Source organism: Acinonyx jubatus, chromosome A1 (assembly GCF_027475565.1).
Source record: "Acinonyx jubatus isolate Ajub_Pintada_27869175 chromosome A1, VMU_Ajub_asm_v1.0, whole genome shotgun sequence".
NCBI lineage: Eukaryota > Metazoa > Chordata > Mammalia > Carnivora > Felidae > Acinonyx > Acinonyx jubatus.
In genome coordinates this window covers 162,887,031-162,959,119 of record NC_069380.1, presented here as the reverse complement: position 1 = coordinate 162,959,119, position 72,089 = coordinate 162,887,031, and positions in this window count along the sequence as shown.

The following is a 72,089-nucleotide window of genomic DNA, read 5'->3' as shown; positions in this document are numbered from 1 at the left end:
ATACAAGACGTTTGAAGTCACTTTCTAAAAACTAGACTTTTCAACTCTATGGCTTTAAAATTGATGGCCTCAATTCTCCACTTGCCTTGTAACCCTGATGGAGCTGATACAAGCATGATGCTCCTTGAAAGCAGAAGTGCTATGCTTAAATTAAGCCCCGTGATGGTGCAGAACAAGTCATATATTTAGGTGAAACTGTTTCTCGGGTGAATAAGATATCTTGACATGTCAATGGAATATGAAACTCAATTTCACAAGATTTTTCTAGTGCCAAAAGAGATTTAAGTAGAGCTATCATTTTTAGTCTTAACAGAAAGGATAAGTCTTCCTCTATAGACCTCTACATTCCTTGCCTCTAAAATTTAATTTTATCAATTCCTCATAAAGGCTATCATTCTTTAAGCCTTCATGAAACCAAAATTACATTTCATTGTTGGTCCATTTTCTGTCTTCACTTTTAGAAACTTCTTATCATTTCCAATTGTTCCATTGTTCCTCCCTCCACTCCACTTAAGAATATCTGTATTGGCCAGACAGTTTTCACAAAGCTGTATTCACTAGTAGAGTGGATGAAAACTTTCTTTAAACTATATTATCTTAAGAAAGATAATTAATAATTATACAATTGGGGAAATATTTAAGAGCACACTCAGATGAGTTAAAATTAAGACCATTTCCCCCAAAGCAGCATCAAAACACAAAAGGGCCCTAAAACCTAAGAGAGAGAGCGCAACCAAAAAGCAGTGAAAAATGTCCTCAATTGGAAATCTGAGTTTATTCAGAAATAAAAAATTTTAAATGAATTATTTTTATTGTAACTATTATGGAATCATTGTTTTATTCTAGAATCATTATTTATTTCCTAAATGTCAGTGTTTTCATGAGGTATCAGATGATACATCAAATTTTTAAGTAACTTTTATTCCTAATCTTCTGCAATAACTCTTAAGTATGGTTAGCTAACTCTCATTCTTCCACTCATAACACCCAGACATTCGCTCAGTTCCCCAAACCAAACCTCAGATGTTCTCTACATATTTTTAATCAGAACAGGAATCAAACACACTTTCCCCAAAAGTGTTCACTAATGAACTTGCTGGCAATCAAATAAACATGTATGCCAGCTATTACATATTCTTTAAGTAGGAACAAACTAACTAAATGTTACTTGAAGGAAGTACTTTTAAAAGTCTACAATCAATAGAAAATGTACATATCCAATAGAAAAGAGTAGGAAAAAAAAAGAGGAGTCCATTTATAAATCAGCAGATATTAAAGAAACTCACATCACCTTAGAGCTCTAACATTTTGGGCAAGTAGGTTTGGGGCTAATTCCATGCCACTGCGCATCACTGCATTTTATTTTCTCTTTCATTCCTTTGGAAAATGAGTTCTTACAGATTCACAAAAATTTAATTATGGGATGTGAATACTGATAATGTGATAATGACAAAGAATAATAGGGGTTCAAGGGAAATGAAGGCGAGAAAACTTGATGGAGGGGATTCCAGTGGTAAACATCAGGTAGCAGAGCTGGTACCCCTTCCTACAGTTAAGTTAAAATTTGCTCTCTCATTGCCTTAGATTCTATTGCCCGTTCCATACTGTGTTTATGCAGGAAAGATATGAGAGAGAAGAAGAAAACATTGAATACTATTTCTCTGGAATCCCATGACTTTTCATTGCTGCTTTTGCATCGTATCACCAAAGCCAGCACTACCTTTAGGTAAGACTGCCAGGATATCCTTCAGCAGATGACATCTGTGGTTCAGTTTAATATTCAAACTTCACTACTATTTGTGACACGTGTTGAAAAAATAGAGCAATACAGAAGAAGATTAGGTTGACTGCATTATTCATTTACACCCTAGTTTCCAGAGAATATGTTTCACAGCAGATCTGAGGTCTATTTCACCCATTTCTCCCCAGGGAGCCTTTGATGTGCTGCATTTGGTTGCGCGTCATTGGTTACAGTGTAGGCCAAGGAACGTCCTCTGGAAATGTATGTTGTGTAAACACGGTGCAGTGCAATTTTGTTGTGCAGTGTTCCCAACTATTGCATGGTTTAGACAGGATAATTGTAAAGGCTTGTTTCCCCTGTTAACATTTTAAACTCCAATCAGAGTCTAGTTCCGTTCTGTTGGAAGGCTGAGCACACAGAGAAACAGATTTCATGATGACAGTGAATATTGTTTTCATGATGAGAAATGATATAATCAAATTACTACTATCAATTTACTGCTTATAGGGACTATGAACCCTTATGTTACCTTCTGATTATCTATTTCGTTTATATATGCTTTCATTTTTATATCATTCTTCAATAGATTATTATGTCATAAGGCTCAGGTACATTTTATGGATTATCTTTATAGCATCTAAAATGTTCAGCTTCCAAGGATAATGTCATATATCTCACGATGTGTATTTGTAAAGGTATAATGCTAAAGGCACATGCTAACACATTGGCCACTACGTATGCTCACACAAACTGCTTCCCCCTCATGCTTTTTCCTGTCTCAGTTATTTATGGCTAGTTCAGCACATCTTTAGTTCTACCATCTGCTTAGTAACACAGTTACATAGCTCAGATTATTTTAATTAGACTTGTCATAGGTGATTCACTAGTTGTTTCAACAATCAAAAAGTAATTCCTGAGCTAGACTATAACAGATTTTGCCAACTTTGACCTTCCATGACTGTTGCTTTTTTTTTTTCTGCTTCTTTTTAAAATAGAACATGTTTCTCCATTACAGATAAAGATGAGCCTACTTTCCTTCTTGGCAATATAGTATTCTGTCCTTTGGGTTGGATTATAATCATTATGTTATAAACTGTGCGAAATGACTAATGCTAAATAGCTCTTCCCTGCCAACAATTTACAGCGGAGGATATGCTGAATACAAACTGAAGCGTGTAGGCTTTTCCACAAAAAATGTGCAAACTCAACAGGAACTGCATTCAAATGTAAACCACAGGAGAGCTATAATCTTTACTTTAAATTTATGTGCATTACTTCTTATTTAAAATAAACTAATTAACATGGCCATGCTTAAAAACAAAAGCAGATATTATTGTTGGATAGATCTCTGAGTTACTACTTATATTAGTGGGATTAATATGGAGTGGGAAGAGAAAACGGGTGAGGGTACAACTAAAAATTAGAGGACTTAAACTAGATTATGCCATCAGTTGCAACAGGAGCTGTGTAAGATGGCAATATTTTGAACTCTGGTATCTTTTTTTTTCCTTTTTTTTTTGAGGTGAAATCCACAGAACATAAAATTAACCCTTTTAAAGTACACAATACAGTGGCATTTAGTAATTCACAATGTTGCACCATCATCCCTTTCTCATTCTAAAACATTGTAGTATCCACAATGGAGTCCCCATACCTTTGAAAGCAAGGGTAAAAGATAAAACACGCTTATCTCCCAAAAGCTCCTTGCAACCATGAATCTGTCTTGTTCCTCTTTGAATCTGCCTATTCTGAATACTTCACATAAACGGAATCATAGTATATGTAATATTTTGTGTCTGGCTTTTTTCATTCAGCATAATGCTTTCAAGGGTCATCTTTATCCACACTGTAATGTGCAGGAGTACTTTATTCCATTTGTATGGCTGAATAATATTCCATTGTATAGATATGCCTCATTTTGCTTATCCGTTCATCTGTTAAGGGACATTTGTTTCTACCTTTTGGCTATGAACATATATGTATAAATACTGCTCTGAATACCTGTTTCCAGATATTTTGTGTATATTCCTAGGACCGGAATTAATGGTTTATATGGTAATTCTATGTTTAACCTTTTGAGGAATCACAATACTTCATTTTTTTAAAATTCATTTATAAAACTTGCATTGTAATTCACAAATCACTTTCTCAATTATCTCAATTATTAAAAAGATCAAAAGGCAGATATAGTTATCCATATCTTATAAAAACTAAGTCTTAAGTCCTAATTAATTTAAGTAATATACACAGTATTATTTAAAACTTTCAACATGATTATTTCTGAAGCTGACTCCAACTCTGTAATTCTGTTACTTTAAAATTCTAGGTGATGCATAAGATATATCTGGCTGTTCTCCTTTTCAATGTGCAGAGTAACATCTCCAACTTGTCTAGTCATGGCTCTATTAGCCCATCTCTTACTGCTTTTTCTTATAATTTGGAAAAGAAAGAAAAGAGCAACTTATGTCGTGAGTCACCAGTGACAGTCTAGCTCACCTTTGGAGGAGAGCTTTTCACTTTGTGAATTTTATTGACTCTTGCCATCCTTTACAAAATTTGTTTAATCTCGACCTATAAATTATGATCTGAAGTTATGATTAAATCAGATGATAGGAGAAAGGAAGGAGGTGGGCAGGCTTAGGTTATCCAAATGGTAAGAACTAGAAATGGATTAAATCAATGGAAAACTAAAATGTTTAAGCCTTGCTTTTAAGCAAGCTACATTTACACTTTTGAGTATTAAAAAGGCACAAAAATGTGTGGCATGAAAACATGGCTAAATGGAAAATGTGAAGGGACACAGGGCAGATAATTCCTATAGCTGGCATGGTTTCTGTGTTTCTCTTTTTAACTCAAGTTATTTTCTGCTCTAACTGGATTTTTGGTCCATCTCCCTGCTAAACACTTCACATTTCAGTTCCCCTCTGAGCCTTTAGGGGAGATTGAAAGCAGCAGTTAAAGTTGGTTATGCCCAATAGTCAAGGCAAATTTTGTTTACAAGATGCTCTCTGTTACAGTGTTTGCATTGTCTAAATAACAGGTAATAAAATCTATCAGCTGGAAACCTCCCCTTGTTGTAAATGAACAGACTATTTTAATCAGAACCTACTGCTGAACAGCCTTTCAAGGGCAATCCAGTTTTAATATTAAGAAAGCTATCTGAAACCTTCAGATATAACCAATCTGTATTTATTGAATTGGTGGTCATGCACTCAGAACTCTGCTAGGCTCTATAATGGATAAAAAAAAAATTAAGTCCATGTTTCTGGGAATTTAAAATCTATTTGTGGTGACAAGCTAACCCCCCATTTTTTAAATGGGTAAATATCATTTTATGGTTTTGAGTTTAAATGTAATAAGATCAAAGTTAGAGGAAATCATTTGAGCCTAGACACTCAAATACAGTTTCAGTGGAGAACCAGATCTTGAATTGAGCCTCAAAAATTTTTGAAAATGTGAAATCATCGAGAAGATGACAGAGGAGATGGTAAAGACAATGTGGATAACAGAGAAAGAGATGGCTGGGATTCATGTGACTTAACAATTAGAAATAAAAATGTTTGGGAACATAGGAAACAAGTGTACTGAAGGCTTTGCAAGCTATACAGAGTAGTTTAACTCACTGAGGAAGTCACTGTAGCTTAATGAACTTAGAACAAAATGAGGTTGATTTTGCATATGCTGGTTATGAACACAGTTCAAAACCGTTCAGAGAGAAAACCAGGAAGCACAGAGATTATAACTTGCTGTAATCTAAGGGTGAAGAGATGGGAATCTAAATGACCCAGTGGAAATGAAATGGAAAAAAAAGGGGAAGGAAAGATACGGTTGACATTTAATAGGAGTGATATTCCCCTTAGCTCTTTTCTATTCTTGACCTCATTAACTGGTTTGTATGAGGATACATATTTCGATAGCAGAGATGAGGAAACTGAGAGGTTTTATGATCTGCAGAAGTTGGATAAAGATGAGATTTTTACCTTGATCTATTTTAGTCCAAATTATATGCTATTTCCTTCTGGGAGACTGAAAGTAGCTTTTCTTTCTATAGCTTCTAGGAAGGACAAAACATAAAATGAGTCTTGCATACTGATGATTCCAGTGTTTGTCATTACCCAGGGAAGAACCAACTGTTATGCGTGTGGATCACAAACCATAGCCAAAATTCAATTAACACAGTTATATATTTACTTTGAAGTTGATAATGGCATTCCAGGTAATTCTACTTTCCCTCTTCACATGGTGCCATGTCCCCAAACCATGTCCCCAAAAGCCATGGCTTGCTTTTGTTGCCTTAGAGATAGTGGCCCCATTTTTTCACCAAGTTGAATGTGTACTGATGCTCACAGCACCCTCAGCTCCTCTCGTGAGTTTCACACCCCTTCCCTGATCAACTTCAAATGTTTTCAAAATCCAAAGATCTTATGCAAAATCTTCTCTGGTTTTGATATAACAAGTTGGTTGTTTTTTTTTTAAATTTTTTTGGTATCTCTACCAAGTCTTTCGTGTCTATCAAGTCACCTCTCCTCCATGTTGATATCTCTTCTTCCCATTCAGTCTTCTAAAAATGTCTCCTGCAAGTCAGCCTGCCCTCTGCATATTATTGCACTACAGTTTTTTAACAGTGTTAGTGATTTGTTAAAGGCCTCTGTTCTTAGAATATCCATATACATTTGGTTTTTCTTTTAACAACTTAAAATCTTTGAGGGAAAGTCAGTATGCAAATGTCAAATGCTTTATGTAGTAATTTGAGATTAAATGAGAAAAAAAAAGCCTCTAACAGCACTGGAAAAAAAAAACCCACACGTTTAACGAGCTCAAGCAATTTCAGTTTTCTTCAATTTTTGTCTCTGAGATCTTTTCTCCTCATATTAAACTATTCTGATAGACTCTGGCAATGAGAAGAAAAGAAAGATGTTAACTGCTATAGCCAATAGAATCTGCCCATTGTGGAAATGATTTTTGCTTTCAAGAATCAATACCAAAAATGTTCTTGTGAAAACCCTATGTTTTAGCTGTCACAAAGATGGTTTTTCTCCATTTTGCATTCTGTTCAGATTTTTTTCAATGCTGTTCTAGTTGAAAGCTTGATAGTCTAATAGAGTTGCTTGTCATATAAAATGTGAGTATACAACTAGAGAAAAACTAATTTTTGTGGAAAATCATCCTGTAAAGGTATATATTACTTAAATGAATATAGACATACTATAATAAATTATGCCTTTTTATTGGACCTTTAAATAATATCCAATATATTTTGAAGTTCAGAGTTCATTATCTATAATATTATCACTACTTTCTTTCAGGTTATAATAACATTGGAATAAATTAGAGTCACAGAATCTCAAGATCCAGAGGCCAATTAAAGTTGAGATATAAAAGAATTTTTTCATAATAGAATTTCAGTGTAATCTTGTGAGACACCTTTAGTCAGAGTGATGCCATTTGAGAATCCTTATTAACTTCACAAAAATTGTATAAAAATAAATGAATCATGCCAGATAGAAATGAATAGAAGATTTATATAAATTATTTTGGGCATTATTGCTGTTTTTAGGAATTAAGAGCACTCTTAGTCATTTTCCCCATTGTACAGCCTACCTATTTCCTTCCAGCCAAAAAGCTTTGTGCACACTATTTCTTCCATGAGAAATGTTTTTAGTTTGACTTAATATTGCTTCAGGTATCTGCTACTTCCTCCTCAGAGATGCTCTCACTCATTCTCCAGATCAATTATTATTTGTCAATAGATTTGTGCTCTGCTAGACTATTAAGCCTATGAGGACCAAGAGCAAGTCAACTTTCAGTGCCATATCTAACACAAAGTACATCAGCAATAAATATTTGCTAGTGAATTTAGGATATAACCAACATATAAGCAGCAGCAGCATTATTATTCTCACCACCAGCAGCATTATTTGGCTTCATCTCGTCTTTATAAGTATTCATGAATAAAAGGCTGTGGATATCAATGCCCCATTTTTACCAATTTACATTAAGAATAGAGATCTTTTTGTATTTGGCCTTTGAAGAGGGCCAAAGGAGGTATCTTCATAGGTACCTTTCCCATGACCACCTTAATGTTTATAACTTTTATAAGCACAATAAAACACGTTCTTTTTTTTAAAGACAGCTCAAGTATAGAATATTGAATCTTTTAGGGGACACTGTTTCTAGATTGCCTGATCAATTTAATTTGTTTTATTATATTTTCCCATAAAACAAGCCTGCATTTATCCCTTCCCAGTATATATCTGTCTTTCTCATTAGAATATGAGACCAGTGGGGTGCCTGGCTAGAACAGTCAGTGTATATGACTCCTGATCTCAAGGTCCTGAGTTCAAGCCCCACGTTGGGCATAGAGCTTACTTAAAAAAAAAAAAAAAAAAAAAAAAAAAAAAAAAAAAAAAGAAGATCATGAGACCAGTGAGATTTTGAACCCATGTCTGTCATTCTTACCAGGGCTTACCATTAGCCTTAAAAAAAGCAGGGCCTCAAAAACCAGGGAAACAATAAGTAGCTTTTATTTCATACAAAACAGAGATAATGGAGTCAAAAAGACTTGCTGGGAAAATTCTTTAAATATACAGAGGATGCCATTTAGATCAGTCATCAGGCAGACATGCCTGCAAGAGGAAAGGCCAACAATATATTGAAGTGATTATATGATAGAAGAAATGGCATTAGGTTGCTCTTGAAACCCTACCAAAAGTTGAAAGACTTTGTGCCCTGAGGGTCCAGGGGCCTCCTTAGTGCAGGTTCAATGTAGAGTAGATTATTCATGTGTTCTATCATTCAACAACTCTGTACTGACCATCTATCATTTGTCAGGTGTGATTCTAGTTGTGGGATACAACTAATCATTACTGCTGTTAAGAATATAGATTGATCAAATATTCAATGCACAAGTCACTAAATACTATGAATTACAGTCATAAGCAACCCACTTACCTTCCAAAAAAGGTGTTGATGATGTTATGGCTTGAATTCCTCATTTAGCCTGCCTTGCCCTGTTCCATTGAAGAGGACATGAAAACTACATGTTGAGGGTCAAGATGTTCCTCTTATCTAGCTCTCTATTCCCAGAGCCAAATTCAAAGTTTGGCATACTTAGGGAACTCAGTAAATGGGACTTCACAAGAAATGAATTTGTTTAAACCAGCTCAGTTTATTTGGGTGACTTTGAAGAAATCATATCACTCTTTAGCCTCAGTTTCTCTACCTAACAAGCGGGAAGATGTCTATTCCATAGTGGTTTTATTTCTTTTGAGGGATAAATAAATAAGATAATGGAAATCACTTAGTATAATTCTTGGAGTATAGTAAATACACAGAAATAATGAACTATTATTTTATTAGAATTAATTTTATTACTACTTTCATAATTATTAATAGTTCTTATGTCAAAGGATGATTTTAAAGATGAAATTAAACTTTGAAAGTGATTCTTTTTTAACTCTAAATAATGATTGATTAGCCTGAGGCAGGCTGACTCATGAATCACTATTTAAGAACCCTTTCCTTGAAAAATGTTGTTGGTACTCTAAAGGATATCATGGAATCTAAAACATCACTAGTAGTGAGTGAGGCCACTGAGTAGGCTCATTAATTCTATCAGATGACTAAGGAACCATCTGATGCCTGCCACCCATAATTGACATGGCAGCAAAAACAATCCACCATGATGATGGCCTCACAGTAGTTTCCAAGTTGATACATATAGTCTAATTTTAACTTGTATAGTAAAAATTAATCTCACCTTTTATCAATGTGCTTTTACAATTGGAAAAAACAAAACAAAACAAAAGATGGACCAGTGACAGCACATGGCAATTTTTATCATTTGTAAAGAAAAGAGAAGTAATGTTGGCTACATGTTATTTGTAAGTACTTATAGACCCTTTGTGTAAAAATTTGTCAGGATGGAGGCTGATTCAACAACAATTTAATAAAATGTACAAAAATAGTAGTAACTACATTTTATATACTACTTAATGTGTGCCAGGCACACTATAAATCATTTAAACTGTATTATATTGTTTAACTATTTGGATAACATTAGTTACCACAAATTATCATCTTCATTTCACAGAAAAGGAAACTAAGAACTGGGTGGGGTGGGGGGGGGAATTCTTTAAGATCAAATACATAGTTAGTAAATAGCAGATAGGATATCAAAAAACAAAACAAAAAACAGGTATCAGTGAAGTTCAAATCTCAGATCTTAATTATGACCCTGCATTAGCTCAAAATAATAGCTCTACCTAAATATATGTTATTAAAAGACTTTTTATAAGTAATCATTGAGATTTCTATTTCTTTTTAAAGGAACAATGTTCCTAAAAATCCTGAGTTATTAACCTGCATAACAGCTATATAATCAAAAAAATCCTCTTTAATTTGTGACTTCACTGATTTGTCAGATTTATCTGGTTTTCAATGTATTTCAGTCTTTTATTGTCAAACTTTCTAACAAGATCAAACTCATGAAAACAACACGACAGTTCTGACAGGCATCTGTTTACTTCTCAGTTTGTTTCTTTGTTCTGATTCACTGGTCTGAAGAATTCCGGATTTAAGTAGCAAAGAGGGCAAATGTGAACAGCACACTAAACTCTCCATCTTATTGGAACTCTTAACATTACATACTCTCAGTGGCACTTTCTAGTTGTAAATTAAATTATTCCAGAATAATTGTCTTTAAGACTCATAATGGGGGAGAAGGATTGTTACTGCATGTTGACTACACCCAAGAGTTGATGAGCAATCAATGAGTGATCATCAGTGCACGATACTATCTCATTCAACAGTCCAGTGAAATATAGGAAAAAAAGAAAACAAACACAAAGATAACTCATGGAGAAAAGAGATCAATATCAATTATGAAAAATTATGCATAAATAAAAATATTGCCTTTTACCAATTCAGAAGCTTCTGAAAGGTAATTTTCACCATCACTATTTTTTTTTACATATTCCCAACACAGTGATACACTTTGATTAAAACAGTAAAAATAACTGGATTTAATGTTAAATGATTTTCACTCGACTTTTATAAAGAAAAAATGTCATCAGTATTGACTGGTACCATGAATCTTATATAAAGAATGTTGGTGAGCTGTTCTAGAATTAGAGCCCATCCACCATCACTTGCATTTCCTATAACTAAGTGGGTTCTATGTCATGGAAGCTGATGCTTAGAAAGATTAAGACTCAATTTATTTTACTCGACTATATTTATGGAAATTAAAAGCTAGATAAGTCTTTGGAAATTCTCCTTCTATGTATAGACCAGAAAACTGAGGTTCTAGAAGGTGAGATGGCTTGCTTAAGTTAATCAAGGCAATACCTCTTCTAAATTCAGGTATTCTACTTCCCATTTCCCAAACAGTGACCCATAAAAAATGACCATAACAAGTGCTCTGAAAAGGACGAATTCTAAGGAAATAAAATAATGGTAAGTATATCAATTAATGACTTCCATTTGAAATTAACATGTACTATATATATATTATATATATATGAAATATATATATAATATATATATTAACAGTATATAATATATATCAACTATATATAATATATATTAACTATACTATATATGTGTACTATATATATAATATATATTAACTATATAATATATATTAACTATATATAATATATATTAACTATAATATGTATAGTTAATATATTAACTATATATAATATATATATTAACTATATAGATTATTGATTTTTAATAGATAAGCTGTTCCCATAGTGTAAATATCAAAAAAATATACAAAATCATATAACCAAAAACATTTCCCTTTTATTCTTACTCTATCTGCTTAGTTACTGACTTTCCCCTCCATGTCTGACCTCAGGTGGTACTGCCATTAGGTTCTTAGATATTCTCCCAGAATGCTTTTATATAAAAGCAAATGTGAATAACTATTTTTTAAATGTTGATTTATTTTCGAGAAAGAGAGAGACAGAGTATGAGCAGGGGGTGGGAGACAGAGAGAGAGGGAGACACAAAATCTGAAGCAGGCTACAGAACTGTCAGCACAAAGCACAATGTGGGGCTTGAACCAAAGAACTATGAGATCGTGACTTCAGCCAAAGTCAGACACTCAACTGATTGAGCCACCCAGGCTCATGAATAAGTTTTTTTTTTTTGTATTACAACCCTTTTAGACAATCGGTGGCACATACTTCAGGTATTTCCTTTTTTCATTAAACTATATGTATGGCAGATTATTCTATATCAGGATATAGAGCTTCCTCATTCTTTTGTATAGCTATGTTACTTTTTCTATCATGGACGTACTGGGCAATTATGGTATTTCCAAGCTTTTGCTAGTACATACAATGGACAATAAATAGCTTTGTACACATCACCATTTGGTACATGTGTATGTATAGAATAAATGTGTAGAAGTAGAATATCTGGGTTAAATGTATGTGCACTGGTAATTAGTAAAACACAGAAGTTGTACTAATAATGTGTGAAAGTATCAGTCTTTCCACAGGTACAGAATTGACACAACTTAGAATCTTCTAATCATGTCATTTTTAAAAAAAGGCATTCGAGCATTGTTCCAATATGTTTTTCTCTTATTAGAGTTAAGTTTAAGCAACTTGCCATATGTTTAAGATCATTTTTCTTTCCTTTTCTGTAAACTTACTAGTCAAAGGTTCCACTATTTCCGATTATTTTGTTATAAATCTGTAGGCATTCTTTATATATTAGAGAGAATGGTACTTTGTATTTGATAGTAAATGAAAATATTTTCACAGTTTGTTATTATGTTTTGAATTTGTTTGAACATCTTTGTTATATAAACTTATAAAATGTGGTGATACTTATCATTTTTTAAATGGATGTGGGATTTAGAAACATAGAAAGATCTTCCTTATTAGATTAAATCTTTGATCCATTTGTAACTTGCCTTAGCCTATAGTGCGAGTCATATATTAATCTTGATTTTTTTTCTGTCCAGCTGTCTGTCCATTTGTCAAAGCACAATATAATAAATAGGTCATCTTTTACTACTGATCTGAGATGCCATGTCAAATCATATGCTAAGTTACTTATGTGACTGAATTTATCTGTGGTCTTTATTTTGTTTCATTGGCCCCTGTAAGCTTATGTGTCAGTACTACACTTATTTAATTATTAGAAACTTATACGAAACATTGAAAAAAGAAATTGAGGAAGACAGCAATAAATAGAAATATATCCATGTTCATGAATTAAAAGAATTAATATTGTCAAAATGTCCATATTACCCCAAGTGACCTACAGATTTGATGCAATCCCTGTTAATATTATAATAGAATTTTTTTCATGAAAATAGGATAAACAATCTTAAAATTCATAAGAAATAGTGAAAGACACAAAACAGTCCAACAATGCTGAGCCAAAAGAACAAGCTGGAGGCATCGTGTTACCTGGTTTCAAAATATGCTATAAATCTATATCAATCAAAACAGCATGTGCCTGACATAAAAAGAAATACACATACCAATGGAACACAATAGAGAGCTCAGAAATAAATCCATGCATTTATAGTTAATTGATCTTTGACTAAGTTTCCAAGAATATGCAATGAGTAAAGGACAGTTTCTTCAATAAATGGTGGTGGGAAAACTGGATATCTATATGCAGAAGACTGAAATTGCACTCTTTTCTCACACTGTACACACAAATCTAGTCAAAATGGATTAAAGACTTAAATATAAGACCAGAAACTGAAAATATGCTGGAAGAAAATATAGGAAAAATTTCTTGACATTCATTTAGGCAATGATGTTTTTAATATGACTCTAAAAGCACAGAAACAGAAGCAAAAACAGACAAATGGGATTGTACCAAATTAAAAGGCTTTTGCACAACAAACAAAAACAACCAAATGAAGAGACAATCTACAAAACAGGAGAAAATATTTGCAAACCATACACCTGACAAGGGATTAATATCCAAGATATATAAAGGAACTCAACCCAAGAGCAAACAAACAAACCAATTAAAAAACAGGCAAAGAGGGGCGCCTGGGTGGCTCAGTCAGTTAAGCATCCAACTTTGGCTCAGGTCATAATTACACAGTTCATGAATTGGAGCCCTGCGATGGCTCTGTGGTGACAGCTCAGGGCCTCGAGCCTGCTTCAGATTCTGTGTCTCCCTCTCTCTCTGCCCCTCCCCCACTCATATTCTGTCTCTCACTCTCTCTCAAAAATAAACATTAAAAAATTTAAAATAACTAAAAATAAAAACAGGCAAAGGACCTTAATAGACATTTTTCAAAAGAATATAGACAGATGTCCAACAGTTATATGAAAAAATTACTCAAAGTCATTAATCATCTGGAAATGCAAATCAAAACAATGATATACCACCTCACATCTGTTAGAATAAAAAAGATAAGAAATAACAAGTGTTGGTGAGGATATGAAGAGAGAGGGAACCTTTGTACACTGTTGGGAATATAAACTTGCACAGTCATTATGGACAGGTATAAAGATCCCTCAAAAAATTAAAAATAGAACTGTATGATCCAGCAATCCCACTTCTGGGTACATATCCAAAAGAAGGGAAATCATCTCCTCAAAGATTTATCTGCACTCCATGTTCATCACATTATTCACAATAACCAAGATATGAAATCAACCTACTTGTCTATTGACCAGTGAATGAATAAAGAACATATGGCATATTTATGCAATGGAATATGTTCAGCCATAAAAAAGAAAGATGTCCTGTTTGTGACAATAGCAATGAACCTGGAGGACATTATGCCAAATGGAATGAGCCAACCACACAAAGGCAAACACTGTATCATTTCACTTATACATAAATCTGAAAAAGTCAAACTCAGAAGCAGAAAGTGGAATGGTGATTGCTAGGAGCTGGGGGTGGAGGAAATGAGAAAATGTTGGTCAAATAATATAAACTTTCCGTTATACAGGGTGAACAAATTTTGAAGAGGTAAAGTACAGCATGGTAACTATAGTTAATAACACTGTACTATGTAACTGAAACTTGTTAAGAGAGTACATTTTAATTGTTCTTACCACACACCAAAAATGATAACCGTTTGAGATGATGGGTACGTTAAGTAGCTTGATGGTGGTAACTATTTTACAATGTACACATATATCACAATATCAGGTTATACACTGTGAATATATGTAACTTTTATTTGCCAATTATATCTCAATAAAACTAGGGGGAAAAAGTAAAAAAGAAAGTAAAAAAAAGGGGGGGGACTTAGGTCCCTGAAAAAGTGAGATTGCACACATTGTTTTCCCCTTATTATTTTTTAATTTTTTAGAATTTTCCTAACTATTTTAGTTTTTTTTCCACATAAATTTTAGAATTAGTTCATTTAGTAAAAAAATTAAATAAAATAATAATAATAATGATAATAATAATAAATAGCCTAAATAGCCTACTGGTGTCTGGTATTTTCATTGGTACTGTATTACCTTATGAATAAACTTAAAAATAACTGTATTTTATTTTTTTAATGTTTATTTATTTTTGAGAGAGACAGAGAGAGCATGAACAGGAAAGGTTCAGAGAGAGAGGGAGACACAGAATTGGAGGCAGGCTCCAGGCTCTGAATTGATAGCACAAACCCGACGCAGGGCTCGAACTCATGAGCTGTGAGATCATGACCTGAGCTGAAGTTGGATGCATAACTGACTGAGCCACCCAGGCACCCTTACAAAAATAACTGTATTTATTTTAATGTGTCATTCTAGTCAAGAATATATCTTTCCTTCCTTTCAAGACTTCTTTTGTGTTGGCAATGATTGTTTAAAAATTTGTTTCCTAGAAATCCTGTGCATTTCATATTGTGCACATTCCTAGAAACAGCTATTATGTTGGCATTTTGAATGAGGTAATTTATTCCAGTATATTGTATATGAAAATTATTAATTTATATATATTGATTTGGCACATCTATGTCCTATAATATTGCTTTATATTTGTGTTAGGTTTTTAGTTAATTCTCTTGGGTTTTCCAAGTATACAGTTGTGCCACCTTAAAATTTAATAGATTTGTCAACTACTTTATTTTTTCTTCTAAGTTTTTTAAATTGCATTGACTAGTACCTAAATATTTAATAATAGCAATAAAAGTGGGCACTTGTCATTCTTTTTTTTTTTTTTTACAGTAATAGGCATGTCTCCAAATGGTTCCCCATCAAGCATGATGGTGGATTTGGGGCTGAGATTGATATATTTTATAGAGTGAAAGAAATACCTATAGAACCATGTTATGCTTATTGTTTTTATCCAAAATGTTGTTAAATTCTCAGTTACTATAGAAATGATATGTGATTTTTTCTTATAAATTTTGGTAAATCTTGTTAAATATTGAAACATTCTTCATTTCTTGGGAAAAATAACACTCAAGACAACTACATTTTTAAGAAGCTGTCAGTTTCTGTATATTAATATTACATTAATAATTTTCACACAACTGTACATAAAGTTGCTCTATAATTTTCTTTTTTGATATAGTTATCATCAGATATTTGTATCCAGGTTATACTTGTTTTTACAGGATTTAGGAATATTTCTTCTTTGTGATAGTTTAACTGTGTTTTGAGTAAGCTTTCAGTTCATACAGAAATTAAATTTGCTACAATACTGTATCTTTTTTGTTTTCTAATTAATAGATGTTTACTGTAACTTAACTGGCAATCAGAATGCTTGAGCATTTCAAAGTTCAAACCTATTGTGAAAGCATGGAATTTATCTTTCTAAGTGATATTATGAGCATATTCATATGAACTAATCCCCTTTTACACATACTGCTAATTACTAAAGAAGGGGATGGGAGAAAAATATGGATTCACTTCCTATTCATCATGATAGACAACAAAAGAAGAGAGAATTCAATAAAGGAATGATAACATAAGAGAAAATAGCTCTGAACTTCACCCCTTAAAACACTGAGTAGATATTTTTATTAAGTTGTTCTATCAATGTGTTGAAAGTTAATTTATCATTAAAAACATCTGAGTTTTTTTTCCTTCAGGTTTTAACCAATAAGAGCACATATATGTTCCCTGCAATTTGGGAAAACAGTGAATTATTCCCTTACTTCTTGTGAGAAAATGATGCCATTTGTCACAGGCTGGCTAGCTGCTTTCACTGGGCATTTGGATCAGTCTTCCCTCTATGGTTTGGCCAATGAAGAAATATTTCCTGGTGACACATTTCAGAGAGAGCTGGTATGGAATCTTCTTAAGAAGAGAACAAGATGAGAGAAGCTGCAAACCATAGTCCATTTCTCTTTAGGCTTTCTGCATCTGAGGGAATTGTGTGGCCTCAATTGCAAGTAAGTTTGAAGATGTGGGTGTTAACTCATTGTGTAGAAATTTTAATTTCTGGGTTGACATTCTATTTTAGACATGAATGATCAAAATTTTGGAAACTGCACAAATTATAATCCAAAAAAAAGGGGAAGCACTAGTTTCAATTAGCAAATTTAGAGGGAAACTGAGTTTTATGACATTGAAAGGGACAGAGGATTATATGATTATACCCATGGATCCCAAATGCTCAATTTTATGCTTATAATGTCTGAAATCTTGCATAATTTTGTCTATTTATTAGAAGCTAGACATTCAAAAACAAAACAGACAATCACTTTGTTTCATACATATGCTATTGTTTTTTTTTTACGTCACTGACAGGAATTTTTTCTTACATTAAAAAAGACCATTGCAGTCTGGATTGTCTATTTTCATTCAAGATTTCTTGTAATTAAGAATTTTTTTTTCTCGCATCATAAACAAGACACCTTGGGGCACCTGGATGGCTCAGTCAGTTAAGTGCCCAACTCTTTTTTTTTTTTTTAACATTTTTTATTTATTTTTGAGAGACAGAGAGAGACAGAGCACAAGCAGGGGAGAGGCAGAGAGAGGAAGACATAGAATCAGAAGCAGGCTCCAGGCTCTGAGCTGTCAGCACAGAGCCCAATGTGGGGTTCGAATTCACAAACCACGAGATCATGACCTGAGCTGAAGATGGACGCTTACCCGACTGAGCCACCCAGGCATCCCTAAGTGTCCAATTCTTGATCTTAGCTCAGGTCATGACTCATGGTTTGTGAATTCGAACCCCACATTGGGCTCTGTGCTCATGGCATAGAGGCTGCTTAAGATTCTCTCTCCCTCTCTCTCTCTCTGCCCCTCCTCTGCATACACTCTCTCAAAATAAATAAACTTAAAAAAAAAAAAAAAGAAACAAGACTCCTATGAAAAGAAAAAAAAATCACTCAAGAAAAAAAAATAATAAAGCTCTTTAAAATAATTACATCCCATTTCCATTTGGAAATCCAAAAGGCAGATGTCATCCTTTACATTGACAGATGCCACGGAATGCACTAATCCACACAGGCTTCTCCTTCTACAACATATACAACAAAGTGTTTCAAAACACAGTTTGTTTCAGACAAACTCTTTAATATAAAATATATGTTTCACATCTGTGTTTTACAGGTAGTCCTTCTACAAGCAATTGACTCTAATATTTTCCTAGACACCAATCCTAAATTGCCGGAATGTTGGAAGATACCATTGAATAGTTTTCTTACCCTGGCAGTAGATTGATTTTTTGAACAAGGTGTGGCAAATTCTAATTTGGGGGCTACAAGGGATTATTGATATCCTATACATATTTAACTTCCTCAAATACAATGTTTAACAAAAAAAGGGATGAAAATAACCATATACTTTATAGGATGTAATGCTTATAAATCAGAATATACCTTAGCTATTTAAAAGCATTCTTTGGTATTGATGAATGAAAATCTCTGCTCTGTATTATTTTATGGAGCTGCGGCTCACCATGCAAGTATCCAAGAATGAGAAAACATATCTAACCCATTGTGTCTTATAGCAAGGAAAAGAGTGACCATTTTGCATGGGGTGGAGAATAGGATAACTCAGCTAGTATAGTCACAAAGACCAAACACTTAGATTTTAGCAGGCAACTGATACCAATGAAAATATTATTGTTACAATGCACAGCAAAACACCTATACTGAAAATTTTGTTCATTGGGATTTAGATGGAGCTGTTTCCCAACTTATTGCATTAAAAAAAATCAATAGTTTTGTTGAATCTAACACGGGATAGAGTAGGATATATGGGATTATAGATGAGAGTTTTGAATATTTCAAAACAATGAAGCAAGCAATACTCTTATACATGTTGGCACAGGGTAACCAGTTCCACATATTTGTAAAGCCCTCTCAACATTACTTGTCATCATTTTGATGGACATATTATCTGACTTAGAAAATGTACTCAGAATATATACTTTAGATGCAATCACATATATTCATGAAAAAAGTAAGCTTAAGAATATCATTGTCTGCATTTTTATAAGAACAAAAGATTAGAAAACCCTAGATGTAGTTTAGTAAAGCTGAATAAATTATGGTAATTGATAAAAGAGAATACTATCATGTAGCCACAGGAAGTAGGGAGAAGAGACAGCTCACTACGCAGTGATACAGGACAAACTTTAAGATGTGTCATTAAACCAAAATAAGGAGGAGAAAACTGAATTTAATTTAGCACCATTTGTATGAAAATGACAAAATGAGATTGGTATAGACATATTCCTAAATAAGTTTAGTATAACCTATTTCTTCAAGGAATCCCAAAGAGCTGTACTCTGGTCAGAGTAACTCAGAGACTGTGAAAGTAGCTGGGAATTAAGGGAGGGACAAGACACAAGAAAGTGTGTGGAACACATTCTGGAGGGAACTTCCTTTCTAGTGAGAACTGAGATGGTGGTTCTGGGCAAACAGCTAGAGAAGAGTCTTTAGTCAAGTATCTAGTTTTTGTTTACATCGGCTTTAAACAGGCATATATTATAAACATTGGGGTACACTTGCTCCTATGCATCAGTACTCCTGTATATCCTTGGGTAAATTCCTAGCAGAGCTATTGCTGGGTCATAGGGTAGATCTATTTTGAAATTTTTGAAGAACATCCACACTGTTTTCCAGAGTGGTGGGAGGGAGGGGAGGGTGGGTGATGGGTATTGAGGAGGGTACCTGTTGGGATGAGCACTGGGTGTTGTATGGAAACCAATTTGACAATAAATTTCATATTTAAAAAAATAAAAATAAAATAAACAGGCATATATTCAGACTGATTCCTTCTCTTTTCAGCAGAGATCTCCTTGAAGTATAAATCTGAACTTTCAGCTATCTTTCATATAAAGGGGAAAAAAAGAAAATTGTCCAAACACAGGTTTTCTTCAACCGTGTTCTTTATCTATGTTCCTTGCAATCTTGTCTTATCTCAATTTGACAGGACACACATCTGGTACCTAGCTGTGGTGCTTATTCACCAAAAGAAGCTAAGAAGAGAATTGGTTTACGGTTGGCACTGACATTTGACCCATCCTAAGGGCTCAACATGACAATTAAAGTTAATGTTCTCTGATTAGCCTTTTGTCTCCTCCCAGTAGACCAGATTTAAAGAAAATTAGTTTCTCAAGGGTGATGCAACAAACATTAGGGTAACTATGATAAATGCAATTATCTAATGTTATTGAATTTGTCACTAGCTTGAGGAGGTGGTTCTAACCCATGTTATGTGTGTTTAGTGAAAAAGTGAGTAAGGAGCAAATGAGTGTGTGTGTGGAGGGGCGGTGCTTGGCTTCTTGTCCTTGTTGGCTGCTCCCTGGGCCATGGGAACTGAGCCACAACCATGACATTGAGGTGGAGAGCAAAAAAAAAAGCAACTGAGGTTTCAATCTGCCTATGACAAACAGGCTCTTCATAACACACTGGAATGAAAACATAGGAACCACATCAAAGATGGCTTTCACGGGTTGTGGGACTTGGTCCTGTCACTCCAAGGACAGCAGGCATCTGGGCCGAAATCCCAGACAAAGCCACAGAGTATATCCAGCATACGCAAAGGAAAAACCACACACACCAGCAAGATACTGATGACCTCGAGTGGCAGAACGCTCTTTTGGAGCCAGCAAGTCCTTGCGTTGGAACAGGCGAGGTCAAATGTCCAAATTCAGACCAACTACCCCTGCTCAGACAACCATCTGTACACCAATGCCAAGGGCAGCACTACTCATACCTTTGATAGAAGCTCAGACTGCAGTTCGATGTCAGAGCCCAAAGCAGGAAGAAGTGTCAGAGGGAGGCCAGTTAAGCTCCGCCGGACAGGCCAGCAATACAAACTGTCTCCTCCAGCATCTCACCCTACTTTCTTTCAGTTTATGCTTAGAATCTTCAGAACTGTATTAGAGACTCTTTTTTTCCTCTTACTCCCTTTTTATTTTTAAGTTCCTTTTTATGTAGAAGCTCTTAGGCAACAGCTCTCTTTCTCCTTCTCCATTTCCACCTTATTGATTTATTTGTTTTTTAACATTTCCCTTCAGGGATTCCCTGTCCACACTAGGAATTTTTAAGCCCAAACAACCCAACTTGGCAGCTTTTTTTTTTTTTTTTGTGGAGGACACATGGCCAGCTGGACCTCTGAGCACATAGTGTCGTGACTATGAACACAAGCTCCTACAGCCCTCCAGGGCACCGGCCTGGGGGAATCCTGCCTCTCTGTCTTTCCTCCCAGGCCATTCTCACCTCTGTTTGATAGACTTTGTGAATCTGTGGACTGCTCTACTTCAAGAAGATGACCATTTTTGGGTGCCTGGGTGGCTTAGACAGTTAGGTGTCCAACTTTGGCTCAGGTCATGATGTCAGACTTTGTGAGTTTGAGTCCCATGACTGGCTCCATGGTGACAGCTCAGAGCCTAGAACCTATTTCAGATTCAGTGTCTCCCTCTCTCTCTGCCCCTCCCTGACTCACACTCTGTCTCTCTCTCAAAAATAAATAAACATTAAAAAAATTGAAAGACAAAAAAGAAGAAGATGATCAGTTTGGAGTGATCAGCATTAAACCCCCTTCTTTTAATGATTTTTTTTTCTAAAAAGCTATTTATCACTGGTATTGAAAGACCAGACCCTTGAAGAAGTTTGCAGTATAAGAACAAACAGATTTGCAGCACAGAGAGTTTGGCTTGTCTCACTCCTGCTTCTCTCAGCTACCTTAGGGAGGGCCACACATCACATGTAGTATATGTGGGGGACAGCTGGCAGCGGTGAAGTGGTAGCCACCTGGGGTAGAGGGGGGCAGTAGTGGATGGGACAAGGAGGGAGGATCGGGTCAGGTAGAAGTTTTGTACTGACAGCCACTGATGATGTTTTGATATTTATCTCCTGCTACTGACTGGTATTTGAATCTGAGTGAACTGTCCCTATTTCTGATAATGTAGGTATTGCTAAGTGACAGATTCATAAAGTAATGATCAAATCTTAAAAAAAAGAATTTGTCACTAAGCATTGGTTCCATGGATAAGAGCCAATACTGGAAAGCCCCTCTTTTTCAACAGTTGTTACCTTGCTACACAAAAGTCATTGCATGACTGATCTAAACTTTGAAGAGGTATTTGCTTCTAATTAGAGGTGGATGGATAGTCTGAATTCTTAGTTGTTCACTCATCAGTATTTTCTTCATTTTCTCCATGGAAAGAACACAAATCTTTTCACTGGCCAGTTTTCTGTTGATCTCCTACACAGTTCTTCTTTGATCTATATCATCCTTATGTTTTTCTAAATCTTGGGAATGACTAAATGGAATGCTTGTTGAATTGGATGCACTGAATTTACCACTAGCATTAAGGGTGAGATGCTTATGTTGAGCATACATGTCTTGGCCTATTTTTGTAGGTTTGTTTTGGTTCTAATGACAGTTCAACTTTCAGATATTTCATACTGTTACTTTGGTCTGCTAGTTTATATGGTACTGCTGATGTTCTCTCTATTCACTGCTAGTGGTAAGGATGGAGAAAAGGTTTCCCCAGTGATGGCCACTTGGTGTATGTTGGTGGAGGAGTGTAGTCTCTGGTTTTCACAGATGAAGATACTTCCCTGGCAGGACACTTGTTATGGCAGGACCACTCCTGTCTTTTGGAAATGGAGACTGATTCCCAGACTACTTGTTGCCTTGTGATGTGATCTCCCTACAGGTCCTTCCACCCTATACTACTTCTTCCCCATCAGCTTCCCTGATGTCTCTAGACCACGTAAACAAGTCTCAGGTCCAGGGCCAGTGAGGAAAGAGTGTCATTATTGGTGAAACTCCAGATCAATCTCCTTTGCTGGTTCTACCAGGTTTAATCTGGTGTGTTAGGCACAGCTCCCATTCAGTCTAGGAAAGGAATGGGCTAATAGGAATGTTTTCTGTTCCTGGTTTGGGTGTTGTGAAATGCCTTGTCTTCTCTTGATAGGAGGATGTAAGACAGCTTGGCACTCTGTGCCTCTAATCCTGGGACTCCAAACCAGTTTGCTTTCTGGCTAACAACTTTCAGAGATCTCCTTTGGTTGTCTCTTTCAATATTTCCAGGGTTTTTAGCTATATTTAGCAGTGAGGATAAGGGAGAAATGGGTCTCTGTCATATTGTCCGGCAACTGAGGTTTCAATAAATGTTAAGCCAAACAATGAGTTTCATGATTTCTTTCTACAGATGCTTCTGAGATTCCTCCCTTGAAATATAATTGCATGGAGCACTAAAAAGAAATTTCCAAAGATACTGGATATTATAGTATTATTGACATTCCTTGTCTATAAAAGACCATATTCTAGAAAAGTCTAGAAAATTCAAGGTAATAGCCTGGTGAAGGTAAAGAGAGAGAAGTGTGGAACCCCCTCTCTGATTACCATCAAGGGAATGGCTACTGGGTTTCTTAATTCCCATAAATTAAAATCTACCTGTTTATTTGAACTCTTGAGATAGTGTTTTAATCCAGTGAATAATATTTCCCTTACTATTTACATCACTTTAGTAAAGACAGGTAGAGGCTATTTATATTGGTAATCATACTTAGGTGATCTTTTAACTTTTATCTTTTAATCCTTTAAAAATCATAAATTATTTAAAATTTTTTTAATGTTTATTCATTTTTTTGAGAGAGTGTTAAGTGGGGGAGGGATAGAGAGAGAGGGAAACACAGAATATGAAGCAGACTCCAAGCTCTGAGCTGTCAGCACAGAGCCCAACACTGGGCTCCAACCCACGAACCATGAGATCATGACCCGAGCCGATGTCGAACACTTAACCAACTGAGCCACCCAGGAGCTCCATAAATTATTCCTTAATATTTAACTCAAGTTCTCAGTCCCTTAATAAAAGAATCGTTCTCCTATCAAGACATTTTTCAATCAAGTAGAATAGTCAATTTATTACTAAAAGGGTTAATTTTATCAGGAGCCCTGTTCACAGATCTCAAAGGAAGTTATTCAGTATAAAAATGGGTGAAAGGTAAGCTTTGTTTCAAAATGTTTATCTTTGAGGCAGTGGAAAACATTTTACTATTTTGCAAATGAGCCAGGTTTTTTGTTTGTTTGTTTATGTGTTTCTTTTTTCATAGTCAGCTTTTTATCCTGTCATTTTTATCTACTTCAAGCAGAAGGTGCTGGTATTGTTTCACATAACACACCAGAAAGTTTAAGATAAATGTGATAGATGCAGAGGAGGCTGACATACATAGTTTCTAAAAGAAGAAACTATAAAGAGACTGGCTTCTTTGTGGAGTTACTGAAATAACAAAAGATACTAGGGGTAATAATAAAAAATACTGCAAACGTGTCAAGAAAATTTTAGTACTTTTTTACACCTGAAACTAGACTACTATAAAACTGAACTTAGGAAACACCAATATTAAAAAAGAATTTTTAAAGTAGCCCTATAAAATTGTTTAAATCAATTTTGGAAAATTTCAAATTATCATCTTCATAATTAAATAAGTCAATGTCTACATAGTCTATATTTTCCTTTAACTTCCTTATTTCTAGACAGCTTTAACCTGGCATGTTCCATCATCATGACTAATTCTGTTCAAATGCTGAGCTCACAAGGCTCCAGAAAAGGAGAAGTGAATTCATATTTAATGATCATCTACTATGTACCAGAGATTGAACTCACCACTTTATTTCTCCTCCTCTTTTATTATTGTTCACATTTTACAGATGACAGCAATGAATGTCAGAGAAGTTAAATAATTACTCTTTGACTTCACAACTACAATTAGGTAATTTCAGATGAAAATCTAATTTTGCCTATATCCATGATCATGCTTTTTCCATTAAAGCATAGTACTTTCCATTATATTTAATCCCCAAATTACACCATTTACTTTCTTGGTTCTCAAAATTATTTTCTGGCCCTACTGACTATTAAAAAATAAACAATTAAGTATGTGTAGAATTTCCCTTTTTATAAGGATTATGTATTAATGATAGAGTATAAGATTACTACATAGTTGTTCTCCATTTAATTGTTCACTTTACGAACATTTATTAAACACTTTTTATTTTTTATTTTTTTAATGTTTATTTTGAGACAGAGAATGTGTGTGCATGAGAGGGGAAGGGGCAGAGAGAAAGAGAGAGAAAGAGGGAGAGAGGGAATCCAAGCAGGCTCTGCACTGGCAGCGCAAGCCCAACACGGGGCTCGAACTGATGAGCTGCAAGATCATGACCTGAGTGCAAATCGAGAAGGGGGACACTTAACTAACTGAGCCACCTAGGCACCCCTATTAAATCCCCTTTAAATCACGGACTCCATGTTGGGGATATAATAGGAAATACATATTAGCTCCATCCTACCATATTTCATTATGTACTATCAAAGGTAAATTTATCAACAAATAATGCTATTATTGAAAAAAATGCTCTAATTAAGAGATATAAAAAATATTATTTGAGCACCAAGAAAAGACAAAATAATTATTAATTCTCAGTATATAGAGAAGATGTCATGGAGAAGGTGACATATGGGTTGAGCTTTGAAAGATGAGTATGCATAGAACATAGGGAAAGGGTGATCCAGGCAGATGGGGAAACACAAGCAAAGTCACAAAAAACTATATTACATGATGTATTCCAGACAGAGCAAGTGACTTACTGCTCCCAGGGCTGGAAAAGCACAAGAGAATGTGAAAGAGGCGACCCTAGGGAGACAAGTCATGAACAGATTATAAAGGGTATCCTGTATCTGATGAATTATGATGACTTTATATGAAAATGTTGAAGGATTTTAAGCAGAATATTATTATCATATTCATACTTCCCTACTCTTATGCATAGTAGCTCACATCCTAAGTGTCATGATATTTATATCATCACATTGCAATGTTTTTGTTCTTACAAAGAGTGAATTTTTTTGTTCACAGAGTGAATTAGTGAGGTGGTAAGGTTATCCCTTTAAGTTCTCTCTTATACACTCAGATGTGATTTCTTGTGTAGGAGAAAAAGAGATCAGAGTTAACTAGTTGTTGCACATGACTAGCAGCATATCTTACCAAATCAACATCTACTATTTGGAATCCTGAACAATATGTCACATATATGTACATCACCGTAACACTACTGTGAAGAAAAACAAACAAACAAAAAACCAATACAGTGAATAGTGAAGATGTGAAACAGTAAATCAAAGAGGACTAAAGATTTTCATTAATAAATATGGTTTCCTATTGTCTGTTTATTTGTGCCCCAGTTGTGAAGTTGTTCTCCCTCGCCGAGGCAAAAAGTGGAGCCAGTTCTTCAGAACTGGAGCAGGAAACAAAGTTGTCAAGTCCTTAGTTATTGCCACGGGCATAGCAAGTACCATTTGACACTAGCATTGTGGAGCTACTTGGCAGTCACTCAAGCCCACGGAATGTCCAGTCTCCATCTGAAGATTTACCTTGAATACCTTACACTGCCTGTGTCCAGAATATGTATAAATTGTGCTTCCAATTACTTCACTGTTAGACAATCCTCTCTACTGTCAGTGGTCAACCACTCAGGATCGGAGATACTCATTGCTCAGTTCCCCCATTTGACCACTTCAGATGAACTGTTTGCCACTCTCTACCATGCCTTCATTCTGGAAATAAAAATAGGATCCTGGACTACTATCAGTGAACTCATGATGTGAGAAGTGTCACTTGGACCTGTCTGAGGTGATGCTAGACAAAATAAATTCAAAATCTTTTACTGAGCTCAAAGTGAAACACCTCCTTACCACCATTCCTCCAAAACTCTACATTTAATTAAAATGATTTTTATATGATAGGGAGATCCTTTTTGCCTCTGAGCTTTCAGTTCCACAGCATGCATACAACTGCTTTGTCTGTCACGCCCTGGATCCATTTTACAGTAGAGAGAATGAACCATAGTGGTACTTGAAGGGGTATTTTCCTCTAATTTTACATCCATGTATATTTTATAAGAATTTTTACAAGTAAATACATAGTAATTGTCAGGTAAAACTTTGGAGAGAAACTGCAAGGTCCACTGGATCAATTAGAGAAATAAATTTTATGATATAGTAAGTGATTGGCTGGTTATGGCATACTGATCTCTGGAAAGTTTCTTAAAAAATTGTGCAAGTTATCTACATTAGCACTGTTTTAATGATCCTATGAAAATAAAGGTATTCATTTTGGAGCAATGAGGTGGAATTAACTTTTAATGGGTAAGACCTTTTGTACCTTGGTAAACAGAACTACATCATGGATGATTCAACTTGAGAGGGACCAAGGTGATCACATGGGGCAGGCTCTCAGCTCATAGGAGTAACCACTGAGGTAGAGAGGACAGTGAAATGCTGAGGAGCATGAACTATGAAACCAGACTATGAGAATATTTTTATTTTTTTCCAAACTAAATATGTGTGTAGTACTGAACAAGTGACTTAATCTCAATTTTTTTTCTTTATAATGGGGATTATTAATAATGGTGTATAATTATTAAATCAATTTTGGGGTTGCCAGACAAAATATAGGATACCAAATTACATTTGAATTCAGATAAACAACAAATAATTTAAGTATGTCTCAGATATTGCATGGGATATACTTATAATGAAAAAAAAAAGTTTATTGGACATTCGGATATAATGGGGTATCCAATATTTTTATTTGCTTAATCTGGCAACCTGTGAGAATTTTGTGAAATAATTCATAATAAAGTCCTTAAGGAAAATTTCTAGGAATCAACAATAGTGAATTCAGTTAATGCTATTTGTATTATTTTTCTTTTTATCTATCTGTTAATTTGAAGAATAGGTTATAGTCTGGACTCATGGCTTTCCATAAGGTCACACTGCTATTCTATTACCTTTTTTATACATTATGTCCCACCTAGATTAAAATAGAGGGCAAATTACTCTACACCCAGGAACTTTTCTTGACCAGTGATCTGTATGAACCAAGGAAGAATAGAGACATTTTCATATCAAACGGACTAATTATATTAATTAGTCTCTTTAACAGACTAATTAACAGATTAATTAGATAAAAGTGATACAAACCAACACATACTCAAAAATAAGTGTTTCAAATTCTGGGAATGACCACTGGTTTATCTACTTTTCAAAGGTTACTGTCTGAGATAATTCATGCCATAGTGTTCACTCTCCATTTGTTAGTGTGAGTAAATAAAACTTGATTATATTAAATGGCTTTCAGAAGCATTTATATCCTATTTTTTCATTTTAGAAGATTATTCTCAATGCTAATAGTTCAGCCCTTCCAACATTATTTCATCTAGTAGATCATTTATATAGAGCTAGTATTATGTTGAAATAGTATTTCCTGTGTGGGCTTTAAAGGGCAATCTAGCATGTAATCCTACATAGCAAAAAATTATGAGTGAGGATAACATATGTCAAAATACCTAGGATTGGAAAAGTGTAAGTAGAAACAATGGTAAAAAAAAATGTTGAGGGGATGGATAGAGAGAGAGGTGTGTACTCTATCTTCCACAGCCCCCCAACCTTCCAATGGCCATGAAAAAATGGCCTGTGCACATCAAAAAGAAGACTGACTTTCCCAGGAAAACACTGCTCTGTTCGGTCTCACTGTGGCATGAACGAAAGTTCTGGGAAATCTTGTATCTGGGGAAAGACATGGGATTCCCTGCTTACGAGTCAAGGTCATGAAACTGACTCACATATGTTGGGGTGAGGGTAAAGCTATGCTGTTTTATTTAACTTGATTGATTTAGTTACTCAAAGTGCCCTGAATTAGGCAACAAAATACTACATTTTGTGCAGTGGCTAGAGCATAACAAGTGGTCATTATATATTAAGTCATGAAGTGGAAACTCATGGAAAACATTGTCCTATTAAATTATATTTATATATTTCATCTAATACTTATTAAACATGAATCATATTCTATACTCTTGGCTGTGTTTTGTAGATGTTATTTCTCATAACCAAAATAATCCTTTTAATAAATACTGTTTCTCTTATTTCCTGATGAGAAAATCAAGAATTGGTAATATAACTAACCAGGCCAATATCAGCCACCTGGTAAAGAATCGGCAAAGGCAGATTCAAAATCAGGACTGGCCCCCTTGAAAGCCCATTGCTTTCCACACAACCACCCAGTGTTAACCTTATTTTGGCAAAATGTTTTTAGTTTTCAAAATTTGCTTTAAGAAACCAACATTTGACTCAGAGAGAAGGAAGATTTTAATAAAAGGCAAAACCATAACACATGGACTTTCAATTACATGGACATATTACTTCCTATGATGTGGGATGTCTTACAGTGTGGATTAGCCTCATAGAAACCCAACGGAAAGATGAAATAATGGCTAATTAACTATTTCAATAACTTATTATATAGAATCAAGCAACTAAGTTACACATTAAATAAGCAATACCTAAGTACCACAAATTTCATACTAATAGTCATACTGACTATTGTGCATTTCTAAATAAAATCTAGCTACATATATAAAAATAGGAAGAAAAAACCAAGTGTTTTTATTGGACCACTTATTTGAGGAAGTCCTGGAATTTATATGTAAAAGTTGCTAGTAATTTTTTTGCCCTTTTTACAAGTTTAATGATTAAAAAAAACTAGTAATTTTGTTATAATACCAAATATATGGTTCTTTATTTTAGCAACACTGATAATCTAAATTCATCAACTTAGATTTCTGCATTTATCATTATCATTCATACAATGAGTATACAATTTTAATTAGAATTCAAAATATTTAAAGGATAATAATGCCATCAAATAAATTTAGAGATAGACATATATGAGACTATTTCTGGAGAAACTACTGACAAAATCTTTAAATAATAATAGCAAATGGCCAGTTTTACTGATAACTACTTTTCTATAAAATTGACTATTTTATTATCCTCAAATAAGGGAATAAGTGTTGTGGTGCAGGTACAATCTTATCTCACTCAACTCTAAAATTGCACAGAATACGGATAATAAAAGATTTGTTATAGGCTAGGAGATACTAATGTGATTTGGTTAGTTTACTGATATCAATTTACTTATATAAGTCTCATATATGAGGAGGGTAAATCTGATACAATATTTGTTCTCCTTTCAAATTGAAATTATTTTCAAAACTACAACTTGGTTTCACCAATGACTGATAAAGATGATCATATCCTAGTCCTTAAAAGGTTTTACTCAATGAGACTTTCTGCAGACACCAATTTGACACTTTAGCATTGCAAGAATACCTGGGCATTTACTGTTAAACCAATAAATTCAGTCCTTCATCGTTGTCACAGCTACCTTATTACTTCAAATCTGGGAGTATGAAATCTGACTGTGTCTTCCTGGGAAATTTTTCCACTGAAAGGTGCATCGGTATAAAAGAAGGCATGGCGGCAATTTTCCAAGGGGGTTAGCTTTATTTCTTCAAAACTAGAAAGACAGACTTCATGGAGGAAATGTTAACAAGCAAATCAAAGAGGTTATAAATATGGTCACAAATCAATAATCCTTCACAACAAAAGGAACAAGCATGAAACATCAAATACGCACACAAGGAATAAAGCATTTGTATTTAAAGATGAAAGATATACCAATCTTACTATTTTCACAAAATTTCTGTCCACTAATAGAATAGAGCACACAGACCTTTAAATGGCTGTCCCCATCCAACTGAGCTGGTGTATGCAGTAGGAGAGCACTCCATTAGTTTCTCTCCAGTACTTAATCTACCATGTGCTTTCCTGATTCATTTTCCCTGTAACTTTAAGTAATTTTAACTTTAAGGGAGTTGTAGGAAATGATTTAGGGAATGGAACAGAATATCTCTGTCCTTCATTTCATTGTTAACATTATACTTGACATATGTCAATGAGAAAAAAGAGCTCAGAGCCTATTTAGCTACGAATAATTCCACTACTGAAGACTTGAAATTATCTGACTCCTTTTCTTCCCTTTTCTTTTCATTCTCTAAACCTTTGGTGTTTTTGGAAAATTTTCTTTAAGAATGAATCTACCTGAAAAGCTAGAAGCTGGAAACAACTTAAGCTATAAAATGGTCTTTATGCACTTGATGCCATCTTATTATTTCTTCCAAAAACTAAACAATATTACTGCTATTCCTTTTTTGTGTAGCAATTCAATGACAAAATGAGATAACAGTGTTTAAATATATGGGAGAATAATTATTTATATTTTTATTAATACTTTTTAAAACTTTCATTCTGGGGGTGCCAGGCTGGCTCAGTCAGAGGAGTATGTGACTCGATCTCGGGGTCAGGAGTTTGAGCCCACATTGGGTGTAGAGATTACTTCAATAAACAAACTTTAAAAATAAATGAACCAACAAAACTTTTATTCTGTTTGTAATTGTCAAAATTTAATAAGGTTTGCATGTAAAATAACTCAAGTGATTTGGACACATTTATTTCGTGAACTCAGTTTAGCCTAATGGTGCCCTGACCTAAGCCCTGATCTAAACATCCTTCCATGACTATAAGAAATTATTGGAGATTAGTGAACATCCATACTTCCTGTTATAACCAGCCTCTGTGCATCTCCATAAGCACTTAAGAGATCTCACCTTTGGGATGCCTGGGTGGCTCAGTCAGTTGAGCTTCTGACTTCGGCTCAGGTAATGATCTCGTGTTCCTGGGTTCAAGCCCCACATTGGGCTCTGTGCTGACAGCTCAGAGCCTGGAGGCTGCTTTAGATTCTGTGTCCCTCCCTCTGTGCTCCTCCCCTGCTCGCACTCTGTCTCTCCCTGTCTCTCAAAAAATAAAATGAAATGTTTAAAAAAATTAAAAAAAAGAGATCTCTTATCTTTACCCTTTTCCTTCTTGTCCTGTCACCATAGAAATAAAAAAGAAGTGGGTGTCAGTGGTGCTGTTTCTATAGAGACAGGGGGCACTGAACAGACTCCCTGGCTTTGCCCTTTGTCTCATGTTGTAAATTATTGGAGAATCAAATGGATATGCCTTCTACTGAGTGTTCTTTTACATAAAATTTCACAAAATGTTTTTGTTTATTTTATGTTCTATACTTTTAATTCTAAAACCTTGCTAGATTTTGTTTTGTTTTAATGAGAGGTCACCTGTGGAATTCAATGTTCTTCAGTGTGTTCTGCATTAATTTCAAAAAAGATGTATTTTTCTGAATGTATAAAGAAACTCTGAAAATATGATGAACTAATAATAAAATGTGTTGACAACAGTTTCCATTTGAGCAAATCCCTTTATTCAGTTGCCACTTGCAACTACTTGCTGCCATATAACTTTCCCCAATAAGCTAACATCTGGGTTTTGTTTTCCTAGAAGTTATGTTTCAGCAGCAAGCAGCACGGTTAGGACTCTTGTCAGTGTGACTGGGTTCACAGATCTCACTCAGGTACAAAGCGCAACTTGCACTACACTTGGAGGGATAACTTTAAGCTACAGATGTATCCATTGGTAAGTGAGAAAGAAGGCAAAAATAACCACATATACCTAACTGCTATTTATGTCCAAGGTTCAGTATGTATTCACTCTTCCCTCCATCCTTCTACTTATATATGTATATGTGTGTATACATATATAGATAAATATACATATATAGATATAGATACAGATATAGATAGACACAGCTGACCTTTGAATAACATGTATTTGAACTGCATAGGTTCCTTATACATGGGCTTTTTGCCAATACAGTACAACATTACAGTACTATAAACATATTTTCTCTTGCTTATGATTTTCTTTTCCCTAGAAATTAATACATAATTTGCATATGATAATTGAGTGCTCATGTTATCAGTAAGGCTTCAGTCAACAGTAGGATGTTAGTAGTTAAGTTCTTGGGGAGTCAAAAGTTATACAGACTTTTGACCATGGTGGGGTAGGTTGGCACCACTAACTTCCATGTTGTTCAAGAGTCAACTGTATAATATAAATATATACATTACAGATTTTTTAAACCCTATGGAGTAGGAATTCTTGAGCTGATTTATACATATTTAAGGCTCAAAGGGATTGAGAACATGTCCAACAAACACAGTTAATAAGTGATAGTGCTAACACATGTTCATTTATTTATTCATTATTCAATATTTATTGATCATTTATTATGTGTCACTCTACTTTACATTTGGAATGCACCAATGAATGAAACAGACAAGATCTCTGTCCTCACGGAGCATACATTCTTGCAGAGGGACAGCGTAATAAGCAATAAACATAATAAATAAGTCGTAAAGTATATTGGAAGGAGATAAGTACAATGTGAAACAAAGAAAGAGCAGAGTAAAAGGGGCCTGGGTCTAAGGATGTAGGAGAGCAAGGAGCAGAGCGAAATAGGAAGTCAAGACGCTAGTCACAGAGATTGAGATGTGAGCCCACGTTCAAGTGGGGAGACCTGACTGGCTCCAGAGTCCATGTACTTTCTTTCATTACAGCTACTTCCCTAATAGGCATTGGTTTGTTCCTAGTCAAAGTCTGATATTCTTCACCTGAGGTCAAATTGATACTAATAGGTAATGAAACAATTTAGACTTGTAGATTTATTGATACTTTTTTCAATTAAATGCTTAAAAACTATTGGGGAATGAAAACTTAATCTCTAAACTTTACAGAGACATAGCAGGATTGACTAAACTTTCTCAAATTCTGACATCAAAAATTGACTGTGACAACATAATCTTGAAAAATTATAGTTTCTCCTTGGAAATTCTGGGAAGGATACACTCTTCCTGAAGGCATTATGGAGCCAGATCCCCCATAAACTCACTGCTTTTACGTTCCCATTGTGTTTTGGGATTTCTTTGCATAGTGACAAGTTAGTTCTACCTTAGTGCTTCTCTCTATCCTCCACACCTCTCCAAGTTGAGTGCTATTCTGTATTCTTATAGCACTGTGTGTGTTTTATTTTTCTTGGCACTAGGTATGCTGTGACTGAAATTGTGTATACTTGTCTCTCTTCTTCTTGTCTCAGATTGTGGGCTACTTAAAATTTAGGGCCCATACTCAAATTATTTATGATATATAATGTATCGATGCCAGTATTAGTACACAATAAATGCTATGTAACACTTGCTTATAAAAATGTAAAATGAAATTTAAAGAGGAGAGAATGAGAATTTATCCAAAGGGTAACACTTGACCTAGATTTTTATATTATTCACAGCAATTCTTTTATGCTGACACTCCTAGCCTTATTCAGATATTCTTTTCATATCCGGTCAATCCTACAGTGAAGGTTTCATTACAATGTCCCTAGTGTTGTAATTTTACAGCTCATGTGTATACAATGGCATGCTATTGATTTGTCCATAATTGCTGAAGGAGACAACACTTCAGTAAAGGTTAAGATATAATTGAAAAGACATTAATGACAAAATCACTTCCATTTACTTCTGAATATATTGTGTATGAAAGCTAGGCATTCAGATTTTTGATTCACACTGTAGGAGAAGTAAACCAATTTCTTACAGTACTATAATTGTGGAAGTACTATTTCTTTTTTTTTTTTCACCCCTCTACATCTTAAATATACATATTGTTTTGTATTATTGCAAGTAACAGGAGTTAAAAATTTGAACTAAGCACAATATCCATTTTCAGAGAAAAAATTTCATATAGTAATCACAGACTTAAGCTAACTGATCCTTTTAATTTATACTTTAACAGAAGTCATCTAATCTGATGTGATGGGAACTTGTATAGTTGCTCCAGTAACTAAAAAATGTTTTAAAAAAATTAAAAAAAACCCAAAACTAACATCAGTTAAATCAAGAAATATTTTTTAAAAATTACACAATAACTATACATTAAATAAAAAAGATAAAAGAACAATTATTATCTATTTTTCTTACTAAGGATAGAGGCATAGAAGCTTACAGGAAAGTACCTCCTAGAAGTCAGAATTCCAGGCAGAATAGATAGATCTGCCAATGTGTTTTTATATCAAAGAGATTTCTATCCCATGTCAGTAAATCATAGAGCAGAGACAAGAGACTTATATATTAATGACTAACTACCTTTTAAAACTAATTTTGAATTCGTAACCATATTAGTTCTGGCATGAAATGTTTCAACCTGATGTGCTGTAGCCAAGGAATACGCTTACTGGCACAACATTAAGAAGACAGCTATGGTTTTGCCCAATGGATGGTACATTTTTGGCTCAGACTTCTGAAATTTACTTTCCCCACAGTTTTCCTGATAATTACAGCAGAGAGACTGAGCAGGAGGAAAAAAAAAATAAAACAGTGCTATACAATACCCAGAGATAGCAAAATTCTGTAGCAGATACTGTTGACTATCTTGGACACAGAGGATCTGTACAACTTCTGGGAAATTAAGAATAGAAACAGAAAAATATAACAATAGATTTCTTTTCTTTTTTTTTTACTTGAAGTGTGAACCTTTTGCAACCGTGAACCTACTTTTCTGCAAAGCAAAAAGCCACTTCCAGATAAAACAAAGCATGCCCAAAACAGCAGGCAACACAGAAAATAATAAACGAAACCTATACCAGAAGAGGAATTTAGACGAAACAAGAACAAAAACAATTTTCTTAAAATAAAAACAATCAACTAGCTACATATTTCTCTATTCCCCGGGAATAGGAAAGTTACTTAGTGGAACAATCGAAGGTTAACAGTGGAACCCTATTGCACTGTACTTGTAGTTCCCCAGCACACATTTTTATGTTGAAGTTTATGGCTTATAAACTATGTGTAATTCTCATTATTTAAAATGTGTTTGGTTACTTTCAATTAATCCTCTTGTAGCTGTACAAAGCCTTAAGCTACACAAGTTTCACTGATCACAGATAAGGTTCCCATCAGCATGCCAATATCCAGAATGATGCCTACAGGGACTTGAAGGTTAAGGAAAGGTTTTGAGAAAGAAGCATTCCACAAAGCTATCAAAATATTACTGGGAAACATATTTTCTAATGACTTCTATTTATTTTCTTATAGGATACCTCATACAAAGTCAAGCTTTACCAATAAATGAACGTTAGTTTCCTTATCTATAAAATGGGTAGAGTAATAGACACTCCAATACATAACTGAGGGTCCTATTGTCTTTAGTAATTTTTCTGAACAAAAGTATCTGAATTTGGATAATAAATTATATGGTAACTCTATGATTATGAGAAAAAAAATATCTTGCAAATGGCTTTAGTTTTCAAATTTCTTCTTTCCATGGGAATTAAATAAATACATACTGGTTAATTTCCCTTTTCTATATTGAAACGTTGCCAAGATCCAAACACAAAGGACATTTCCTTACATATGTGTTCAATAGTGTTTAAATGTGTAATAGGACTTCATATGAGCACAAGATGAACTCTAATATCACTAACCTACAAGAAGCTCTGTTCCCTAATAGGTATTTGTCACTGTCATTTGACAGGCAAGGTTTCCACAACTACTAAGAGAAACAATACTTAACATGTCTGATCTCTTCTATGCAAACTGTACTACAAACATTTTTGACTATATTCACAACAGCAATAGTAGATAGAGTTATACAGCACTTGTCTTGAGGATAAATTGCTTCAATTATGTTATTCTCAGAAACAATAAGAGTCACTCTGATGATATTAGGCAGTTACAAAAAACAACATCATTTTCACTCTTTAGATTATTTCACCAATCATAGAGGACTTCTCGCAATGCAATTTTACAAACGTAGTCCTAAGGACTTAATATTTTTCTCTTTGTAGACTATCTGGTCACTTTTGTTTGTACATCATTTAAGAGATACATGTCCTACAATGAGATGTATATCTTAGCCTTTCTCCCAAAAGAAGCCGCATGTGAATATAGCAATTTTTTATACTAATACTTAGAATGGGTTAGTGTTCTCTAACTTGTTCTATACACAAAAAACATTCTGTGGAAATTCTTATCTTAAATGTTTCCTGCAAAAATGCTAAACATCAACGTAGGCCACTATATACGTATACATATACATATACATATATATATATATATATATATATATATATATATATATATATATATATACACACACACTCTTCTGTCTTTGTTTCATCAAAAAATCAGAAGTGTAGGTTTAAAAGGCAGATAAGAGAAAACCGCCAGAGGATTAGCAGAACAGAGTCTCCGGAGCCAAGCGCAGACAAGAGGCCCACAGAAGAGGAAAGGATTGGCACGAGATCTTCAATGTGATGAACAGAAAAAATATGCAGCCGAGAATCCTTTATCCAGCAAGTCTGTCATTTAGAATGGAAGGAGAGATAAAGGTCTTCCCAAACAAACAAAAACTGAAGGAATTCATCACCACTAAACCAGCCCTACAAGAGATCCTAAGGGGAATCCTGTGAGACAAAGTACCAGAGACATCCTACAAGCATGAAACCTACAGACATCACAATGACTCTAAACCTGTATCTTTCTATAATAACACTGAATATAAATGGATTAAATGTGCCAACCAAAAGACATAGGGTATCACAATGGATAAAAACACAAGACCCATCTATTTGCTGTCTACAAGAGACTCATTTTAGACCTGAGGACACCTTTAAATTGAGAGTGAGGGGATGGAGAACTATTTATCATGCTACTGAAAGCCAAAAGAAAGCTGGAGTAGCCATACTTATATCAGACAAACTAGACTTTAAATTAAAGGCTGTAACAAGAGATGAAGAAGGGCATTATATAATAATTACAGGGTCTATCCATCAGAAGAGCTAACAGTTATAAATGTCTATGCACCGAATACTGGAGACCCCAGATATATAAAACAATTACTCATAAACATAAGCAACCTTATTGATAAGAATGTGGTAATTGCAGGGGACTTTAACACTCCACTTACAGAAATGGATAGATCATCTAGACACACGGTCAATAAAGAAACAAGGGCCCTGAATGATAGATTGGATCAGATGGACTTGACAGATATATTTAGAACTCTGCATCCCAAAGCAACAGAATATACTTTCTTCTCGAGTGCACATGGAACATTCTCCAAGATAGATCATATACTGGGTCACAAAACAGCCCTTCTTAAGTATACAGGAATTGAAATTATACCATGCATACTTTCAGACCACAATGCTATGAAGCTTGAAATCAACCACAAGAAAAAGTCTGGAAAACCTCCAAAAGCATGGAGGCTAAAGAACACTCTACTAAAGAATGAGTGGGTCAACCAGGCAATTAGAGAAGAAATCAAAAAATATATGGAAACAAACGAAAATGAAAATACAACAATCCAAACGCTTTGGGATGCAGTGAAGGCAGTCCTGAGAGGAAAATACATTGCAATCCAGGCCTATCTCAAGAAACAAGAAAAATCCCAAATACAAAATCTAACAGCACACCTAAAGGAACTAAAAGCAGAACAGCAAAGGCAGCCTAAACCCAGCAGAAGAAGAGAAATAATAAAGATCAGAGCAGAAATAAACAATATAGAATCTAAAAAAACTGTAGAGCAGATCAGTGAAACCAAGAATTGGTCTTTTGAAAAAATAAACAAAATTGACAAACCTTTAGCCAGGCTTCTCCAAAAGAAAAGGGAGATGACCCAAATAGATAAAATCATGAATGAAAATGGAATTATTACAACCAATCCCTCAGAGATACAAACAATTATCAGGGAATACTATGAAAAATTATATGCCAACAAACTGGACAACCTGGAAGAAATGGACAAATTCCTAAACACCCACACTCTTCCAAAACTCAATCAGCAGGAAATAGAAAACTTGAACAGACCCACAACCAGCGAAGAAATTGAATCAGTCATCAAAAATCTCCCAACAAATAAGAGTCCAGGACCAGATGGCTTCCCAGGGGAGTTCCACCAGACGTTTAAACAGAAATAATACCTATCCTTCTCAAGCTATTCCAGGAAATAGAAAGGGAAGGAAAACTTCCAGACTCATTCTATGAAGCCAGTATTACTTTGATTCCTAAACCAGACAGAGACCCAGTAAAAACAGAGAACTACGGCCAATATCCCTGATGCATATGGATGCTAAAATTCTCAATAAGATGCTAGCAAATCGAATTCAACGGCATATAAAAAGAATTATTCACCATGATCAAGTGGGATTCATTCCTGGGATGCAGGGCTGGCTCAACATTCGCAAATCAATCAACATGATACATCACATTAATAAAAGAAAGGATAAGAACCATATGATCCTGTCAATCGATGTAGAAAAGGCCTTTGACAAAATTCAGCACCCTTTCTTAATAAAAACCCTTGAGAAAGTCGGGATAGAAGGAACATACTTAAACATCATAAAAGCCATTCATGAAAAGCCCACAGCTAACATCATCCTCAACAGGGAAAAACTGAGAGCTTTTTCCCTGAGATCAGGAACACGACAGGGATGCCCACTCTCACCGCTGTTGTTTAACATAGTGTTGGAAGTTCTAGCATCAGCAATCAGACAACAAAAGGAAATCAAAGGCATCAAAATTGGCAAAGATGAAGTCAAGCTTTCACTTTTTGCAGATGACATGATACTATACATGGAAAATCCGATACACTCCACCAAAAGTCTGCTAGAACTGATACATGAATTCAGCCAAGTTGCAGGATACAAAATCAATGTACACAAATCAGTTGCATTCTTATACACTAATAATGAAGCAACAGAAAGACAAATAAAGAAACTGATCCCATTCACAATTGCACCAAGAAGCATAAAATACCTAGGAATAAATCTAACCAAAGATGTAAAAGACCTGTATGCTGAAAACTATAGAGCTTATGAAGGTAATTGAAGAAGATATAAAGAAATGGAAAGACATTCCATGCTCATGGATTGGAAGAATAAATATTGTCAAAATGTCAATACTACCCAAAGCTATCTACACATTCAATGCAATCCCCATCAAAATTGCACCAGCATTCTTCTCAAAACTAAAACAAGCAATCCTAAAATTCATATGGAACCACAAAAGGCCCCGAATAGCCAAAGTAATTTTGAAGAAGACCAAAGCAGGAGGCATCACAATCCCAGACTTTAGCCCCTACTACAAAGCTGTCATCATCAAGACAGCATGGTATTGGCACAAAAACAGACACATAGACCAATGGAATAGAATAGAATTCCCAGAACTGGACCCACAAACATATGGCCAACTCATCTTTGACAAAGCAGGAAAGAACATCCAATGGAAAAAGGACAGTCTCTTTAACCAATGGTGCTGGGAGAACTGGACAGCAACATGCAGAAGGTTGAAACTAGACCACTTTCTCACACCAATCACAAAAATAAACTCAAAATGGATAAAGGGCCTGAATGTGAGACAGGAAACCATCAAAACCCTAGAGGAGAAAGCAGGAAAAGACCTCTCTGACCTCAGCCGTAGCAATCTCTTAGTAGACACATCCCCAACAGCAAGGGAATTAAAAGCAAAAATCAATTCCTGGGACCTTATGAAGATAAAAAGCTTCTGCACAGCAAAGAAAACAACCAACAAAACTAAAAGGCAACCAACGGAATTGGGAAAGATATTTGCAAATGACATATTAGACAAAGGGCTAGTATCCAAAATCTATAAAGAGCTCACCAAACTCCACACCCGAAAAACAAATAACCCAGTGAAGAAATGGGCAGAAAACATGAATAGACACTTCTCTAAAGAAGACATCCAGATGGCCAACAGGCACGTCAAAAGATGCTCAACGTCGCTCCTCATCAGGGAAATACAAATCAAAACCACACTCAGATATCACCTCATGCCACTCAGAGTGGCCAAAATGAACAAATCAGGAGACTATAGATGCTGGAGAGGATGTGGAGAAACGGGAACCCTCTTGCACTGTTGGTGGGAATGCAAATTGGTGCAGCCACTCTGGAAAACAGTGTGGAGGTTCCTCAGAAAATCAAAAATAGACCTACCCTATGACCCACCAATAGCACTGCTAGGAATTTACCCAAGGAATACAGGAGTACTGATGCATAGGGGCACTTGTACTCCAATATTTATAGCAGCACTTACAACAATAGCCAAATTATGGAAAGAGCCTAAATGTCCATCAACTGATGAATGGATAAAGAAATTGTGGTTTATATACACAATGGAGTACTACATGGCAATGCGAAAGAACGAAATATGGCCCTTTGTAGCAACGTGGATGGAACTGGAGAGTGTGATGCTAAGTGAAATAAGCCATACAGAGAAGGACAGATACCATATGTTTCCACTCTTATGTGGATCCTGAGAAACGTAACAGAAACCCATGGGGGAGGGGAAGGAAAAAAAAAAAAAAGAGGTTAGAGTGGGAGAGAGCCAAAGCATAAGAGACTGTTAAAAACTGAGAACAAACTGAGGGTTGATGGGGGGTGGGAGGGGGGGAGGGTGGGCGATGGCTATTGAGGAGGGCACTTTTTGGGATGAGCACTGGGTGTTGTATGGAAACCAATCTGACAATAAATTTCATATATTGAAAAAAAAAAGTAGATAAATTGCAAGTGTTTTCAATGGATTAGGTGACCAGTCTACAGCACTATACTGAACTGAAGCATCATAATATGCTGAATGAGTTTTGTGCAGTGTATATACATTTGTGGTGTGATATATGTGATATAAATGTTTGTTCATTTTAATTTTTTAATGTTTATTTATTTTGGAGAGAGAGAGACAGAGCAAGAGATGGGGAGGGGCAGAGGAAGAGAGAGGGAGACACAGAATCCAAAGCAGGTTCCAGGCTCTGAGCTGTCAGCACAAAGCCCAACACGGGGCTCGAACCCACAATCTGTGAGATCATGACCTGAGCCAAAGATGGACACTCAACCAACTGAACCACTCAGGCGCCCCATGGAACACTCTCTACTGTCTTAATCTTAATGCTCTACTGGAGGAAGAAACGACCTTAGCTTGAAAATAGCTAGGCCTGCAGGATCCTGTGAGCCTTCTTTAGCAAATAAAAATCTTTTCGGAAACTTCCCTTTGCCTTTACCTCCCCCAAATCCCAAGTATATAATTAGTCTCTTATAATCTCAGGGCAGCTCTGAGGGGGACCATGGGTCCCCGTGGTTTAATAAAATCACCTTTTTTGCACAAAAGATATCTTAAGAATTCTTTCTTGGCCTTCGGTCCCACACGCCCACCACCATTCCTAAACTGCATCAGTTTGACCACAAATTCTTTAACTAAAATTATCTATGTGATTTGCATTAATCATTTATGTTCAATTTAGAAAGAATCCATTTTTATTTTCTCTCCACCAACCAAGATGACATTAATGTTCCCTTTAGCTTGAACTAAACTTTATATAGGTTTCTTCCTGACCCTAGGCCCTGACCTTCCTTTTCTTAGACGATTTACCTTAGTAACTTGTAAATTCTTTCCCTGCCCCTTTGAAATGTAATCTCAAAAATCTTTTTTAAAGCTTCTTGCCAGGGTTGAGTAAGTGCAGTTAGCAAACACAGGAGGCCTACCTTCCCCCACCATAGCTCTTAAAAATTCTGCAGTCTTTTTTTCAGTAGACTTGAGCTCAGATTATGTTCTAGCCTGTCTCCCTCTTGTAATATTCTTGAATAAAGTCTTCTTTCTTTAATTTTACTATCCAGGTTAATGTACTTCACATAATAATTCACATAATGACAAATATAGGTTCTTATTTATCTTTTAAGTTTTCAGTAAGCTAGCCACTTCACTGTGCCTATCCCAAAGCAGACCTTCCGAAATCATTTGTTGAGAGGATGACTAAGAACTTCTAGGTCTGGCCAATTTTATAATGTAATGACCAAGGTGAAGTATGTTAAAGGAATTCCTCAAGTGTGTTCAATTTATAGCATTATTTAGGACCAGTTACTCTTTGGCCTGAAATGGAGTTTTTTAATTAAATAGAAGACCAATTTTGCAACAGGTATATTTATAATTTAATACAAATTGAGAAGTGTTTAATGAATTTGATTCCATGACCAAACATTTTATACACTGAATTAAAAATGAAGTGTCTCGGGGTGCCTGGGTGGCTCAGTCTGTTAAGCTTCTGGCTTCAGGTCAGATCATGAACTCACTGTTCCTGGGTTCCAGCCCTGTGTTGGGGTCTGTGCTGATAGCTCAGAGCCTGGAGCCTGCTTTGGATTCTGTGTTTCCCTCTTGCTCCCTGCCCATCCCCCACTCGTGTTCTGTCCCTCTGTCTCCCCAAAACAAGTAAATGTTAAAATACATATATATATAAAAGTTTCTCAAATCCTTGCTGTTCATTCTTATGACTTCCAGTCAGTACAATGTTTATGCTTTATCTGGTGTGGTATTTGCTTTCATCTGAGGACTGTTAAGGGCACCTGTCCGTTTCTCCTCATAAGCACTTAATTTGAAAACAAATCATTAGACTACACCACCTTGAGCAGGTTGAAAACAAAGCACTTCTGTGCATGCATTCAATAGACTTCCGGCTCAGAACAAAAAGGTAGATCTCAGTAGCTGTGTTGTAAAAGCCTTTTTTTTCAGTGGTTTCTTTGTGTTCAACTCTTTACCATAGAATAAATCCACTTGGGATACTTTGCAACAAATGGAGTCAAGAGGAGGGTTTAGTTTAGACAGTCCAAAGCAAAGACAGGATTCCTTTTATTCCAATGCAACAAGACCTCCATAATCCTCTTGATGACAATTTCTATAAATATGCCTATTTCCTCATAGTAGCATTGCTTTACCTCTATATTTATTTGATTGTAATTTAACTAATAAATAAGATCGTGATTATTTCTGGCTCTTAAGTTTCTCTGATTGGGCTGTAACCGTTTTACCTCATGTTGAGAAATAATTGACTCCAAAAGTGAAACAAAAAGAGAAAATGCTTTTTACGTTAAACATTCACTCAGTAAACATTTTCTGAAGAGAGAGGAGAAGTCACTGAAATACTTTCAATTACCTTTTTTAAAGTAGATATTTTGGTGAGAACTTATGTCATCATTTTTATTTGCTATCATTTTATGGTAGTATTATAATTTAATGTCTTTAAAATTTGAATGAATCTTCATTTTACACTGACAGATACCGGTGTAGTTGGGAAAAATGCCTTTTCAACAAAGGCAGCATTCTCCTTTGAGAATCTTATTGTTTGGGGAACACACTTTACTGGACACAGTGCTTATACAAGATACAGTTCTATGTTCCTTTCTGAAAAGCAGAGTTTGAGTCAGATTAGGGGAATGAATCTGCATAATATGTAAAAGTATTTCAACTCCCTAGTTGAAGATTATTATGATGTCAAATGATTTTTCCTCCACAGACTGGACTTCCTCATGTGCAAAAGATGTATGTGCTATAGAAAAACTGGCTAATAAAGAACATTTGTGGAAAGCTATGGAGGCTGCTTCTAGAGCAATGATATACTATTATTTTTACCTTTTTTTGTTGCTGGCCCTTCAGGTAAAGCTTTCTTCAATACCATATTCTGACATTTAGGGAAATAAACAAGGAGCTCTGTTTACAATTGGGGTGAGCAGTTTAAAGAAACCAACAGCATGCTATTTGAGGTCAGTGTGGCTAGAGTTCAAGGTGCTAAGCCAGATCAGGATAGCTTTGAACAGGAAATTATTCCATGGAGATTTATGAAACACACAGGGAGAAGACTGTACTTCCAACATTGGTGCAAGGAGAGCTTGTGGACACTAGTAAATGGCTACTGGATGGAGTGGTAATCCTGACTGAAAGCCAGAAAGAACAAGAGAACATGGAATATGATAGAATTTTTTAAAAGTGTGTGTGTAAAAATATTAATTAAAAGTGCTTTCATTTTGTCCTCAACTTATGTAAGGCAAGTGGTATCATAATCACCTATTTGTCAACCATAATTTACGAAAACTGAAACATTAACAGAGAAAGGTAGAAGGGTGGGGGGAGCGGGAATCACAAGTAATAGGGGTCTGCATGAAAACCAATAATCTAGGAATCTAAAAATTCAAAGAGCTAAAAATTCCATCCCTGAAAAGAGGAAAATTCATTAAATCTAGACAATGTCATAAACTTGTCGTAGATTGTTCATGACAATTGATCTCAACTAATCCTCCTCACATGATTTAGCAAGGTTTAAAGACTAACCTGTCTTTCAGTCAGAAGATTCTGACTGATCTTTTGGTTGGATTTTGTCTGTTGAGGATACTGAAAAGTCCACAGATATTATAAGTCCTTGATACTGGTCAGTGTAACCCTGTACCCACTTATTAATTATTCAAAGTTGTTTTGCAGTTAGGACTTTACGCAGAGAGGCAGGCATTCAATAAAGCTGTAAAAGTTTTGTCAATATAAATAAAGAATGTGTCCCAAAGTGTACTGGGATTCTATCCTAAGTCTTGGACAATTTTTCCTAATTAGATTATAGTGAGGGTAGCAGAATGAAGAGCCTATATTTAATTCAGCATATTTATATTCTAATTAACTCCCTTAAGATACTGATTTTTAAATGGTGTGATATTATGTGTTATCAACAAGAGGAGTCAAGATATCTTAATATTCTAGATATAGAATTTCTTAATCAGTACTGGTTTGGCAATAGAATAATACATATTTATTTTATCTAACTTTCCAAACTCGGATTTCATATAAATATAAGCTAGAATCATACCTTTGCTTTCATGTAGGCTACAATGGTGTTGCTTTGAGTTACCCTGTAGACAATGAGAGAAGAGTAAATACTCATTATTATACAAATATTTATAATTAGCAGTAATAGTTTTCTGCATGTCAACAGGTACCTCTGAAGTACTTTAAAGGGTTTTTTGTTTGTTTGTTTTTAATTTAGTTAACTGCGTTCCTTTTTATCTTTTGCAGACTTAATTTACGTGAATAGCAAGTTTTAACCAAAGGCACCTAACAAAAATATTTCTCAAAGAGGAAAGACAAAGGAATAAGACATTCTTAAATTATCTGTTTGGACTAGAATAATCAAATTCCTCTGTGATACTCTAGCCTACCTTTAAAAGATCATCAGTGGAGGATCTATATCTTCAAAAGATAATGCACTCTGGCATTACAAACTCTCATACTTGACTATCAACACAAATGGAATTATTACAAAAATGATGACTCTGGGATCCATGAAACATCTCTTTATTGACATATTAACAAAATATTTATTGAGCTTCTCCTGTCAGGTATTATATCCTTATTAACTTTCTATTTTAGTAGGAATATACAACAACAACAAAAAGCAAGTAAATAGGCACCTACATAAGATAAAAATGGCTGAGTCATAGAGAGAGGCAGAGGAGGGGTCAAGGGTTTCATTTGCTTTTCTTATTCTCAATGTGTTAAAAACCAAAATTTAAATATCTTCTTGGGTTTATTCAAGGATTCATGAATTGGGCAGTTTTCTATAGAAGAGATATAAAGGAGCTGCTGTAGCAGTGAAACACACACAGAGAGTCGGGACACCGAGGCTTTTCTTTCTAGGAAGCACCTTTATTCGTGCCCACAAGGGCTTAGAGGGCTAAGACCCAAAAGACTGAGCCCCGAGGGCAGTAGGGGGTTGCCTTTTGTACAATTTTTGCTCCTTTGTCTCCCATATATGGTAACATACAGTCTGAATGGGCAGTCTGTGTTACAGAGTCAAGAGGAAGATTGCGCATGCACACATAGCCAGATTGCCTTCCCTTGTCTTGACGTTTTCACCACATTCCTTAGGGAGGGGTTCTAGCACACTATCAGGAGCTGTACAAAGTAAAAGACTTTTACAGCCAGGAGGGAGTGGGACAAGGAATTTATACTAGTAAAAAAGTGGATTCAATGTGGCAAGGTCACTTTCCCCTAGGGGACTGCAGAGTCTATCAAGCAGATTACCTCACTACTGCTAACCAGGTGATTGGTTTATGATTCCATTTCTGAGAGGCCAAAACTGTAATTAAGTTAAGGCTCAGTTTGGTGATGTGGGCTTAACACATTGGTTTATGATTCCATTTCTGAGAGGCCAAAACTGTAATTAAGTTAAGGCTCAGTTTGGTGATGTGGGCTTAACACAAGTGACTCCATCTTGGGCCTGTTATCTTTTCATCAGATGGGATGAGCTAGAAAAAAATTGAATTAATTAAACTTGGTGCCCAACCAGGTATGTGGGCAACTTTTATTTCATCAACTGCTGCATACTTGAACAGAGTATAAATATCATATGATTTTCATTATACCATTCATCATGGTGGGGTCTCAGGGATCACATTCTCTCTCTGTTTCTTTGCATGTATCATTGTAAAATTATTAAGTGATTTAGGGCATCACCAAATCACAAAGTAATCCATAAAGTACTGTCTTTCTAATTATGATTTATTGCTAAGTTCAACATTGGGAAATTGGATCAGTCTGGTAGGATGATTTGAAAGTAGAGATCTTGAGCTTGGGTCTGTTAGTTTCTAGTTACACAGCCTGGAACATTCATTTCACCCCTTGTATCTCTTCTTAAAATGAAAAATGGTACAATTGCTTACTTTACTGATGTGATTTATTTGAAAGCACTGTATAAAAAGTAAAGTGATTAATAGATTTTAATTATGATTACTGTCAAATTTATATAATAGATATTACTTGGATACCCTTTCTGAACTGAATATGAAAATAAATATTTCGGTACTGTGTAACATTTCATGGAGAAGCATATGGAGAGAATTTTTAAAGAAGAAATCAGTGCTATAGAATTCAAAGACCTACAGAGTATTAGACTATTCATATTGCTTCTAGGATATTCTTTGGCATGCTTATAAAGGAGATAGAAGGAACTCACTTTTAAATACTTAAGGATATTGGCAATGTATAAAAGAGGTACTGGAAATAAAATCCTGTGTAAAGACTTTAAGATGAAAATACTGTCTTAGGTACTTTAAAATGCTAGGACATCTGAAAGACAAGGATAGACTGAATATATTAGCATGCTAACACTTTGTGGAGAATGAAAAAGTATTTGAAATTTATTGATTGGTGGCAAATATCTGAAAATACGGGAGGGCCTAATAGGCTAAAATACTGATCTTATTCAAGTTTAGTACAACTTGCAACTTAGAAACAAGTTGTGCAATACACAGAAAGCATATATGTCATCTGAAATCAAAATGAATTATGTTCATTCTAATTTAATTCTTGAAACAGTGTTTAAGTATAATAAATTGTTTGACAGCAAAAATAGACATTGCACAAGATTTTAATGGACAGTGGAATTTAAAGAAGTTGCTATCCTCGTGTAAGTTTTAGCCGCAGTTCTTACAGAAATTAGAAAATCTAAATGGTCCAGAAAGAACCTAGATAACTTTTTTACTTTAAACAAAATTAGGCAGTCATTCAGAAAAATAGTTACTCGTAGAGCCACAGATGTAAGCTTCACACTTTGATTTCTCAGCAACTAGTGCTACAAATTAATTTAGGCTAGCTTAACAGGGTTTGTAATAGGACCTTATCTCTGAGAGTTGCATCATGTTTAAACAACCTAAAACTTAGACTGATGTGGGTAGATCCACAGAGCTGAAGAAGAAGAGCTGTGGAGCATGTATTGCGATGTGAGGGCAGATTTGGGAAATCCTAAATGAGTCAGAAATAGTGCCGGTAATAAAGTGAGCAGAGGGCCCAAGAAAATATAATAAATAAATTAGATAAAAATTCATGGAACGAGCAATGGAAAAAACATTTTGTATCAAAGTCAGAAAAAAAAGAATTGTTACTTTTTGGGCTTTTGAGTAGCCAGTTCATGGCTGTCTAAATGCCATCACCCCAGGAGTTAATTTGCCAGAGAAATATGAACATAAACTTGTACCTGTGTCTCCGTGCTTTGTGTCAAGTGACCCTGACCTTCCTTGTCACTACTGATTGGACCAGAAATTTGCAAAGGGCACAAAATGAGACATTTAGAGGCTGGAGTTCAGCAGCCTGTGATGAACTTAAAGATTTACTAACTCCTAAGAGTTCATGAAAAAAAGTGCAAGGATTTTAACATAAGCCATTTAAAAGTTTGGCTCAGGGGGCTGGTGGATTCTCTCAATGAAGTCATGATTTTGACCTCTACTAATGACATAAACAAAACAGCAAAGAAAATGAAAACTGTCAAGTAATAAATGCTCAACCATCTAAAAATGATAAGACTGTGTGTCTTATTATAAGACTGTGAGTCCTATTATAAACAATGACCGCAAAAGTTTTTTGCCAAAAAAGGATAATAAAGAAATTTAGCTTTGATTTTTAACTCTAAAGCTTTGTGTAATGTTCCACAGTGTTTCCTTTAGTATGATAATATCCCACATAATTACAAATTCAAAAAGGAAATGAGGAGGTTTATAGAAAGAAAGGAAGAATAACAATTTAAGTATAATTGTTCTCTATTTAAAGGAGATTCAAGAAATCATCTTTAAATAAACATTTGACTATTTAACTGTGCATTTCCATAATCCTTGTTTTGTTTGGAATAAAGCATACATTTGATAAATCCCTAACTGCTAAATATATCAGCAAAAATCATTGGGACAGTGTTTCATAATTTGGATTCATTGCTTACTACAATTCTGTGCCATGAACCAAAAATATCAAAAATTGTCATTCTACACAATTTGTTTTGCTAACTATATTAGGGGACCTATAGATCATCTTTAAGGGATGGTTAAGAAACCAATATATAAAAAGGAAAGACTATTTCACTGCATCTTAGAATTGGTCAATACACAGAAATATTATGGATAAAAATGCACACATGATTACATCCTGCTATCTGGTTTCCAGAGGACCCAAACAAATACAATAATGTTTTGATTCTCCTAAGAAATAGACTTTGCTTTCAAATTTACTGCCTGGAATATCTATCACACACAGTGTCAGATTTGGGCTAAAATTCCCCATTTATTTTTCAAGAAGTTTTCTATTAATTTTAAATGTGTTTACTCAAAGCCTGTAATTTTTAAAATTACTCACCACACATAGTAATTTATATACTTATAGATAAAACAGAAATAAGGTAAATAAGAAAAAAACTACAAAGAATTCTTAAATCTTGTTACAGAACTTCAGATGAACAAAAAAGACACAAATCACTTTTACAGATATATCACACTTTCCATAGTGCAAATCTGTTCCAGGGATGATTAGGAATACAGTCTCCCCTTTGGACTCTTAACAGCAACAGTGTGAAAAATCACCTATCTGAATGCTCATAATTTTTCACTGGGTCATTTCTTACTTGAGGGTCCTGGCAGTCCCTAAACTCACACAATATACAGCTATAGTTTCCATCACTTCTGTGACCAGCCTTCACTAATACAGGTCATCTCAGGTTCAGTGTCTCTCCCTTCAGTAGAACAGCTACTTCATGTTTATTGCTGATCTATATACAAGCCTCCTGATCCAGCTTCCTCTCCACACTGTCCTGAGATCTTCAGCTTGCCCATTGTAAGACTTAATGACTTACTAATTTTGCTATTATCTGTTACCTGCCATCCACTTCCTCACTTCTCACTTATGTGGTTCCCTTGTATATATGGAATATATAAATAGTCCTTATTTAGTGACTATTCAATGTTTAGTTAGTTAATTTTACTTGCTTGTTTTGGACACATAGATAACATATCACACAATGTTTAAGGGCATGAACCTTAAAATTTAAATAAAAATCTGCACTTGAGATGTTTCTGTCACTCACTAGTTGTATGATATTGAAGGAATGTTTCTTCTATAAGCCTTTGTTTCCTCTGAGGTAAAAATGAGAATGAAGTATTAAATTTTTCTTAAAGTCACGATGAGAATTAAATCTGATATATGGAAAGAACTGAACATGTGAGACAAGATAAGAATGTCAAAATGAAAAGAACTGCCATATATAATTGTAACACTTCTGTTATGGTTATACTGAATAGGATTTACTTCCATGACTACTAGTTTAATATTTTAATTTTTGTTTCAGTCAGGGTATGCTGAAGTTAGACTGCAGTAATGAATAAGTAACTTCAAAAAGCTCAAGGAATTAAAAACAATTAAAAATGATGAATTTTTCAGACATGTTCATGTCCATTTCAGGCAAGCTGCAGAGCTCTGCTTTATGTCACTATGTTTTAAGTCTGGTCCTGATGCTGATACAATAGTCACTGTCTCGAATACACAGCTCACTACTGCACAAAGAAAATACAGTACACACTATGAGTACACAGCTCTTCAAACTTACTTTTTAAAAATGGTATGTCTCACTTCTCCCATATCACTGGCTATGTAGCAAGTCACATTTAAAGGTAGCTGTCAAGTTCAATCCTATCATTCACCTAGGAAGAGACAGAAAAGGAAATAGTTTATGAATAATAACAATACCTACTACAGTTATTATGTTTCATTTCTCCCAGCAACTGAATTAAGAAACAGGTTTTAAGAACTCATGATTTATAAGGCATTGAAGATCACAAGGAACACTCTTTTCTCAAGAAGGGAAACACTTTATTAGCTTTACTTTTGAAACATTCCTGAAGGAAAGCATTCATGCTACACAGTGAGATACGTATGATTCCCAAAGCCTTGTAGAATCAGCCCTTCCAGAAGGAGTAAGAAGGTCTTGTTTCAGCTCACAATTTTATTCAAGAATCTTCTTAGTCGTGGCTGTGAACTAGAGTCACTTGTGAAGTTCTATCTTGTTTTGTTTCATTCTGATATGTATATACTTAGGTAGGCTTCACAACAGAACTAACATATAAGAATATCAGGGATTGCACTGGGTTGTCAAGGTAAAAGTACTGCCTTATTCAAAGGTGTGAATCAATTCATTTTATTTTTAATTCATTCTTATAAGATTACTGGACATACACAAATGAAACATATGAATGAAAAATGAGACAATTTTCCTAAAATTATAAGTGCATCTCACATGTGTGCATGCACACATACACAAATAGGTACTCTCTCATATGTGTATAAAATACATGTAAACTTTAAGCTCTAATATAAATGTGTGTATATTTCTTTAGATATTCATAATATACTTTATGCTAATTGTAAAACTAGGAGAAGATGTAGAAAAGGGACTAGAATATTAGTTTTTAATCACCTTATTATAAAAGGCACATATTTTTCTATAATAGCATTTTGGAAACATTTACCATATGCCAATTGAGTGTGTTTTATGATTATGTTTTCATTGATTTTAAATAATTTTTATTATTTACATAATTTATGATGAATCAGTCATGATCTAGAAAGGTCATGGCAGCACTTATAACCTTATTGTATGGTTAAAACAATAACCTTATGGTATGGTTTAAAATTGTTTTTAAAGTGTATGCTTTCAAGCATTGTAACTGTCTTGTAAGTTTCAGGGCCCTTAGATTATCTCAACCAGTAATGATGCCTACTCATTCTTATGGGATTTAGGCAAAGACATATTCAGGTACATAGAGATCAGGATGAGTGATGGGCAAAATAATGTCTACATATTAGTAGTGGTCAAATAGGTAGCAGCCAAAGTATTAGACAGGATTTACTGATTAACACTAATGAAGTCAGAGATTGCTGTCAGCATCATGTGTAGTTTCAGTCAGGTAACTGTGTAACACCTCTAAGAGAATTAGTAAATTCTGAATACTTTATGTAAAGTCCAAAGAGGCATTCCTGAATCAATATAGGCCAGCTTTAATTATAATTAGTAATAGGAACATACAACCTATATCAGGCACATTTGGCTTGAAAATCAAAGCATAAGAGTGGCAGTGCCATGTATTATAAACCTGCAAGTAAAACTAAAGACAAACTGAAATTTTACAGATATCACCAGAATTCAAAATAATCTTTCAAGGCATGCTTCTTCATAAAGTTAAAACATGAAGAAATTCAGTGTCACAGAAATTATTTAACTTTTATAGCTTTCAGCTGGTAAACAGAGGCCAAGATGTGATCTGCAAAGAGAAATTTCTTTGCATAATTAACAATGTAACCAAATGATATTCACTTCTGATAAATACACGACACAGTTCTTTTACAACTGTTCCTTTAAAGTTTACATACACAAAGAGGTGCTTCTTGGGCCACCTGTTTTGGAGTGGAGAGTAGAAGACAGGCAAGGGACAGTGAGTTGGTGAGTCTCCAGATCCATTTCAAAATGAACAGTTCAAGTTTTCTCTCTCACACATTAGGGTTCTCTGTTAATTTTTTTTTAACAAGAAGTAAGAAAAAGAAAATCACTGAAATCATGTATTACATCTTCATAAAGTCCAATGAGATATGTATTATTGCTACTACAATTTTATACATTATACACTTGAGGCCCATAGAGATTAGATATTTTGCTCCAGATCTCAGATCTGGCAAAAATCAGACTCCAGAACCAGTGGTCTTAAACATGGAATACTTAGAATATTCCTTGGCATAATATAAGTACTGCATAAACATTTTATTGCTGTCTTGTTATTCCTCAACTACACCATACAGAGAATGTTTCCCACTTCAATGAAGACATGAAAGGTAAAAATGATTCCAATTAAATTCTGTGAAGGGAATAACTACCCAAGACAGGTCGATTTGCCCTTACTATTCCAAAATGAGGATGAAGAGAACAAGACAGATTTCTTTCACAATTCATTGTAAAATAAGTTTTGTTATTTGTTAAAATAAAATGTTTTAACTAAGCTAGAGGAAAACACAGAGAAATTAATAGATTAGAAGGTATTAAATAAATTAAAAACTAAAATGAACACAATATATGTGCAGCCAAATCACACCAAAATTTTAAGGAATAATTAATTCACCTCTTGCAAAGTTCTTGGAAAAAATAAAAAAGGAGAATAGGCTACTCAGGTTACTTCAGAATGTTGGTGTACATTAATTTCAAAATCAACTGAATGAGTCTGTGTAGGTTATATGACACTTTGGTGTAAAAGAAAAAAAAAATCAAAGTGATTAGTTTACCTTCATGACCTGATCATGCTATATATCCATTAAAGATTAGCTAGAAATTCACTCCTAAGGATAGTATGAGGCAAATCTATCAAACAAAGTATCTTACTAGTCTTTAGGAAAAGCAAGGATCATATTTACATAAGGAAACATTTATCTTAGAAAGATTCAAAGAACACAATGTCTTCTCTAAAGGTAAGGTAATACCTCAATAAGAATAATGTAAATTAATAACACAGGTACAGGAATGTCCATTACATAAGAAAACAAAACAAAACAAAACAAAACAAAAACAAAATTAAAACTTTCAGATTACCTGTAGTGGAGAGGGTAGTAAGAATAGGTAGAGAGGATAACGAAAATATATTTTCATGGATGTAGTTATTTTGCAACTAGCTTTAGTCAATTATATATGATTATGTTTCCATGTCCACCAATATTCATGTATGATTACTTTTCAATTACTAAATAGTATTTTATTTTATTGAAATAATAACACAGCTACACATGCCTGATGAAACGTATTTCACTTTTTTAGTAGAAACAATGCTATAACATGTTATTTTAGCTCTAGATTTGCATACATATTCAATGTTATCAAAAAGTAGCTTCTTAACTGTTAAAATAATACTAAAATGCATAAAGACAAGCAGTAAACTTCATTTATTGGCCACAGGCTGCACACTGGCTTACATCTGAATTTTTGAAACTGCATTTGACCTTCCTGGTTCATGATAGTATGGATCTAGGCTCAGCTGTATCAATTCTGTCACAGTGCTATAGAAGGATGTACAGTTCTTACCTTCCACATAGTGGTTACATCTTTAAAAATTTAGAATATTTTGTCTAGGTATACAAGGATAATTTTAGCATAAAACTCATATCAAATAGTTAATCCCTTATCTCTTTACCTGTGGTATAACTAACTCTGTTTTAAATAGATCTGACTTTGGGCTAAATTTAAATGACTAGTACCTCCCAACCTTGTTCACTAATAAGGAAAGCTATCCTAAAACCATTAACTTATCAAGAGATATTGCTAAACTTTTTTTTAATCCTATTCTTTTCCTTGTGTTGTTTCATAATTCCTACATAGCCTTCATTTTTACCTGCCACCTGCTACCTGTCCTGCCCCCCCATAAGAATTACTAAATATAAAATGCACTGTTTTGAAAAGCCTGACTGTAAACTTCATAAACAACTTCAGAATATTTGACCTGACATCTAGTTGATGATGTGCTTTTCGAGCTAGAAAAAAAATTAAACTTGGCCCCTCCCTCTAGATTCTCTATACCCTATGACAGCTCCCCCACAGATACACAGCCCATACCTGGGCTTCAATTTTTTTGTGTGGTTATTCACATATAGAAAGATGACTGTTGCAAAGTTGTTAGGTTTTTTTTTTTGGGGGGGGTGTGTTTTTGTTTTTGCAAAGGACAAGAAAACTGGATAAAATTTAATACGTCAACAGTTTTTCTTTGGATGAGATAACAAGTAAAACAGGGAAACATGTCATAACGATTAGTTTTTGAAGATCAAACTTCCAACATGCACAATATAAGCAAGAAATTTATCATTCAGTTCAATTGTCACATCATCAATATAGAAAATCAGAAAAAAGAAAACAACACTAGATACAGGTGAAGGTGAAAAGACATTTAGTACTTTCATTGTCCCAGGTCTTAAAATGTCATATTGTTTTTGTTTTTTTTTTTTTTCATTTTCTGAGAGAGTACATATTATTGTGAGATATTTTTCGATCTGAATAGTTATAACCTCTTTGTTGCTATTAACTGTCATGTTACTCCGACTTGATGCAAGACATTTTAAAGACTTTCTGAAGGACATTTAAGGCAATGCATTTTCCTTAGTTTTCTATGAGCTTTTCACATTTTCACAAATGCTTTATGTCAGCTATTGAATTTTATGTTAATGTTTGCAAATTTCATTTTATTCTCCTTTATTTAGATGAAATTGGTTTAACAATTTCATTTACTTCTATGATGCAAATATGAGATTGTCTTATTTTGGAATACATCTGGTCAATTAGCTGCTATATGGATAACTAAACCAACTTTATTTGATTTTAGATTTCTATGTAAATATATAATTGCTTGTCAGTGCCTTCAATTGACTCTCAGAAACTATTTTTGAACTTGATATATTTGTTGTCAAGCCTCTAACTGGCCCTTCACAAGATCTACTGTAATTGAACTATTATTGAATCTCATTATAGCATACATTTTCCCTTCAGGTATATAAGCTAATTCAAGTGCAGCTATGATCTCTCTCTCTCTCTCTCTTTTTCTTTTTATCACTTAGTTCTGTATATGTGCCTTATCCCTAAGGTTCTTCTCTTTTATCCCCTCTATGGACATGAAAATAAAATGACTCTGTCCCAGTAACACACATATAACACATTTATTAGATAAATAAAATTTTAAAACAGCTTCTATAAACACAGTTATTTTAAATCATGTGAAAATGCATCTGTGCTTTTAGTTTATTTGAAAAACATTTGATAACATATTAATTAAATGTTGACTCAGTTGGCATTTGGTAACACTGTTATTTAAGAAAGGTAAATGTGCTCATCTTTCTTTTTATTTCCTTTCTCATCTGATTCCAAGTTCCTTCTTAGCTTTAAATTTTATATTTTTACTAATTTGAGAAATTCCCTCAACCTCAAGGCTTTGCAAAGAGTATCACTTTCATCACAAAAAATGCTAACTCCTCTATAATACTTTTCTTATGCTTTGGATCCCAATTCCTTCTACCATTAGGACCTTATTAAATTATTTACACTGATTCCTGCATATTTCATTTCTCCTTTTCTAGCAGTTCTTTGCTCAGATTATTATTATCCTCTAAAGAACAACAAATCATTAGCTCCTATGATTATGAAAACTCTTTCACCTTCCTGTCTCTGAAATAATTTCCCCTGGATGGTTCACATGTTTGGCTTCTTCTTCCAACCTCTGCTCTGATACCACATGCTTAGTAAGGCCTTCCCAAGTCACTCTGGGTACAGTATTCTTGCCTGCTGCTGATCCATTCTCTTTTTATCACAGTACCATTATGCTCTTTCATACTGTTATTTTCTTTATGTCTTACTATTCATTTTCTATATATATCAGTTATATATCTCATTATTTAATGTCTTAAGACCAATTATCCCAATATAATTAATATAATAAGACTAATAAGCCCGACAGAAACAGGATGCATGAAAGGAAAGACTATATGAGGTCAATGACTCTACCTGTACTACACAGTCGGTTTTCCAGGTTATCTGTTGAATTAATAAATATTCTCATCCCCATTATATGAAGCATCAACTGCATTCAAATTGCTATCAACTTTCATAATGGCACTATCCACTCTCCAGAAAAAATATTTTGGTGAATGTGAAAATTTAAAAAACAAAGAAATTACCATTTAAAGTATATGGAAGTAAAAAAAAAAAAAAAAGTATGTAGAAGTTATCCTAAGAACAGATAATGAAAAAAAAATACTGAAAGAATCTACTAAATCTCTATAAAATAGAGGGCCATGGCACTTGAGCCTTGACCATCCATCTCCCTCTTTGTCCCATACTCCTCTCAGAATGACAGAAGCTCTACTCCAGACAGATGGAGACAAAACCTGGAGCTTCCTTTCCTCTTAGGTTCCGGTCAAGGAACACAGCATTTCATGAGAAAGTGTAGGCTGCCAGCATTTGTCATACCACCACCCTCTCCAAGTTTTAAGCTGCAAAAGTTAAAATACTTACCAGTGTAGCTATGAGGTCACAGGCTCACTTCTTCCACCCAGCCCCCAATGAGAGTGCAAAGAACTTATCCCAGGAGCAACACGCCGAAAATACTGAGGGCACAATTGCCCTTTCCCTGTCTTGCTTTTACAGCTGAAGTTCTATATGTGTAGAGGCAAACTAAGAAAACCACAGGCTACCATCCCTACCCAGCATTTTATTTGCAATGAGAAGCAGGGTACTGACCCCTTACACAACTCTGGAACAGTAGTTTAGTTATTTTGACCAGGGGATGAGGTAATCTGCAAGAAGAAAAAGGTTGAGAGCTTTCTTTCCTGAAAGTAACTGACTTTACTTGAAACAGACTCTGAGGAGTTCAAGCCTAAATAGGTATGATTGAAAACAGCAGAGATTTTGATGGTAGGCAGTTAAGAGAAGGAGGCTGACAGCTCATTGATTAGAAGGAGCTAGAGAATATGCCAGCTAGTTCAACAGAGTACACCAATGAAACAGAAGCTAAAAAGATCGCTTCTGGGATCAAAATAAACCTCAAAGACTGGCCTTATAAACTATCCTGCAAAGAATGCTAAATTTAGCTAGATTAGACTGTGAAGTAATTTACTCCCCAGGCTATTTTTGGAAACAACAGAGCAATCAGCCACAAATTAGTGGAGACTGAGTTTGGTATGATACCAAACAAGGCAAGTGCTTAACAGAGAAATCTGAGAGCAACAGTCCTGATAAAACCACTATCATTCTAGATGGTTGTGTAGATAGATATCCAAAGCTGAGCCTATTGAGAAATATCAGAGGCTTCATACTTCCGAAGTAGATATGATTCAAATAGTGTAGCCAAGTCATAACACACAAAAACAAAAACAAAGGAAAAACACACACACATACACACAAAACACCACAACTAACAAGCCGGGGAGCATAAGAGGGAATCACTATCCAGAGCTGCTTTAACTACATAAACAGTCTAGTTTTCACAAAAAATTACAGGACATACAAATAAACAGGAAAATGTGACCCTTATATGAGGGAAAAAAATACAAGCAATACAAACTGCCTGTGAGAGGGCCTAGATGTCAGATTTAACAAAGATTTCAGAGAAGCCATTATAAAAATGTTTAGTGTTCAAAAAAGTAAAGAAACGGGGGGATGGGCCAAGATGGTGGAACAGCCTGAATTTTTTTTTTGCCTCTCTCATCCCCTGAAATGCAGCTAGATTAAAAAACTAAAGAAACAATACATAAAAAAGTAAATGTAGCTATGTTAACTGTGCTTTATCAAAGAGAGAACATCAATAATGAAACAAAAATTATAAAAATTAACAAACTGGAAATTTGGGATTGAAATATTCAATAATTGAGGTTAGAAAAAAACATTTCTAGGGAGGATCAAGAGAAGATGTGGATAGTCAGAAGAAAGAACCAGTAAAATCGAAGTCAGATTGACAGGGTATGCAATTTGAAGAATATCAAGAAAAAATATGAAGGAAATGCACATAACCTCAAAGAAATGTGGGGCAACATTAAAGCACAGGAACATATGCATGATTACGGTACTAAGAGAAGTGGGAGAACCAGAAAGTTCCAGAAAATAATGGCTGAGAACTTCCCAATTTGATTAAAAACATTGATATACTCCAGTATGAAGCTCAACAAATTCCAAGTGGGATAAAAACAGAGATCCACACCCAGACATATCACAGTAAGAATAAAACACAAAGACAATGAAAAATATTAAAGCAAGAGAAAAATGACTGTTTGCTTACAAAAATCCTAGTAAGAATAAAAGCTGACATCTTCATAGAAACCATGGAGGCCTGAAAGCAGTGAGATGGCATTCTAAGTATTGGGGGGAAAAAAAACTGTTAACAAAAATCTTTTTCCCCAGCTTTATGGAGATATAATTGACCTACAACATTTTGTAAGTATAAATGGTACAATGTGATAATATGATATACGTATTATATATATTGTGAAATGTTTACTACAATATAACTAGTTAACCCATACATCACCTCACATAGTTACCATTCTATTGTGTATGTGAGGTAAGAATATTTAAGATTTACTCTTGACAACTTCCAAGTAAAATATACAGTACCATCAGCTGTAATCACCATGCTTCATATGAAATCTCCAGAACTAATTCATCATATTACTGCAAGTTTGAGCTCTTTGACCAACACCTCCCCATTTCTCCCAACTTTTAGCCTCACTCAACCACTAATCTACTTTTTCTACTAATTCAGCTTTTTCAAAGATTTCACACACAAATGAGATCATACAGTATTTGCCTTTCCTTGTCTGACTTATTTCACTTAGCATACCTCAAGATTTCCTAAAGTTGTCACAAATTACAGGATTTTCTTCTTTTTTTATGGCTGAATGATATTCCAATATATTAGATATTTTATATGTAATTTTATATTAGTGTATATCACCTTTTCTTTCTTAATTCATCCACTGTGGGACACTTAAGTTGTTTCTATTTCTTCATTCTTGTAAATATGCCACAATGAATAAGGGAGTGCAGATAGCTCTTATCTCTTCAAGATCCCATTATCATTGCCTGTGGATAAATATACCCAGAAAGGTGGTTGCTGGATCATGTGATAGTTCTATTTCTCATCTTTTTAGGAAGTTTCATACCATTTTCCCTAGTGGTTATTCCAATTTACATCACCACCAACAGTAGACAAGGGTTCTCTTTTCTCCACCTCCTCATCAACACACTATCTTAACAGTGCAGTATATAACTTCTTGTGTTTTTGATTTGCATTTCCCTGACGATTAGTGATCTTGAACATCTTTTTATGCACCTGTTGAGCGTTTCTAAGTCTTTGGAAAGTATCTATTCAGGTCCTTTGCCTATTTTTCAATTGATTAATTATTGTTCTTTGATATTGAGTTATATAAGTTCCTCATGTATTTTGGTTATTAACCCCCTTATTGGATATATAGTATAGAAATATTTACAAATACAGATACCTCCCATTCCACAGGCTGCTTTTTCATTTTGTTTCTTTTGCTATTCAGAAGTTACTTAATGTGATGTAGTCCCATTCGTTTATTTCTGCTTTTGTTCCTTGTGCCTTCAGTGTCAAAAAGGATATTATATCCAGAAAAAACTGTCTTATTTTTTAAAGTTTATTTATTTATTTTGAGAGAGAGAGAGTGAGAGCGTGCATGTACAAGCCCACAGGCATGTGTGAGCAGGGGAAGGGCAGAGAAGGAGACAGAGAATCCCAAGCAGGGTCCACACTATCAGTGTGGAGCTGGACACAGGCTCCATCCCATGAACTGTGAGATCATGACCTGAGCTGAAATCAAGAGTCGGTTGCTTAACTAACTGAGCCACCCAGATGCCCCCACAAAACTGTCTTAAAAAATGAAGACTAAATTAGCTTTCCCAGAATATAAAGAAACTGGGTAAATTTACTGCTAGCATACTAACCTATGTTACAAGAAATACAAAGGAAATTCTTTAGGCTAAAATCAAGTGACGCCAGTCAGCAATTTAAATATGTGTATGCGTGGCGCCCTGGTGGCTCAGTGGGTTGAGCATCCAACTTTGACTCAGGTCATGACCTCACAGTTCGTGCCTATGGGCTCTGTGCTGACAGCTCGGAGCCTGCTTCGGATTCTGTGTCTCTCTCTCTCTCTCTCTCTCTCTCTGCCCCTCCCCCACTCATGCGCGCGCATGCGCCACGCGTACTCTCTCTCAAAAATAAACATTGAAATTTTAAATATGTGTATTATCACATGTGTGCACATATGCACAAATACACAGCGTCAGTGAAGGTTTTTATACAATAAAAGAAAGTGTAGCATCAACATTTTTCCTTTTTTTCTTACCTATTTAAAAACAATTGCATATGTTTATGCATATATGTTTATGGATTGTTGGGCCTATAATATAGACAAATGCAATCTATGTCATGATAAAAACACAAAAGATGTGTGTGGGAACAAATATGTACTGGAGTATGGAAATGGCAGATGGTAATTTGAGTCAAGAAAAACAAATGAAGAGAACCAAAAATAGAAAGCAAAGGAGATTAATATATAATCACCATAATACATACTTGTTCTCCTTTCTGTTTTCAGTTTCTTTAACAGACATGAAATTACATAAAGTGATAATTATAATAATTTATTATTAGAGCTAAATGTGTAGGTGTTTGTATGGATATAGAAGATAGAATGGAGCTAATTTGAAGGATTTGCTAACATCATATGTATCTTACTATAATAAGCTAATTATATATTTGAAATAATTTCTCGTATGAAGATATACATTGTAAGCCCAAGAGCAATCAATAAGAAAGTAACTCAAAATATGTAGTGTAAATATCATTTAAGGGACTAAAATTTTACTCTGTAAAATACTTACTTTATAAAAAAGAAAACAAAAAGGAGGAAAAAGAAACAGAAGAGGCATGAAACATACATAGAAGACAAAAAGTGAAATTAAATTATAAGAAGTGAACTAAATTATATCAATATAACGTTCAATGAAAATCAACAAAATTGATAAATCTTTTGATATGCAAACAAAGCAAAAGAGAGGAGACTCAAATTACTAAAATAAGGATTTAAAAGAGTGGCCATTTCTATTGCCCTTATAGAAATAAAAAGAATTTTAAGGAAATAATATAAACAAATGAAGACCAAACATTAGATAACTCACAGAAAATGCACAAATTCCTAGAAGACACAAACTACTGAAGAAACAGACAATCTGAGTAGACTTTTAAGAATTGTAGACATTGAATTTTTAGTGAAAACTCCCACAAAGAAAAGCCCAGGCCCATCTGGCTTCCCTGGTGAATTCTACCAACATTTAAAGAGGAACTGATAGGAGGACACCTTTTGGGATGGGCAGTGGGTGTTGTATGGAAACCAATTTGACAATAAATTTCATATTAAAAGAATAATAAATAAATAAAAATAAAATAAAAATAAAAAAAATAAAGAGGAACTGATGCCAATTATTCATAAACTCTTCCAAAATACAGAAGAGGAAGAAACGCTTCCCAACTTGTTTAGTGAGGCCAATAGTACACTGATACCCAAATAAGACAAAGACATCAAAAGAAAAGAAAATAACAAAACATTATCTCATAATGCAGAACCAAAAATCTTTAATAAAATACTAGTAACCTAAATCCAACACCACATACAACCTAAGATATTTATTAAAACCTACAACTAACATTATATTTAATGGTGAAAGAATGAATCTTAAACCCCAAGATCAGGAGCAAAACTAAATGTCTGTTCTCACCACTTCTATTCATCATTGTATTAGAGATTCTTGCCCAGACAATAAGATATAAAATGAAATAATATGTGTTCAGTCTGGAAAAGAAGTAAAACTATCTCTAGCTGCAGATGGTATGATCTTAAACAGAAAATTTTAAGTTCTCTATTAAAAAGCTGTTAGAATTAATAAATGAGTTCAGCAAGGTTGCAAGACACAAGCTCAATATACAAAAATCATTTATATTTCTCTGAACCTGCAGCAAACAATCTGAAAATGGTATCTACAATTCCCTTTGTAATAGCATAGAAAATAAAGTACTGAAGAATAAATTTAACCAAAAAAAGCAAAAATTATACGATTAAATCTACAAAATATTGTTGAAAGAAATTAAAGATATAAATATATGGAAAGATATCCCATCTTCGTGGACTAGAGGACTTAATTTTTTGAAGATGCCCATACTCCCGAACTGATATTCAGATTTAACACAATCTCTATCAAAATCCCAGCTAGTTTCTTGGAAGAAGTTGACAAACCCTTTAAATTTATATGGAAATCTAGAGCACCAAAATATCCAAACAATCTTGAAAAGAATGATATTGGAGGACTAGCTGTCCCAATTTTAAGACTTACTACAATGCTATAGTAATTATGTTTGGTACTGGTATAAGAATAGATACATAGATCAACAGAATAGAAATAAGCCTTCACATTTATGGTCAGGTGACTTACAACAAGGGCATGAAAATAATTAAGTGGGGACATAATTGATGCTCCAACAAATGGTGCTAGGACACTGGATAGAAATGGGTCAAAGTCTTCAATGTGAGTCCTGAAGCCATAAAACTCCTATAAGTATTCTTAGGGATAGACCTTTATGACTTTAGATCTGGCAAATCATTCTTAGATGAAACACAAGCAACAAGAGAAAAAAATTGATAAACTGTACCTCATCAAAATTTAAAATCTTGGGGTTCAAAGGACACTGATAAGAAAGTGAAAGGACAACCCACAGAATGGGAGATCATACATCTGATAAGGGACTTGTATCTAAAATATATAAAGAATACTTAATAACTCACTAATAAAAAGACAAATAACCCAATTTAAAATGGGCCAAGTAGCTAAATATACATTTCTTCAAAGCAGGTATAAAAATGCCAATAAAGACCTCAAAGATAATATCATTAGCCATAAGAAAAATGGAAATGAAAATTACCATGAGATAATACTTCATCCACTGGGATGACTATACCAAAAAAGACAAAAAATAAGTGTTGCCAGGATATGCCAAAATTGGAATTCTCAAACACTGTAGTGTAAATAAATAACACAGCTATTCTTGCGGGGGGTTGGGGGGAAGAAACTTTGGAAAAGTATGGCACTTCTTCCAAATGTTAAACATTGAGCTACCATATGACACAGGAACTACACTGATAGGGCTATGCCCAAGAGGAATGAAAATATATACCCACAAAAGATTCTTCACCAATGTTCATGGTAGAGTGTTCATGTTAGCTAACAAAACAAAACAAATAACTCAAATGTGCATCAACTGATGAATAGATAAATAATTTCTGGTATATCCATACAATAGTATATTACTTAGGAAAAAAAATCAATGAAGTACTGATAATGTGCTACAACATGGATCAACCTTGAAAACGTTACATCAAGTGAAAGAAATCACTCATAAAAGACCCTATGTTGAGTGATTCCATAATATGACATGTCCAGGATGGGCAAATTTACAGTGGCAGTGAGTAAATCAATGGTTACCTAGGACTGGGGTGTTCAGGAAAATGGAGAGCAACTGCTAATTCATGAAGAGTTTCTTTCGGGGATGATAACATGTTCTAAAATTGATGGTATGTATGGTTGCACAGATCTGTAAATATATTAACAAATCATGAATTATATACTTTAAATGGGTCAACTGTATGTTATGAATTATATCTCAACATAGTTGTCATAAAAAAAAAAAAAAAAAAAAAGGCAGCACTTCCATGCTTCCGAAGCATTAAACAAGCCAGGAAAAATTGAAAAACATCCAGATATAAAGTGAGCTTGAGAAAAAACTAAATTGCTCTAGTACCATGCATGTCTAAAGCATCCTACTTATTGGCTTCAGTTTTCTTCTCAGCTAAATGTCTTTAAAAAATACAACTTCTGCCCCATTCCATCTTGTCTTTCTAATTTCCCTCTTTCTTCTACTTCTGTCATCAACCAGCTTTGAAGTATTCATATTGACCTTGAATCTTCCCTCCCTCTCTGTTCCTTTATTCAATCATCTACAGTGACCTACTTATTGCTTCATTTACTCCTCTTGTGGCCTTTCTGACAGGAACCTAATCGACTCACACAGTAGAATGATATACAGAGTATTCTGTGAAAAGTATCATTGTTTTGTAAAATGCACCATGTCCAATTGTGTAAATTAATTACACTGCATCTCAGCTATGTTTTCTTGCACTTGAAATCCTTTAGTATTCCACCAAACTGTGAAATGGTATTTCTCATATAAATATTCTTAATGTGTTCTTTCACATGGCTGCAATTTTCGCTGTTTGGGAAGGAGCTATCATGGAGAAAAAAATCATACTCGGACTTTAAAATCTATGTATATATGGGGCACCTGGGGTGCGACAGCTCAAAGCCTGGAGCCTGCTTCGGATTCTGTGTGTCTGTCTCTCTCTGTCCCTCCCCCACTCATGCTCTGTCTCTCTCTGTCTCTCAAAAATAAATAAAAGTTAACAAAAAATTTTAAATCTATGTATATCATATGGGTATATTTTAAGCTGATCCTACATTTGGAATGTACAAAATTGATAGTTAATGATCAAAACATAATTAAAAATTTTGAAACTATAAAAGTATACCAAGGAAAATTTAGTAACCAATCTTCTGATTCATTAATCTTTATCTTCTCAAATTATTATCTCTTCCAGAACTACTCATTGTTTCAATTCTTTGAAGATCCTTAAGGGAGACATTTTAATGTCTTTTTCCTCTTAGAAATAGAAAGATACATCTTACAGAAATTAAATTGAAGCATAAAATATTAAAGTGTGTTTTAAGAACTTGGATCTCAGTGCAGATTTGATTTCTCACTCTCATATAATCCCACAAAAGGAAAGCACATAATGCTATAATTTGCAATTCACATTTCTAGGCCTCTTTTTAGGAGACATACTGGAAGGCAAACATCTTCAGGTTAGCATTGCCATGAGTATCACAGCTTGAGTTTAATAAATTTGGAAGAGTTTAGATTTTCAAAAAAATTGAATATCTGACATAAGGAGTTTTCTTAATTAAATGTTTATGGACACATACTTTCAAATAAATTGTTGAGGTAAAAATAATGTTAGGGCAATACTTTTGACCGTATAAAATATGATAAAAAATAATTCAGGGGGGTGCCTGCGTGGCTCAGTTGATTAAGTGTCTGACTTCGCCCTAGTTCCCAAGTTTGAACCCCACATCCAGCTCTGTGCTGACAGCTCAGAGCCTGGAGCTTACTTTGGATTTTGTGTCTCCCTCTCTCTCTGTCCCTCCCCCACTCACGCTCTGTCTCTATCTCTCAAAAATAAATAAACATTAAAAAATTTTAAAAAAATAATAATTCAGGTTTTACCTACTGTGACTGAAACATGGTATGTTGGATACTTAAACCATGACATTAAAATGAACTTATAATAACTTCCTGAATTTATTTTTGGTATGAGTAAACAATGTACTTTTTAGTCTTATTGCTATAAACCCTATTCAGTTCTTTTTAATGTAAGCTTTCTACGATGCACAGTGAATAATAAGAGTTTGCTTCTTCAAATTTACCCATATGGGTGTTACCATCTATTGTCTGAGTAGTTATGGGTGTTTTTACCACTCTAGCGTATCTTTCTTTTTGATAGTAAATAGCAATGAATATAAAGCATCCTTTAGTTTGTTAAGCAGTTATATGAAAGTCTTCTCCTAAAAAACACATTCAGTTACTAGTAGTTATTCATAGATGCAACACAAATGTAATTTCAGGATGATTTGATGTGGTGTTCAATGAAAAGGATTTATCAAATAAAAAGTGTCAGGGAAGCCTACTCTAAGTCTTGTTTCAAACTAGCTCTGTTACAGTGGCAAGTTACTTCCCATCTCTTGCCATTTCATTTTGCTCTCTATAAAATGAAGTTGGACAACATCATTTCTAAGGTTGCCTTCCAGCTCTAAAATTGCGTGTGCTTTTTTTTTATGATTTGTAATTAATTTATAAATTGAATGCAAGGTAAACTAACAGCATAATAAATTGTGGCATATGATTGTATTTATTTTCAGAATGGCTAAACATTTGAACATTTGGAATTTATCCTATTGATGTAATACAACTCTATTCATTTGCTGTTGAAACTCCATATAAAATAATATAAATATACAAGGAATAGGTTAACTAATCACCTGGTGTGACATAATGGGTAGACATTGTAAATTCATTATATGTTCAAAGGCCTCACTTGCCAGCCTGTTAGCAAATATATGAACTATGATAAATCAGCCTAAGGCAAAGCCTTGATCTTATCTACCACTGTAAATTAGCTTATCAACAACTCACACTAATAGAGTAATGTCAGTGAAAAATAAATAACAGTTTATGCATTTCATTTTGTTAGGAAACAAAATTAGATACTTTTTAATGCTGACATCATGCTTGATTTTTTAATGACACACAAAATAAACTGAAAGAGTATGTAATGACTGAGTAAAAATATAATGGTTTATGTGTTCATATTTTGGGTTTCAATTACTTTATCACTGGACATAAATTGACTTTAATCCCAAAATTTCAGATTTCAAAACTCACCTTTAATGAAGTGAGAGTCATATAAAAACAACGGAAAAGTAAAGAAATATTAGAGAGAGTAAGAAAGCACTAGAAAGAATGGAAGAAAAGAAAAAGGTAAGCAGTACGATGAAAAAAAATGTTAGCATATCAGTGGAAATGAAGTGTGTGTATATTTAATTCACATGTTCATATTAGATTAGAGTAACTATGGTGGCACTATCAGGTACTTAAAGCAGTCTCTGATAGGTTGTACAGAAAAGACACCCAGAACTAGAGTTCACAGGGGAGTTTATCCCAAGAGTCATATCCAGACACAGAAAAGAGAAACTATGAGTACATATTCAGTCACTGTGAATCCCAGTGGTTCACAGAGTAGGATGTATTCGTAACCCCATGGACAACCAAAGAAATATCTCAGCATTATTTAGAATAAAACCTGAGCTTAAGTGATCCACCATTTCTGTGGCCACCTGCTATTCACATTTCTCAAGAGACAATGTGATTATATCTACTGTAAAAAGAAAAAATAACAACATAGCCAATACTTGTGTAGTGTTTATTGTAGTTTACTGAATAACATGTATAGTCGGAAGAATTTTACATTAATATGTTCATTTAATCATAGCACCACTTGTATGAGGTAGATACTGTAATTATTCTATCATATTGTTGAGGAAACTGGCTGATTAATTTGACCAAGGTCACAGAAAGGGAGCCAGAATGTAAATTCAGACATTCCAGACATTTGGCTCCAGAATCTATGCCCTCAACCTCTATGCTATATTGCCTCTTTGTGCTTAGTCTATATATGCAGTATCTTTTCCTACCCAACCACAGCACAAGGAGTTAAGAGGGCAGGTAACGTATTTGTATTCTCTGGCTTTAGCTCTTAGGTCCCCTATTCATTTGCTGAGTGTACATAGATGTTGTAACATCTCTTTGTGCTTCAGTTTTCCAGGCATTAAAAATGAGAGGTGATAGTATTATACAGAACTGTAGGAATAATTAAATGCCATAGTGCTTGTAAAGAACTTGCATGCTCACTCCTTCAAAAAATGTTAGCCTGTGTCTGGGATATAGCATTGCTTTTGCTTAACATATCTTTTATGCATGAGATAAAGCAACTGCATGAAAAGAAAAGAAAAGAAAACAAACAAACAAAAACACCTTGGTTATTGCTTTCCTCAGATGTGATCTATGAACCTATCAGGTATTCAGAGCTCCATGAGTGCCTTTTCAGGGATGTACTGATGATAATCCAATCCAACATGCCTAGATGACAAGTCCAAGAATTTTGAGTGACTTATTTTAGGTTCTAGAGGCAAATTCAGGACTACTCTCTTTTGACCCTCTTCCCATCCCCATCTTCTTTCCTTTGAGTTCTGTTTGTAACTTAAAGGTAGGGTATTATTATTTTAAAACTTGAAAAGGAGTAATAATAAAATAGCATTTTCAGGGGGGCACCTGTGTGGCTCAGTCCATTAAGTGTCCAACTCTTGATTTCAGCTCAGGTCATGATCTCATGGTTCCTGTATTTGGCCCTGCCTGGGGCTCGGCACTGACAGTGAGGAGCTTGCTTGAGATTATTTCTTCCTCTCTCTCTGCCCCTCCCCTGTGCGTTCTCTTTCTCTCTCAAATGAATAAATGAATTTAAAAAAATAAATAGAATTTGCAGATCTTCCCAAGTGTTTTCAAAAAGGTGGAGGAGTAATAGTGTGTCATTTCAGAACTGGAAGGCAGATGTTGGAGTAAGAGAGAACCAAAGTTTTTGTTTTTGTTTTTTGTTTTTTGTTTTTTTTTCATTCCATAATGGTTGTAAGACTTGAAAGCCTAGTCAACACCCTGGAAAATGGAGAGTAGTTGAGAAGTACAGTAAAATAGGTGGCCTTATAAGCAGTCTAAGAAAATCTCCAAGGCCCAAGCTTCTCTACAAAATAAAATCAAGCTCCTAGGGTCAAGGAGTCTAACTGGACAATGATTTGAGATGATGGGGAAGCCAAATATGTGCTTAGACTCTCAAACCATCTAAACCAGATCAACAGCTGCAGGGAATAGTCAAATCTCCTGTGCTCTGGAGCTCACTGTCTGGGTCTAAGGAGTCTTGGGAATAAATCAGGATCGTCAGTAAATGAGAATTAGGCATTTATTTATCCATTTATTACTTATTTATTTGAATGGTAGGTTTTATCTATCCAACTACAGTATTTCTTTGTTGCAGTGGTTTTCTTCTTTCAAAATATCTTTATGGTGTTGTGTTTTCTAAAGATGGCCACAATGATATATCTCATGTCTTCTTCAGTGTGATCTTGTCAGCCTTCCTCCCACCCTACAAAGAGCTGAAGGCCATTCTTCCACCCCATTGAGTCTGGAAAGGCTCTGTGACTGCTGTGGTTGATAGAACAGGCAGAAGTGATGCTGGTGCCCATCTCTGCTTCCTGCCTCTTGGAAACCACCTACCCTGTAAGAATTACGGTTTCTCTGAGAACTCATATTCTGCAAAGACTGTGCAAAAGCTCTGGAATGTAAGATGCTACAGAGAGAGAGAGAAAGAGAGAATGAAAGAGAACAATACGCCAAAGAGAACTAAAGTTTCAGATATGTGTGTTGCAAAATAATGTTAGTATTTTCATAGCTCTGCTCAGTCAGGGCTTTATGAGCAAACTGCTGGGGGTGGCAGAGTGGGATAGCAACCCTAAAGAAAAAGACTTTCAGAGAGATTTAGAGATTTATTCCCCCAGGATCATTTCTTTACATTACAAACGGTAATGGGCTGAGAAACAGACCTAAGACCTTCTCCTCCTCTCCCCAGAGAGAATTTTGTTTCTCTCTCTCTCTCTCTCTCTCTGTCTCTGTCTGCAAAAGGGAAGTGGGGTAGATATGCCAGCTGTTCATAATAAGCTCCAATAATTCATAATTTCAGTTTCCTCTCCTTTAGTACAATCCCCTTTACACACAGATTACATCTCACCCACACTGGGTCACCTGGTAGGAGACTGGGATATGGTGAGCTAGTACCAGGATCAGCATGTGAGTAAATAATCAGTCTGTTCTCTGATCTGGAAACCTGATGGTTACCTATAAGTATCAATAAATAAATGATGGTATAAAAAACTAACAATGTGAAGTCATTTTGGAAGTGGACCCTCCAGTCCCAACTGTCCCAACTGCCACTACCTGGATCAGAGACAAACTGCCCAGCTGAGCCCTTCCCCAATTTCTGACCCACAATACCATGTATAAAACAAAATGGTTATTTTAAACCACTGAATTTTGGGGTAATGTTACACACAGGAGTAAATAATTGGAAAAGAGTGACTGGTTTATCTAAATGTTACCTTTCGTGTATTGTCCTGTCAAAAATTCCTTTTTACCACTTATTTTAAAATATTGCACAGTTTTAAAAGTTTATTTATTATTTGGAGAGAGAAAGAGAGAAGGAATCCACACAAATGGGAACGGGGTAGAGAAGGAGAAAGAGAGAATCCCAAGTAGACTCTGCACTGACAGCACGGAGCCCGATGTGGGGCTCAAACTCATGAACCATGAGACCATGACCTGAGTCGAAGTTGAATGCTTAACCAACAGAGCCACCCAGGTACCCCATAAATATTGCACAGTTTTGTATAATCATGACCAGGCTTACATATATGAGATATTTTGTATTGAAATGGACTATTCCACTCCACTTCATTTATTTTATTTTTTAAGTATGTTCCATTTTTTTTTCTTTCAACAGACACTTTTGATGTTTAGGTAAAGTTGCCCTCCTCCTCTCTCTAAAATTCCACACCTTCCATTTGTGTTAGGTATGCATGTGTGAATGTTTATATGTATGAATGTATAAAAGTATATATTCATTTATTCAGATGTTTATTTATGAGTTTGTTTGTTTATTAATAGAGAAACACCTATGACTTGCCATTCCCAAAGTGAATGTGATACATCTTGTAAAGAGGTTACATAGGGTATTATGACATACGTTTCTGAGTTCAGGATGAAAAAAAGGCCATCTTTGAGTAATGGAATTACATGCACACATATTTACACAAAATATAATTGGGCAGGTAAATCTACTAACAGAACTAAGAAAATAACTGGAACAACATAAATGTCAGTTGCCATCTTTTCCACATATGAAATCTATATTAACCTGGTTACCTGACCAATATGCCATTATTATAGTGCTATTCCACAATTAAATCAATCGCATAGGTTAAAAACAAAAATTAAAAATTGTAAGTCTCATCAGTGAGTTTAGCAATATTGGATTCTTGTCCTGATTCTGCTTGCCTAGCCCAGAGACTTTGAGGACATCACAAGAAA